The sequence below is a fragment of the Bos javanicus genome, chromosome 5 (assembly GCF_032452875.1).
Source record: "Bos javanicus breed banteng chromosome 5, ARS-OSU_banteng_1.0, whole genome shotgun sequence".
NCBI lineage: Eukaryota > Metazoa > Chordata > Mammalia > Artiodactyla > Bovidae > Bos > Bos javanicus.
Window position 1 is genome coordinate 33117029 of NC_083872.1, and position 72089 is coordinate 33189117.

A 72089-nucleotide genomic window follows, 5' to 3' on the forward strand; every position below is an offset into this window, starting at 1 on the left:
TCTTACACCAAGCAGAGTCCCCTTTTCCAGTTTCATAAAATCGGTAGGGTGTGTGGGAAGGTATCCTTCTTTCAATACTTTAGTGCATGGGACCCGTATCTAAAATAAATATCAGACTGGACTTTGAAGAGGAAGAGATGTCATGAAAACGCAGTCAGAAAGAAGTGTACAGAAATGTCTCTTTGCTTGGGACGGGGTTGGGGGTGGTGCATGTTCCTATGTGTGTTTATACTCACGTGTGATTGGTGGGAAATGGCTGTGTCTGTATGTGATACTCAAGTCTGCTTTAAGTCGCAGCATACAGGGATATGTTTCTCTTTTTTTTTTCCTGCCTCCCTGTTTCCATCACCAATAAATCCTTTTGGTATTTACAGAGTCCATTAAAGTAATAAGATGTAGTGATTTTGCTGTTTAGTCTCACTGGGATCCTTGAATATATATGTTCTGTAACATCAGAGCAAAAACTGTAATAATGATGAATTCAAGGCAGATCCTGAATTACAGTAAAGGAGTACATTTGCAGTGGCAAAAGGCCAAACTGAGACCACAAGTTGTCATCATTTTGTGGTCGTTGGTCTTATACCCCGAAGATTATATCATGTTTCATCTTTACTCTTTGAACTAAGCCTGTGAGTGCTAAACATCCTGGAATTCTTTGTGATTAGTTACTGCTTGTGGGGCCGGTGGTAGTTTATTAGGATGGCAGGAAAACCAAAGGAAAGTACTCAGATCCATTTATTAGCCAGCAATAAATAGAGACCACTGATGTGCCAATCTGTTTCTCCAGCTACTGGTCTGATTTTAGTGCCAGGAACCTACAATTCAAGACCAAACACTGTTATCTAGAGAGTCTGGCAGGAGTGGAAGCTCTGCTTGGTTATAAACTTGATCATGTCCTTGGCTCTGGCCCCTCTGTTGGTGACAGAGGGCCCCTTTCTGGTTACATCTACCCACTGGCTCCCTGTAATGCCTGGATAGTCTATTCTAGACCTCTTGGAGACAGTTTTACTTGGCCCAGGCATGATAATAATTTGAATTTGAGCTAATTGGTCCATTAGCAGGGATAATTTTATGTGATAAAACCCATGACATCCTCATGCCTTGGAGAAGAGGATTCTGAAAAAAATCCAAAGGCAGGCCTTGGGAGACCAAAGCCAATGTGGAGTTTAGTCATCTGGAAGTGAAAAAGGTGATCTAACTGGAGAAATGGAGGAGAAGAGGAAGGTAAGGAGCCTGCCACCTCCCACAGGCTCAGAGCTTTGTCTTAGTGGGGCCTGGAGAAGCTGAGGTCCCGGGATCACAACTTGACAAGAGTATCCATGGGTCTCCAGGGTGAGCAGTCTCCTGAGGTGGTTCAGTGCGAGGCACTCCTGACATAGCTCTGGTTATTGTTACCTCAGTAACAGCTAGGCTGAGGTTAGTGGAGAGTGAGGATGCTATAAGGTAGTATCTGCTTTTAGCCCTTTTGCAGATCAAACAGCAGGGCCATGTGAAGGCCCCCAAGATGCAGAATCCAGAGAGGGTACCACGCTCAAATTGACTTAGGTATTATCATCAGGGATCCAGCTCTAGGGGGTCATTCATGATACTGGAAGGCAGAGTTTAACGAAATGTTGCCACACTTGAGGATGCCATCAGGGCATTGGGACAGAAAAGGGAACAGGTATCCCTGCGTGTGAAGTCCACTGCTTCTTTGCACGGGGGCCCTTCTTCACTACCAGCTGCCTGAGTCAGGTGAAACAGATTTGTAAACCCCACAGTCTGTGAACAAACCTCATAGTCTCTGCAGAGGTTCACAGTTTTCTGTGAAGACGGGCTTCCCATTTAAAGGCTCAGCACCTCAGCTGGCAGCCTCTGCACTTGCACATGTATCATTCCTACTTTCTGGACTTCCCCAAAGGAGTGGGTAAGCATTTACATCTGCTTGGCCAAAACCCCAGTTGTGTTTCCCAGAAAAATGGGAGAATCTTGCCGAAGGGAAGAGAAAATCCAGGAAACACACAATGCAGGAAAGCTTGCGTGTCCCCAGATTTTGGCTTGCTTTTTACTTCGGTTTTGTCTGTTACACTGGGTACCTGGGATTGGACTTTGCGCTTTGACTCACCCTATCACTTTTCTCATCCAAGGAAGCCTGATTTGGGTAATCAGAGTCCGTCAGTCAAAATGTGGATGTATAGTGTCTGGAAAAAACTCCAGCCTATAGTCTGAAATGCTATAGTTAGGTTGCACTGCAAGTTTGCCATCTCATTTTTCATTACATTTAATCTGCCATTGCCTCTGACAGAGAAAAGAAGAACAAAATTTTCTCTTAACTGACCACATGACAACAGTGACCACTGAAGAATTTTGAATCGAGGACATTTTTGAAAAGAGAAAATCATAGAAGGGAATGAGGCTCCTTAGATGAATTTGGAAGGCAGTTTTAACAGGTCACCTTAACTAGCTGTAAACCACCTGAATTCACACTTAAGATTTTCATTATTATAGGGATCAATATTGATTTTAATTATCCTTAACATTTGTTACAAGGAAAGAAAAGAGTCTCATTTTCATGTATAGTTGCTTCCCATAGATCTGCTTTTTACTCCGAGCTGTATTCATTTTTTCAAGGGCTGCCTTATTAGCTTTGATCCAGGAGATGGCAGTGTGCTTTTCATTTTGGGACTTGGATGTGACCTCTTACACCTTCTCCTGTTAGTTGGTATGTGTGATAGGGTGGTGCATTGTGAAGTTCCTGATGTAATATGTTCATTGATCCACCATACTGAAACATTAATAAAAAATAAAATCTGAATTATGGAAACTGGGTTATATTATAAATTCATAAAACTTATTTTACTTATTTTTATTAATCAAATAGTGAACACTTAGTACTGTACTGGATGTTCTATGGGTAAATAGAAATGTTAAAAGCCATTATTGCTTTAAAAAGCTTAAAACCTAGATATGGACCCACAAAGCTAGTAAAGATGAAACTGAAGACAGTTATATGTTAAATTAATTAGGAGTTAAAATAGATTACTGTGGTCAGCGAGAGGACTTCTCAGAGGGAGGTGGTAATTAAAAGGATGAGTAGGAACTTTTGGATAAAGAGGATGGATTAAGTACCATAATTTTTCCCTCTCTCTTCAGATCCTACTAAAATGATAGTATAGGATTACAAATAGGTAAATCAGAACAGCAAAAAAAAAAAAAAAGGCAACATTAGGAAATAAGATATCAACACATTTTTTAAAGATGAAGATGGAGAGAATTATAAAAAGGATTTCCATGAAGGAGCATGGAATAAGGTCTTTATCAAGTTAAAGAAAGTACATTTTATTTCTATTTTTCTGTTTTTTTTTTTTTTTTTAATCAAGGATGGTTAAATTTTTTCAAGTACATTTTTTGGGGGCACTATTGATAAGATCATGTGATTTTTTTTTTCTATTAATCTTTTAATATGGTGGATCATATTGGTTGACTTTCAAATGCTAAACTAGCCTTCCATCCCTGGGATAAATCCCACTGGATCATAGTATAGAATTCTTTTTATATAATGCTGAATTCTATTCACTAATATTTTGTTAAGAATTTTTTTTACATCTATATTCATGAGGAATATTGACCTGTGGTTTCCTTTTCTCCCTCCCTCTCTCCTTTCTTTCCTTCCTTCCTTTTCTTTCTGTCGTTCTTTTTCATTCTCCATCTTTGGTTTTATACCAGGGTAATACTAACTTCAGAAAATGAATTGGAAAATGTTCTTTCTTCTTCTATTTTCTGGAAGAGATTGTGTACAAGTGGTACTAATTCTTCTTCAAATTTTGGATCAAATTCTCCAGTAAAACAGTCTAGGCCTGGAGATATATTTTTGGGGAGTTTAAATTTTGTTAGTATTATAGAGCTATTCAAGTGATCTATTTAATATTGAGTGATGTACTTAGTGATGATAATACTGAGTGATGATAATTAGTGTTTTTTTAGGTATTGATCAGTTTCTAAGTTGTCAAATTTGTGTGTATAGAGTTGTTTGTAGCATTCTTTTATTATCCTTATTATTTTAAATGTGTTGAGGCTTGTTTTATGACCCAGAAAATGGTAAGTGATTTGTGAGAACTTGAGAAAAAACTATGGATTCTGCTGTTGTTGGGTGGTGGTGGACTTTATAAATGTCAGTCTGTTGTTTGATGGCATTGAGTGTTTCTATGTCTTTGCTGCTTTTTTGCCTAGATGTTTTCTCAATTTTTGAGAGGGATGTTGAAGTCTCTAACTATAATTGTGGATGTGTGAATTTCTCATTTCAGTTATATCAGCTTTTGCTTCATATACTTTGTAGCTCTGCTGTTGGTATGTATACATTTAGGACTGGTATGTCTTCTTGGTGGATTGATCCCTTTGTCATTATGTAATGTCGCTTCTTGTTTCTAGTAATTTTCTTTGTGCTGAGATTTACTTTGCTTGATAATAATATAGCCACTCCTATATTTCTTTGATTCATGTTTGCATGATATGTATTTTTTCATCTTTTTACTTTCAACCTTCTTATATCATTATACTTGAAGTGAGTTTCTTGTAGACAGCATATAGCTAGGTCATGGTTTATAATCCAACCTGCTAACCTCTGTTATTAATGTGTATATGTAGGCCATTTATATTTAATGTAATTATCAATATATTAGGACGTAAATCTAGCATTTTATTTTATTTTGTTTGTTTTCTTTTTGTTCTATTGTTTTTCATTTCTTTTTTCCCCTCACCTTCCTGTGTGCTTCTGGAATATATTTTAAAATTCTATTTTATCTTTTAAAAATATATCTTTAAATATAGCTTTTTATTGGTTGCTCTAAGTATTATATTATATGTACACCTAACTTATTGCAGTCTACTGGTGGTGTCATTTTACCAGTTCAAGTGAAGTATAGAAAACTTAGTTCTCTTTTTGTCCCTATATCTTTCCCTATTCCTATTTCCTCTACATATAGTATTTCCTCTGTATACGTTGTCCTCAGACAATGTTATAAATTCTGCTTCAACCTTCAAACATTATTTAGAAAACTCAAGTGGAGGAAAGCTTGTTATATTTACTTCAGTTCAGTTCAGTCGGTCAGTCGTGTCCGACCCTTTGCAATCCAGCACGCCAGGCCTCCCTGTCCATCCCCAATTCCTGGAGTTCACTCAGACTCATGTCCATCGAGTCAGTGACACCATCCAGCCATCTCAGCCTCTGTCATCCCCTTCTCCTCCTGCCCCCAATCCCTCCCAGCATCAGAGTCTTTTCCAATGAGTCAACTCCCTAATATTCCAAGATTCTTCCTTGTATTGTTTTCTTTATGTTTAGAGAAAATTTCTTTAGCTATTCTTTTTGTGTAGGTTCCCTGGTGAGACTTTAGCTTTCCTTCATCTCAGAAACTTTAGATATCTATGTCATGGATGAAGAATGTTTTAACTGGATACTTGATTCTTGGTTGACAGTTCTTTTCTTTTGTCACTGAAAAACGTAATGCCACTTCCTCTAGCCTCCATAATTTATGATAAGAAATCTGCTGTCGTCATTGTTTTCCTATAGGTGAGATGTCATTTTTTCCTGGCTGTTTTTAAGAGTTTCTCTGGTTTTCAGTTTTCGGAAGTTTAATGATGATGTGTCTTGGTATGCATTTCTTCAGGTTTACACTGTTTGGACTTTATTCTTAAACCTGTAGGTCTTTTTCTCCTGGAAAGTTTAGGAAGTTTTTATCCATGATTTCTCTTGAGTACATTTTCAGCCCTGCCATTTTCCTACTTGCCTTGTGAGACTCAAAGTACATAAATGTTAGACATTAAAAAAAAATATCCTACAGAACTTTGATACTATTTTTTGTCTCTCTTTTCTGTTTTTCAAGTTGGGTAATTTCTAATGTTCTGTCTTTCATTTCACTCTTTTTGTCGTTAAGCACATCCACTGAGATTTTTATATCAGTTATTGTATTTTTCAGCTCCAAAATTTCCATTTGGTTTTTCTTTGTATCTTTTATTTCCTATTTTTATTTGTTTGAAGTATATTTGTAGCTGCTTTAAAATCTTTGTCAGGTCGTATTAATATCTCTGTCATTTGGGGTTTAACATCTATTTTTTTTTTTTTCATTCAATTTGAGTGCTTCCAATTTTTTTGTATAATGAATTATTTTATTGAAACCTGGATATTTTCATGTGAAGTATGAGATTCTAGACCTTATTTAATCCTTATTTTAAAAACGGATTTAATCTGACGCTTCTCTGGCAGTGGGAGTGGGTTGGGGTTGGGGTAGGGGAGTGGGGAGGGACATCACTACCCGGCTGCTGTCAGATGGAGGTAGAAATCTATGCTCTCCACTCAGTCTCCTAAGTGGTGGGGTGAGGGTGAGGGTTTCTCCTTACTGATGGGTGGAGATGACAATGTTGTTTCCCCTTATGGTCTCCACTGATGCTGTGGTAAGGGCAGAATTTTTATTGCTGAGTGTTGATGAAAGTTCTGATTTTCCATCAGGCCTCCTCTCCTCCTCTGACACCATCCTAGTGGGGAGGGGGATGGCTACTTCTTATCATTAGGTAAGTGTAGATTTCTGTTTGTTCCATGGGATCTCTATTAATACCATGAGGGTTGGGGTGTTTGTTACTGGCCAGTGGGGTTTTTTAAATTCCTGGCTTCTTCCTTGGACTTTTTTTATGCCAGCTCCTTGGGTATTGGAGCTAGCTCCTCATGAGAGCCTTAAGAGGGTGGGAGCCTAGACTTCCTACTTGGGTTTTGCTGGTGTGGACAAGAGTGGAGCCACAAATTTTTCTGCAGTGTTTGCCTGGAATAGAACAGTTATTATCTAAAAGTTTCTGTCTTGCTTGGCTGTTCCTTTCCTAGTCATTTGGTCAGAGAGAGCAGACTTTTGGGGGGATTTTTTTCAGTCTGTGACCCCTGTATTGCTATCTTCAAGGCCAGGGGTATTCACCACTGTGTTTCTTTGGGTCCTAAAGTCCCAAGTTGACTTGCCTTCTCTCTACTTTTTAGAGTCTTCTTATGTGTTTGGTTTATAAGTAATGCCCACAATTTTTAATTGTACTTCACAGGAGGACTAGGGGAAAGTACATTTATTGCTAATTGTTTTAAAACATTTTCTGCATTTTCAAACTTAACCTCAGAAGCAAGTCAAAATCTCCACATCAGACTTGGTTCCTTACCTTCCCTAATTTTCCTCAGTCATTCTCAGCTGTACCTCTGAAACAGATTCAAATCCTTTCCTCTCCATCTTCACTTCCATCAGCCAAGGTCAAGCCAGCATCTCTTTCCTAGACTACTACAGTCAGGAGCAAGCATTTGTTAGAGTGAACTTTTCAAAACATCAGTCACTGCACATCACTACTCTGATTAAAGAAATGATACAAATGACCTTACTTACAAAACAGAAAGAGATGCATAGACTTAGAAAAGAAGTTATGGTTGCCGGAGGGGGACGGGACAGTTAGGGAGTTTGGGATGGTCATATACACACTGCTATATTCAGAATGGATGACCAACAAGGACCTATTGTATAGCACGTGAAACTCTACTCAATGTTATGTGCCGGCCTGGATGGGAAGGGGGTTTGCGGGGAGAATGGACATGTGTGTATGTATGGCTGAGTCCTTTCACCTGAAATAACCACATCATTAATCATCTAAACCCCAACACAAAATAAAAAGTTTAAAATTTGAAAAAAAGAAACTCTAAAACGTTTTTCATTGCACTTTGGCTAAAATATGAATTCCTTTTCCTAGTCTGTTAAGTCCTCAAATAATCTACCCTGTACCTGTCTCTCCAGCCTCACTCCTCAACCTCATGCCTCTGCTCCTCTCGTAGGGGAAATTCTCTCATCATGCTCAGCTTGTTTTCCTCCTTCTGTACTTCTATCTCATATATGTTTCAGGGTATGAACTTGCCATTGGAGAGCCCAGAGTGCTCATATTCCAGTTTTTTTTTTTTTTTTTTTTTGTCATGTGGATTCCAGCTTAAACATCACCTCCTCTGAGAAGCCTTTTCCACCACCTCCCTTGTCCAAGTCACTTTCTGTATTAACACTCTGTTTAATTTTCTTCAAAGTGTTTTATCACTGGTATTTTCTAGTATATTTATTTTTGTACTGGTCATCAGCTGTCTTCTCCTTCGGAGATATAAACTCCATGAGATCAGGGTCATTGCTTCTTGTGTTTACTGAGATTCACTGGGGACACATTAAATAATTTTTATTGAATGGATGACTTTGGTCAACTCCTAGTGAGCTAATTATGTACAAGGGTCTGTGTTCAGTGTAAGAATATTTCACGTCAGACATATCACTGAATCTGAATACTGACATTTTGCTATAGACATCTTTGTCATCTCCTATAAAGGAGGAAATGGAACCTTGAGGAGATCCAGTCCTTCCCCAAAGTTAATCAATTTGATTCCACCAAAGTTTACTGAGGGCACATTTACATACCAGGCACAGTGCCTGATACCAGGAATACAAACATGAATAAGGCAGGGCTCTTGACATCTAATTGCTCACAGCCTGGTGTGGAGACAGAGCACAAACCACTAACTCTACTACAGCGTGATGTGCGAATAAACTGGGGCAAGCCTTATGCCAAAGGTAGGAACAAAACATTAGGAGATAAAGAATTGTGTGACTAATTTTGCTGGATGGTTGGATGAAGGTTTTTTTTTTTGAAAAGCTTTACAGAGTAGATGGCATTTGAGCAAGGCCTGCAAAGATGAATAGGCTTTTGCCAGGTGCAGAAAGAGTGATAAGAGCTTTCCAGAGAGAGAGAAGAGGAGATGTGAAGGGAGAGGGACTTGAAAGAGGGCACATCCTGGCTGGTTAGCTGTGTGAGAGCAGGCTAGACTTTCACAGCACTTACGAAAGTCGACTGACATGCACCCAGCCGCAGAAGTGCACGAACAGACTTTCATTTTTTTTCTCAGTTAATAAATTTTTGATCTGTCTCCAAGAGTCAGTAAAGTTTGCTTTGTCTAAAATTTGACTTCCAAAGATTTATGAGGTTTTCCTCCATCAGCCCCTTCTGTTTGATGAGCTATCGCAGCACCATGAAGAAGAGGGCATGGGGAGGGGGCATGGTAAACTCACAAACTACAGCTCTGGTTAGCTTGTCCTGCAGGCTTGGTATAGGGTGATGTGCTACAGTTAGGAGAAGGCTCTCTTACCTTCTGCAATATGATCACATAGCCTGAAAGCTCTGACCTAGAAATTCTTTGCTTTGGATTCAGATTTGCTGGCTGGAACACAGATATCCCTGGGAAAAGAAACACATAAGATTGTTATTGGGGACTTCCCCGGTGGTCCAGTGGCTAAGACTCTGCACTAGGGGGGCTAGGTTTGGTCCCTGGTCAGGGAACTGGATCCCACATGCCCCGAAACTAAAGATCAAAGGTCCTGAGTGCTGCAACCAAGACCCAGTGCAGCCAAACTAAATATTAAAAAAAGTTTAAAAAAATTTACTGGATATTAGCATCTTCATGAGAATGAACTTGTGAGCATCTTCCATCTGGGCTAGCCAGTGTCCTTAGGGAGCCAAGGGGATGGGTGTTTGGTTTTAGGGAAAGGTTTAGTACTGAATATGTGCCAGATACAGAGCTAGGGGTTCTGGGCCTTTTTGCATTTTAATTTTTTTCAACACTGTTCTCTTAATGTTAGACTGGCCCACTGGGGCACACAGAGGTTAGGTACTTGCCTGAGGTCTCTCTGTTAGTGATAGTAAGGCTGGAGTTCGAAACCAGTGCTGCTTCTACAGCTACACTGCCTTTCCACACAACATGACATCACAAAGGGGTGGGGTGGTGGTGAGAAAGGTAGGAAAAAATGACAAAGATGTAGAGTGTGGACGTCAAAGTTCACTTAGGTCACAGTCACACTTTGGGTTGACCCTGAGAAGAGTACTGCCTGTCTTGGTCAGGCTTTGACCGTATTTTGTGTGATCCATCCAAAGCACTTGGAAGACTAGAAGCATTGTCTGGATCGGCTGATAAAATTCTCAGCAAAGTAAGAATGTGCCAGATGACTGTTTCAAGTGGCTCGCATGCTTGCTTCCCACTGTGAATCTGTGCCTTGGAGATAATCAGAAAACCTTTTTCATCAGATGGCATATCACAGATGAGAAAAGCAGTGTGAAGGAAGCGAGTCAGGCAAACAGTCAGGTGTGGACTGGCTGAAGCCCACGGTCCCCATCATTGGGAAGGCTGATGCCACGCTTTGCCAACTTCCCTTCCTGCACATACTTGGGGATCCTGGAAGCAGCAAGCATGGCTCTGCAGAATCGGCCACCCAGAAATGAGACCTGCCCTCCACAGGCAAGTGGCATCTTCTCATATGTTCCATGCTTTTTATCCTCCGGAGGTCGAAGAGGATGGGGAATGTAGCCGACAAAGGAAGCTGTTGTGCTGGCTGTGGGTAGGGGCATCGCACACACACCCCAGCAATGACACACCCATCTCCTACTCCTTGTACTACAGGTGCACAACAAAATGCAAAAGGCCTTTGATTTGTGGTTCTCCCTTCTGCTGTGTTTCTGGGATTTCCAGCCATGGGCAGGCAGCAGGGGTGGGAGGAAGGACACTGCACTGCATCCTGGGTGGATACAGGATCCACCATCTTATATCTCCTTCCTCAGAGCCCAAGCGTGGGTATTATTTTCTCCTTCAGTGACTGTTACGTGTACCTTGAACACATCCCTAAGTGCTGTAGAACCAGTGGTAAAGGAGAAGTTGGCTCTTTATTACACTGGCAATAACACCTCACTTCCCACATCAGGTGTAATCTCCTTGTTCATATCACTTTAGCCACACAAGCCTCCTTTCTGTTGTTTGAACATACCTTAAGCCTTTGCCTCGTGCTGTCTTCACCCCTCATCTTGCAGGTCTCAGCCCAAATGTTAGCTCTTCAGAGAGGTCTTCCCCACTGAGACTGAAGTTACTTTCTCCTTCCTGGCCACACACCTGCTTTAGTCAATCTGTAGCCAGCATATAGGGCTTCCTCAGTGGCTTGAGGTAAATAATCTGCCTGTAATGCAGGAGATACAGGAGCCAGGGGTTCAATCTATGGGTTGGGAAGGTCCCCTGGAGGGGAAATGGCAACCCACTCTCGTATTCTTGCAGAGAAATCCATAGGGTCACAAAGAGTCAGACATGACTCAGCACAGCTAGCATATTCACTTTGTTTATTGCAATCTTAGCTTTTATCACTTTTCAGTTTATCTTTCCCATTTGTTAGTTATTTGTTTCTCGTCTATTTTCTAACCTCTTGAATGTTAGCTTCTTGCAAATGGGACTTCGCCAGTTTTACTCCCAGCACGTAGCTTAGAATACTCTGTGGTAGTTGTTCAATAAATATTTGTGAATGAATGAATGAATGAATGACGTGGTCGCCGCCTTCATGCTTACAATCTGGAGAGGTGAGATAGCATCAGAATTTAGGCTTAAGAGTCAAACAGGCAGGAGTTTGAATCCCAGCTCTGGCTTTAGGTTTTTCGACTTTAAAAGGGAGATAATGTTAGCCCTTACTTTGTGGAGTTGAAGTGAGGATTAAATGAGATAATTCCTCGAAAGTGCTTGGCATTGGGTTTGCAACAAAGTGATAATATTGTGTTCTCTTGTTGCTGTTGTTCAGTTGTTAAGTCGTGTCTGACTCTTTGTGACTCTGTGGACTGCAGCACAATAGGCTTCCCTGGCCTTCACCATCTTCTGGAATTCGCTCAAACTCATGTCCATTGATTTGGTGATGCTATCCAACCATCTCATTCTCTGTTGCCCTCTTCTCCTCCTGCCCTCAGTCTTTCTCAGTATCAGCATTTTTTCCAATGAGTTGGCTTTTCACCTCAGGTGGCCAATCAGGTTCTATTATTACAGGGAACAAATTACAGGGAATAAATGTAAAGAATGCAATACAATTAATAAGTGAGATGAAAGAGGAGGTAGAAGGCAGGCTGCCTCATGACATCTAAGGTGAGACCTGTTCAGACAGATATCATTGATGAGCCTCGTCCATCTAGTTATGCCCATGACTGAAATCAACAAACCACTCTGAGGGAGAGACCTCAGAGACAAGGGTCCTCGTTGGCATCACAGTACCAGACGGATCATACCCAAGCTCCCGTCCACTTAGCTACAGCCCAAGAGTCAGGCTCTTCATTACAGTGAGGCAGCAGCCCCAAAGCAGTGAGTGCACTTTGGCTAGGAATGTGCTGAGTGACTTTAATAATGTGATGTTGTTGGGATCACTTTCTCTCATTTGGAGTCTGGGTCACATACTGGAGGAAGCATACTAGCACTTTATCTGCTGTCAGTTCAGATTTCATGCTTCCTTCCGCACTCTATCTAAATTAAATCTCACTCTACTGGGGAGCCCTCTGGCTTTTTTGCTCCTATTTTTGGAACAGTAGTGGAGACTTGGATCTCCCGCCTCCAGCTCCTGCTGCGGCCTGGACTTCCCCAGGCTCTGCCTGCTCTGCGTGCTCAGCCAGACCACAGTGGCTCTGAGAGTTTGTTTTTCTTTTTCCGCCACCAAGAAATTGTTCAGTGAGTGCCACCAGCGGTGTCTCAAAGTTAAGCCTTCATCCACCAGCAGTTCTAGGACCTCCCCCCAGCCAGGCTATGAAGGCAGGGGTGCAAGGACAGCATTTGCCTTTCGTGCTTGTCTGGATCTTTTTTAGATGGGTAAATAGACTCCCACAAAGAATGACAAGAAATAGCAGGCTAGAGATCTGCAGGGGCAGTAATGGATATGGAAGTTTGGATTAATATGCTGGATTGAAAATACTGCCAAAGGTCAGCTATGGACAGTCCTGGACCCTGTTGCTATTTTCAGTAACACGTGGGTAGAGCTGGGGTGGAGATAGGGGTAACTGATGGTGCTTTATGACTGACTATTGTTGTTGTTGTTCAGTTGCTAAGTCATGTCCGACTCTTTGTGTCCCCATGGATTGTAGCACTCCAGTCTCCTCTGTCCTCCACTATTTCCTGGAGTTTTCTTAAATTCATGTCCACTGAGTCGGTGATGTCATCCAACCATCTCATCCTCTGTTGCCCCCTTCTCCTCCCACCTTCAATCTTTCCCAGCCTCAGGGTCTTTTCCAATGAGTCAGTTCTTCACATCAGGTGGCCAAGTATTGGAGCTTCAGCATCAGTCCTTCCAATGAATATTCAGGGTTGATTTCCTTTAGGATCAACTGGTTTGATCTCCTTACTGTCCAAGGGATTTTTAAGAGTCTTCTCCAACACCATAGTTCAAAAGCATCAATCCTTTGGCACTCGGCTTTCTTTATAGTCCAGCTCTCACATCCATACATGACTACTGGACCTTTGTTGGCAAAGTGAAAATTCTGCTGTGCTGTCTAGGTTTTTCATAGCTTTCCTTCCAAGGAGCAAGCATCTTTTAATTTCATGGCTGCAGTCACTGTCCACCGTGATTTTGCAGCCCAAGAAAAGAAAATCTGTCACAGCTTCCATGTTTTCTCCTTCTATTTGCCATGAAGTGATGCCACAGTCTTAGTTTTTTGAATGTTGAGTTTCAAGCCAGCTTTTGCAGTGTCCAACTTACACCCTCATCAAGAGGCTCTGACTATAGTTCCTAGCTACTGGAAACTGTCAGTGTGTTTTACAATTTCTAGGTTCATTGGGTTGCCAACATTGTACCTCTAGTTTGACTTTTCTTTTTGTAGTTGCCTACCATAGCATTTTCCACCCTAATCTAATTTATTCTAGTGTCCTTGGTGGCAGGAACAGGTTTTTTTTCCCCAATAGATCCTCACACCAAGAACAGTGCCTGGAGATTTTGGGTTTCCATAAATGTTTGCTGAATGAATGAATGAATGCTGCTGCTGCTGCTGCGTCGCTTTAGTCGTGTCCGACTCTGTGCGACTCCATAGACAGCAGCCCACCAGGCTTCCTCGTCCCTGGGATTCTCCAGGCAAGAACACTGGAGTGGGTTGCCATTTCCTTCTCCAATGCATGAAAGTGAAAAGTGAAAGTGAAGTCGCTCAGTCGTGTCTGACTCTGTGCGACCCCATAGACTGCAGCCCACCAGGCAAAAGTACTGGAGTGGGGTGCCATTGCCTTCTCCGGAATGAATGAATAGGCAAGCTATTAGTAGTTAACCCAGGACCTGATAAAGATCTGTTTTTCTCGTCTGGATCATTGTGGTAACCCACTTCCACAATGGCCCCCAGTTGAATTTTCTTTTTGCTGAAGAACATCCTCTAGTAGTTTATACAGAGACAGAGAGTGGGTGGTAAAAACAAAAAGCAAAAAATGATTAGTTTTTGTATATTTAAAATCTGTTTATTTTGCCCTTATCTTTAATGATCATTTAGCAGAGTTCAGTCGGTAGAGCATGGGACTCTTAATCCCAGGGTTGTGGGTTCGAGCCCCATGTTGGGTGGTTGCTCTACAGTGTTTACAGGCTTCCCTCGTAGCTCAGTCAGTAAAGATTCTGCCTGCAGTTCAGGAGACCTGGGTTTGATCCCTGGGTCGGGAAGATCCCTTGGAGAAGGAAATGGCAACCCACTCCAGTACACTTGCCTGGAAAATTCTAGGAAGAGAGGAGCCTGGTGGGCTGCAGTCCATGGGGTCACAAAGAGTTGGGTACGACTGAGTGACTAACACTTCACTTCACTTCATAGTTTTTATTACATTTTCTTTTAGTACTTTGGAGATACTACTCTATTGTCTTCTAGCCTCCATTGTTGCTGCTGAAAAGATTGAGCATGGATTATATTCTGGAGACAAAGGGGAGCCTTTAGAGGGATTTGAGTTCAGAAGTAATCTGATGAATCTGCCTTTAGGAAATTGGTCTGGCTGCAGTGTATAAGATGATTATATTAATTCTAGTTGCAGAGTTGTAGACTGCAGTGTATTGAATGAAAAATCATGTCATATAAACATTTTATTACAAAACCATAACTTTTACATTATGTTGTAATAGAAGAATATTTTAAGATAACAACAAAATGTTTCCCCCCCTGAATTTCCTTCTGTCTTTTCTTTTCATTTAAACAATTAGTTGGTCCTGTGCTTCTTGCACAAGGATGAGAATGCGATAGAGATATACAAGTGTGGAATCTTCTTGACTTGTGTTTTCTAAAGTCTAAACTCCAAGGAACAGGGAAGTGATTCTGAAGAACAGATGAAAGTTCCTGGTCAGACACTGAAGGGAGGTGTGATTTCTCAAAGATTAGAAAAAGTAAATTTCTGCCTTGTCCCCAGGGTGGGCAGAGAGGGTGAGAGGTGGTGAAAGCATAGAGAAGCTGCACCCTGCTTCCCAGTCAGAGCACACAGTCAGAGCCTGCAGAGGCACCAGGCTTCCAGGCTCAGCAGAAGGAGGATGTGGCCTCCGGCAGCTCCCCAGAGGCCTGGGACCTTGTGTCACTGCAGCACCAGCGCCTGGGACCTCAGCAACACCCAGTGAGAACAGATGACCGGCTCACCAGAGGGAGCTCTGCCCATGCAGCAACCTCATGCTGGGTCAGATTCTGGGAGGGGGCTGACTAGGGAGCTGACACTTGCCCTTGTGTCTACTCTCGCACTGTGACCTCCCTCACAAACTGCCGACACCAGAGGTGGGTGTGTTGTTCCCCACACCAAGCAATTTCCTGACACCAGCAGGGTGTCCTACAAGTTAACTGAATTCAGATCCTGCAGATTAAGGGTTTGGTCCCATGGACAGAGGAGCCTGGGGGGCTACAGTCCATGGAGTGGCAAAGTGTTAGACACGACTGAGCGACTAACACTTTTGCTTTTCCCATAAGATTGCCCTCCATCCACTTCAGATGCCAATCCAAGTGGGTGGTCCCCAGGTTACCCACAACTTCTGTCTGACTTGCTACAAATCAGGGGTTCCCATGACCTCTTCCTCCTTGGATATGGGTATTTGCTGGAGTGGCTCATAGAACTCAGGTAAACACATACTTACTTTGTTGTTGTTCAATTGATAAGTTGCATCCAACTCTTTGAGACCCCATGGACTGCAGCACACCAAGCCCCTCTGTCCTCCACTCTCTCCAGGAGTTTGCTCAAATTCATGTTCATTAAGTCAGTGGCGCTATCTCCTTCTCTGCTGCCTCCGTCTCCTTTTGCCTTCAGTCTTTTCCAGCATCAAAGTGTGAAAGTGTTAGTTGCTCAGTTGTGTCTGACTCTTTGTGAGTCTATGGACTACAGCCCGCCAGGCTTCTCAGTCCATGGAATTCTCCAGACAAGAATACTGGAGTGGGTTGCCATTTCCTTTTCCAGGGGATCTTCCCGACCCGGGGACTGAACTCGGGTCTCCTGCATTGCAGGCAAATTCTTTACCATCTAAGCCACCAGGGAAGCCCCTCCTGGTATCAAGGTCTTTCCCAGTGAGTTGACTCTTCCCATCAGGTGGCAAGAGTATTGGAGCTTCAGTTTCAGCAGCAGTCCTTCCCATGAATATTTAGTGCTGATTTCATTTACTTACTTGCTGGGCTTGCCTGGTGGCCCAGGCACCAGGAAAGAATCTGTCTGCAATACAGAAGGCAATGGCACCCCACTCCAGTACTCTTGCCTGGAAAATCCCATGGATGGAGGAGCCTGGTAGGCTGCAGTCCATGGAGTTGCTAAGAGTCAGACATGACTGAGCGACTTCACTTTCACTTTTGACTTTCATGCATTGGAGAAGGAAATGGCAGCCCACTCCAGTATTCTTGCCTGGAGAATCCCAGGGATGGGGGAGCCTGGTGGGCTGCCGTCTATGGGGTCACACAGAGTCGGACACGACTGAAGCGACTTAGCAGCAGTAGCAGCAGCAATACAAGAGGCCCAGGTTCAATCCCTGGGTTGGGAAGATCCACTGGAAAAGGGAATGGTTACCTATTCCAGTATTCTTGCCTGGAGAATTCCCATGAACAGAGTAGCCTGGCGGGCTACAGTCCATTGGGTCGCAAAGAGTTGGGCACAACTGAGCGACTAACACAACTGTCGCTCACTAACACTGAGCAATAAGATAAAGTGTATAGATGAACAGCCAGATGAAAGGATCTATAGAATGAAGTCTTGGGTGGTCCAAAGCACAGGATTTTCCTTCTCTGTGGAGTGAGGGGGTAATGTGAGACAGGAAGGGGACAGGGCACAAACTTTAAAAGAATGACATCCACTGAGGATATGAGATGAACTGGTAAGAACCAAGTAGGTCTAAGATGACGGACTGACCGACTTCTGCTAGACCTTGAGCCTTATTATAAGCTCATTGTGACACATCAGCAAGCTAAATGACACACCCACAGGCACCATGACAGGTGTGAGGCGGACCACAAGAGAACATAAGAGGCCCAGCTGGAAATCTCCACCCCTTCCCTGAGGGAATTATCCTCCCACACGTTAGCCTATTAAATTACCCAGCCCATAAAAGCTAAACACCCCATTTTTGGGGCCTCTCACCTTCTGAGATGGCCCACACTCTGTCTGTGGAGTGTGTATCTCCCTGAATAAACCTTCTTTCACTTTACTATGGCTTGCTCTTGAATTCTTTCCTGTGTGAAGCTAAGAACTCACACTTGGCGGCTGTCCCAGGGACTCGCCTGAGACCTGGGTGCAACCTTTCTTTCACGCCCCACTTTCTTTCCTACAACACTTCCAGTATGTGACGTGAGTGTGTTCACAGTCTGGAAGTGCTTCAAATTCCATGCTTTGGGAAACGGGCATGATCAATTCTTAACTCCATTTCCAGCCCCTCTCTCCTCTCTGGAGAATGAAGAGGTGGGACTGAAAATTCCAAGCTTCTAATAATGGCTTGGTCTTTCTACTGACCAGTCCCTTTCCAGGAGCCCACCCAGAGTTGCCTCATTAGAACAGAAGATACGACTATCACTTTGGAAGTTCCGAGGGTCGTGCATACGGGTGGGTCCAGGGCTCAGTGGCTTAGGTGGTTTACCCACCCCTTTGGTGGTGTTGAGTGCAGAAGGGCCTGTGCAGTCCTCTGCTTTTGCTCCCAGCACCCTGTTTTTTCCTCCCAATTCTTTAGAAGTTGCAGTTGAGTTTGTTTTGGTCTTTTTGTATCTTGGTGTCCATACTTGGCTCCAACTGTGCATGCAGGCTGTTATTTTTAGTCCCTTAGAGTTTCTCTGAATTTTGTTGCTCAAGGAGATGTTTGTCCAGCTTCAAGCATTGCAGCAAAGGGTCCCAGGGCCCAGTCTGTCTTAGGTTTGAAAACTGGAAAATACAGATCGGCAAGATAAAATTATATAAATTTATTTAATATAAATTTCTCCTGGCACAGGAGGCTTTACAAGGAAATGAAGAATGCTACATAACGAAACAGTTAGACTGAATATTTTAGTGCTGGGTTTGATGAAGAATGGATAACCATGGAGAAACAGGATAGGTTAAAGAGCATGAGGTGGGTATAGTAAACAGGGGAAACTTGGTAAGACCTACTTTTTAGGGTTCTTCCTAGGATTCCTTTGTCTTCAGAGATCAGGATGCTTCTTTCCTTTATATAAAGGGTCTTATGGCCTGTTTCAGGGGGAAAAGATGGGCAGAAGGCCAAAGTGGCCTTCTTGCTTCTTTGGTTTTTACATATTTCTCGAGCTTAAAACACTCAATATATAAAGGTGCCATTTTGGGGGTAGTGTGTCCTGAACCCTGTCATTACAAATGGTTGAGATGATTTAGAATCTGTAGACCTATGCACTGCTAAGTAGTTCTGTAATAGCTAAGTCTGTGTGGAGTAAGATGAACTGAAGTTTTAATTCTTCTACTTAATAAACATGTATTCTTAGATATCCATAAAATGGGATGTTTATGGTACCTATTGAAACTGTGTACATGCCCCTGTGTCCTTGTCTTTTGAAGTAAAGTGTTGACTCAAGAGTTAATGATTGGGAAATGTGCACAGAAATATTCCAAAGAATAGCTGTTGGACTAAGGAACTGGTAACAATTTAGACTATAATTCTGTCATATAACAGAATCACCAAACCCCCCAGTTCCCTGAAAGATATAAAGGCTCAACACACATTCCTAAATTTTTACAGAAAGCAGACCCCCCTCCAGATAGAGCATAGACTCTAGACTGGTTGAAACCAGAAGGTTGATGATGCTTGAAACTTCACCTTGATGCCAACCAATCCCAGAATTGTCCATGAGTTGTTCATGGACACTATAAAACTACTCACTACCCGCTCCTGGGTGGGTCGCATGGTCTTCAGGGCATTAGCCCACTGCAGCCCCCTTAACCTGGCAAAGCAATAAAAGCTACTCTTTTCTACTTCAGCCCAAACTCTGTCTCTGTGTTTCTATTTGGCACCAGTGAAGACGAGCTGAGTTTTGGCAACATTACCTCATAGTGTACTTACAAGGCTTCATCGAGCTAATGGATGGAAGGTGCTTAGCTCTGAGCCTGCTACATGATAAGTGCACAGTAATGATACTTAGTCCCCACTGCAGTTGTGCAAATATGATGTAAGATCATCAAAGGGAATCAAGGTGACTTGGAAGTGGGTCATGGAACCAAGGATGACTTAGTGCTTTCTCTGCTCTCAGGGCTGAGGGGCAGTTTCTTTGCTTGCTGTCAGTTATTGGAAGGGGGACATAAATTGTCAAGTTTAGAAGGAGAAGAAATTTACAAAACTTTCTGAGTGTGTTAAGAGACAGAGATAATACCTCTGTGATCATTTTTGACGAGTAAAAAATTTTCCTGAATCTCAGTCCATTTTATTAGCTCAGAAGAAATCAACAGCTGATGCCTACATTTTACCCCAGGTAAAAACATCCCCCCGACACAAACTGTGGATTCACTCTAGCCTTAGATGTATCGCTAGCCGGAGGTTAAAACTCGTCCTGCTTGAAAGAAACAGACCCAATTTGGGTCACAGCATCAGTGAACGGTGAGCTGGCCCTGCCCGATTTCTTCAGATTCCTGAGCACAGAGGGAGAAAAAAAAGAATTAATCAAACAGAACTTGTCAGGGGAGTTTCAGGAGGGGCTCTGGTCCCTTTTAATATAGGCAAACATTAAGATGTAACCACACAGAAAGGTAGAAATAAAAGCTAGATATTAATGACAGCAGCATCCATTTTAAATAATTTTTTGAACTTGTTTAAGAAATAATGAATATTTGTTTCACTGCCTCTCTTGTACTATCTGTGTTGACTTTTCAGGGACCTCAGAGATTTAATGGAAGTCAACTGATAAGCACGTGATTAAACCATCAGACCCTGTAGCCATCAGATAAATGGAAAACCCAGCTTTTCCCTCAGCCAGTTCTCTATGGCCCCCACGCCCACCTTGACTTGAGGTGCGGGTCTCTTTATGATGTTCTTTGTCTCTTTTCCTCTTTCAGTCTTTCTCTCTGGTGTTTTCTTTACCAGGTTTTTCTGTCCTAAAGCTTTCAAAACCCAATGTCTGTGTTGCTCCCTTGTAAAGTCATTTTCAGTATTTGGTAGGCTTAATTGCTAAAATAATTATGTTATTCCCTGAACTGATGTGCTGCGGTGTGGAGTGGAATGAAGAAGTGAAAATCTGTCTATGACACTTGAAGGGTGATAAACAGATTTACATCAATCAAGCTGCATAGTCTGAACGGACACATAAGATGCCCCTGGGGAGTGACTGATTTTTTACTTTTTTTTTTTTCACTTGAAGTACTTGTCATTTCTTTTCATTTCATATTTCTTCAGAGGCAATCAAGGCATGTTAGTGAATATAAAATGCAAAAGTCAAACATGTCTTTAAAAAGCAACTGTTTTGACATAATATAGCCTGTAGAAGTGAGATGCATTTTTCTTACCCTATGAGAAACATTTGCTAATGTAGTAGCCTTATTATGTAAGCCCATCTGCATATGCAGTGGTAAACAGTTCCTTAATACCATCAGTCTGCTTATGAAATAGAATTACAGGTTGAAAAAGAAATTATGCATTCTGTTAAAAATACATAATTTTCTCCTTTCTTGCTGATGGTTCCTGTAGTTCAAACTCCAGGGTTGTCTGCGAAGTCTCCTGCATACGTTCGTTTGATTTCTCCTGTGACACTCTGTAGGTTAACTTGTTCTCATGCCTCTTCCAGTTTGTTCTTATCTCATTTTCTCTTTCTTCTCCCGGAAAAATCATTTAGAAAATTTATCATTCATCAACATGTGTTGACTTCTTTCCATTATAGGCTCTTTGTGGTTTGGGAATTGGAGAGATGTGAGTTAAGCAGTGGGAGAGGCAGCCTGTGGAATGAACCAGGCTGACCTGGTCTAGCAGGCTGATGTAACCACATCAATCACCTTTATCGCCCTCTCTCTCTGCTTCCTCTCTCTGTCCCCACACCTCCTCCCACTACTCCCAGTACTTTAAACCAAGGCAGTAGAGCGAGCATGAACCCTGGCATCAGGTACTCCAGTCCTGTCTTTGATTTCTGCTGCTGCTTAAGCTGTGTGGCTGGTCAGGCACTTGGTTCTGTCGGTCAGGGTTTTGTTAGCTGGGACATGACCATCTGCCCCACCTTGCCTGGCCAATTTTGGTTTATGCTTTGTGTCTCATCATCCTTATTAATAATATCTCCTTTCACTGTCTCAAGTGCCCTGAGAGATTATATGGTGACCCTAAAAATGAGGATAACTGTTATCTCCCATTGTTGTATCAAGAATGACATTTCAAGTGTCTACTGTGGTGTCTGGCACATAGGTCCTTGAGATGGTACTTTTCATTGTTAGTAGTAATTGTTTGAAAGTGTGCTCCACCCGACCTCAGTGCTTTACTTGGTGTGGTGAGTCTGGACAGGAGCTTAGAACTGAAAAGTTCATTTCCATTTTATATTCTTGAATCTTTAGGTTTTATGTTTTATTTTAGAAATGGAATTAACTCCCATCTAGGGTTTTTAGGCTCTCAGTTAAAGGTAGGGCTCACCAAATAAATTTACCAGTGTCAGAAGCAGTAATGATGAGCTGGAAAAGTTGAAAAAGAGGAGAAATGAGGCACAATATATACAGAAAAAAGTGCTGTTTAAAACAAACAAAACAAAAAAAACCAAAGCATTTCGGGGAAGGGTGGAATTAATCATAGGCATAGATTGATTTTTCAAAAGTAATGAGCTCTATGGGTAGAGGCTGAAGGATGAACAGCCTCTGGTAACAAAATTCAGAGGCCAGAGGTCCTTGGAAAGATGGGTGGGGGTCTTAGTAGGGAGAGGGTGTCCCAGAGATACCCAAGGTAAAACAGGGTTTGAGAAGTTTTCTACAGTGAAAATGACAGGGGAATTTATGGAAAAATTTGCTAGGGAGAGAACCAAGGGTTGGCCCTATCTGTGTCTTTCCTAGAGTCACGAACCAGCTGTCAAGCATGTTAACTACACACCATTAAGTGCAGACCCTGGATGAGGCCCCAGTAAGGTGGGGCTGTGACTCCTGACCCCTGCCTCAAGGAGCACAGACCATGGAGGAGAGATACACGAACAATGGCAGCCCTCCGTCCTGTGGTGCGGGTGTGCTGGGTGGGCAGGATGGATGCCCTGCTGCAGCAAACAGCCTGAGACCCTCCAGTAGCTCACCACATACACACGTTTCCTTCTTCTTTTAGAGTAGTGAGGTGTTGGGAAAGCAGTCCTCATGGCTCCAGTGATCTCCATGACCTTCAAGTTCTCTTCTGGATCCTCTGTCTGCCTTCATCAGATGGAAGAAAGAGGACACTGAAATGTTGTGCAGGAAGGTTTTCTGAGCCAAGTTTGGAAGTGGTGCCCACAAGCTGTTTGTCATAGCTTAGTCACACTGGCTCATGTAATGCTGTGGCCAGGCAGCCACTTTCTGGCGATAATTCTACACTATGGAAGAGGAACATTAGCCTTTGGTCAACAGCCAAGTGTTTCTGGGACTTATACAGTGAGGAGGAGTGTAGTGGGAGCTTAGAAGCAAGAGAAATGCAAGTGTGTGTGCGGTGAGGGGTGGGAGGAGGGAAGGGAAATGATAGTAAAAGCCTCTCAGAGGATTAATATTTAAACCAAGTTTTGGAAGATCATTAGAATCTATATCATAAAGAATAGTGGGGAAGGACAGTTTAAGTAGAAGAAACAGCATGTACAAAATCACTGTGGCATTCATTTATCCATCTATGCAACAAATCTCTGTGACATTGCCTTAAGGTGCCAAGAATCATTCCAAATGCTGGAAATGGCACTATACAAAAGACAGACAAGTTTCCACTCTCATGACCCTATATTTTAATGAAGAGCAACAAACCATAAATAAATAAGCCAGTAAGTACACAACTCAAATCATGACGTGTCATGTCGGGGAGCCTCAGCTATTTAAGTAGGGTTGGGGCAAAGGGTGGAGGGTGAAGGTGGGTTGAGGCTATCATTGTAGAAGACCCTGCTTCACAAAGGTAGGATGTTGGAAAGGGAAGCAGGCTTTTCAGTGCTTTTGTGGCAATCTCAGGGTATTCCATTTTGACTTGAATCCAGAACATTTGGAGGTTTGCTACCGCTAAGTCACTTCAGTTGTGTCCAACTCTGTGTGACCCCATAGACGGAAGCCCACCAGGCTCCCCTGTCCCTGGGATTCTCCAGGCAAGAACACTGGAGTGGGTTGCCATTTCCTTCTCCAATGCGTGAAAGTGAAAAGTGAAAGGGAAGTCGCTCAGTCGTGTCCGACTCTTAGCGACCCCATGGACTGCAGCCTACCAGGCTCCCCCATCCATGGGATTGTCTCAAACATACTTTTAATGCCATTGTCATTTTCTATCTCAAGCAGTTGATCCTCTTCTAGTATGGACAAAGTCGATTTGCCTGGCTTATTCACAAATGGGTTGTGGATCCATTCCTTCCAAGTTCGGGGGTCTTCTGTGGTTGGGAAGTAATGCTTAAACTCTGAAAGCTAAAATAGGTGATCATGTGCCAGTTGCGAGAAAGCAAGCCCTGGCTCAGTCTCTTTCAAAATCTCTGCTAATATTTGAAACATGTCAAAATCCCAGTGTTCATGCATCACCTCTATAATTCCAGTTTGGCTTTGAATGCAGCCACTTAATCTGCCAGTTTGAACATAGTTGTCCTTCTCCCCTAAAGTGACAGCTTGAATTCACTGAGTAGGTTGCATATGTCACACAAGTAGGCAAGTTTTGTGACCCATTCTGTGTCACTGAAATGTGCTGCCAAAGGTGACTGTTTTTCTATTTTCTAAAAGAAATCTCTAGAGCAGCTCTCTTAACTCAAAAACCCTGGCCAGTGATCTGCCTTCAGAAATCATCTCACTTCTGTGTATAAGAGAAGATGTGTGTGCTCTGCGTCCATCTCCTCACAGAGCTGCAGGAATAGATTGAGTTAAGGGTATGCACTTCAGTGTAGTTGGTAATTTTAATTACATCTTGCAAATTGTTGTTAAGTTCAGGGGACATTTTTCGGCCAGCCAGCATGTCTCAATGGATGACACAGTGCATAGACTCACATTCAAAAGCAATGTCTTTGACCTGAGTAGTGAAACCAGAAATCTGTCCAGTCATGGCAGACACTTGGTCTGCTCTGACACAAAACAACCAATTCAGTTTTCCTGATAGGTAAGGTTTGTATAGTTAAAGCTATGGTTTTTCCAGTAGTCATGTACAGATGTGAGAGTTGGACCATAAAGAAGGCAGAGTGCTGAAGAATTGATACTTTCAAACTGTGGTGCCAGAGAAGACTCTTGAGAGTCCTTTGGACTGCGAAGAGATCAAACCAGTCAATCCTAAAGGAAATAAACCCTGAATATTTGTTGGAAGGACAGATGCTGAAGCTGAAGCTCCAAACTTCAGCTCTAAGCTCCGAAGCTGAAGCTGAAGTTTTGGCCACTTGATTTAAAGAGTCGACTCACTGGAAAAGAGCCTGATGCTGGGAGAGATTGAAGGTAGGAGGTGAAGAGGGCAACAGAGGATAAAATGGTTGGATGGCATCACAGACTCAATGGACATGAGTTTGAGCAAACTTTGGGAGATGGTGAAGGACAGGAGAGCCTGACCTGTTGCAGTCCATGGGGTCACAGAGAGTCGGACATGACTGACTGTTGGAACAGCAACAACAGTCATTCAGAGACGAGTAGTTCTGCAGCCGTGGTGTTGGGTGACATCAAAAGTTCACATAACATATACTCGTGCACATTCTCCTGAAAAATATATTGCATAAAAACAAGTATTATTGCCTTGTTGTCAACATTGGTAGACTTGTCAACCTGGGTTGCATACCATGATGACTCGTTAATCCTCTCTAACAATTGTGCCTCAGTAGCTTCTGCTAGCCCATCAATTCACCTAATTATGATGCCAGCCAAAAGAGGAGCACAGGCCTCCTTTTGAACTGCACCCTTTCCTAAAAGTCCACAACCAACGTTCTTAGCAGCAGGCAGGATCAACTCTTCACCAATAGTAAAGGACGTCTTTATTTTGGCACTGTGGTCAGCCACTAAGAATGATGCTCTCAGCACAGACACGTTTGATGAAGTAGTGGCCGTCAATAATTGCTTCTTTTCTTCATGTTGTTTTCTTTCAAAAAACTCTAAAGCCTTATTTTTTAATGCAGGGTGCTTGGTCTCCTTGTGGCAAAGTAGTTTTGAAGGTTTCATTGGATAGCCAGCCGCCACATATTATACAACGCATACTTGGAGAATGTGAATCACCTGTTGCAATGAATCTGTAATTTAAGTAGAACTCTGTTAGCAGTCTTAGAGTCTTCTGCTATCTATCTCCTCATTGGGTCATCCCCCTTTTCAAAGAAGCTCTCCAGTGACGTTTGTTTTTTATCATTTTGGCTAGGGTTAGCATGTGGGCTTACCCAAACTGTGACAGAGACAAGTGTGCACAGTAGGAGAGAGACATGGATGGAAGCGGTAGATAAAATAATGGGCGGGCCACTCACAGGGTAGAATAATTGTCAGAATCTGACTTAAAGCCTGCCACCAGATGCCTAAAGCCTGCCAGCAGATGCAGCTTAATTGTCACTTGCCACTCACTGATAGGGTTTTGATATGAGTCTGCAAGTAATTGATTTATTATGGTCTCTGTGCAGTCAAACCTCTCTGCTAATGATAATTTGTATTTGCAGCTGCGCCCCAGCGCTAGCGTTACCACCTCAGCTCCACCTCATATCATCAGACATTAGCTTCTCATAAGGAGTGCACTCAGTTGGTAAAGAATCTGCCTGTGATGCAGGAGACCCCAGTTCGATTCCTGCGTCAGGAAGATCCACTGGAGAAGGGAAAAGCTACCCACTCCAGTATTTTGGCCTTGAGAATTCCACGGACTAAATCCATGGGGTCACAAAGAGTCGGACACGACTAAGCGACTTTCTCTTTCACTTTCAAGGAGTCTGCAGCCTAGATCCCTCGAGTGTGCAGTTCACAGTTGGGTTTCTGCTCCTATGAGAATTTAATGCTACCACTGATCTGACAGGAGTCAGAGCTCAGGCAGTAATGTGAGTGATGGGGAGTGGCTATCAATTCAGATGAAGCTCCACTCACCCACTGCTCACCTCCTGCTGTGTGGCCGGGTTCCTAACAGGTCATGGACTGGTGCCGGTCTGTGGCCCAGGAGTTGGGGACCCCTGCAGTAGATCACAGAATTTTGTAGTCACATATTGTATTTGTGGGCTCTCAGAGGTTGGTAGAGGTCAGTGGTGCACCATGCAGGCTGGTCCATAGTGATACAGAGAGAGAAGAGAAATCACCGAGAAAAGGCTGGCTTGTATGAGCTCTTTATAATTGAAACCTCCCACTTCTTACAGCCTGACAGATACTTACTACACTCTAATATGTCACAGTGTTGGGTGACTGGAAAGGCAGTAGATTAAGGTTCAGTGGAGCAAAGTTTGAAATCAGACTTGGGTTTCAGCTTGGAAAGGCTCCCCAGAACTAACAGTTAAATACTCATGAATTTTGCAAGGTGCATGTTAAACCACTGCTAGCTTGAAATCAGCCTCAGTGTGGGAGTATTTACACTTTGGAACTCGACAAGTATTACAAATCAGGCTTCTATTTATTTGTTCATTTGTTTATTAAATTAAATATATTTTTTATTGTGGTTAAAGCCACATAACATTAAACATAGTATTTTAACCATATACAACTGTACAGTTCAGTGGCACTAAACGCATTCATATTGTTGCACAACTCTCACCATCATCCATTTCCTGAATTTCTTACCCTTCCAAATTGAGATTTTGTCCCCATTAAACACCAGCTGCCCATTCCCCCTTCCTACCTTCCTACTCCCCAGCCCCTAGCATCCACCAGTGTGCTTTTTGACTATGAACTTGACTGTTTATTTTTGCCCAGTGAGCTGGTTTCCCAGCATGCCCCTGGAAGTCAGCTGCTACTTACTAAGCTGCATGACTTTGGGGGAAAAAATGTAACATTTCCCAGCTTCATTTTCTCAGCTGTAAAATGGTGATTCAGTTCAATGCTAATTACCTGTAGCATATCTAGACTGCTAAATGAAATGATGGGTGGAAAGCACTTTGTATAATGTCGATTCCATATTAAGAGCTCAAACCATGGTTACTCTTATGGTTGTTGTTACATGCTGTTAGATAACAGTACCCACATATTCTGAGCACATAGACTGATTTGCTTGCACAGTAGATGTTATTATCTCTGAATTAAGGTGGCAAAACTGAGGTCAAAGAGATCAAGTTACTTGCCTGAGACTGTAAACCTAGAAACTGATGGAACTAAAAGCTGCCAGATAGCAGAGTGCATGCCCTTTGCGGAAAGTGCAGCTTGCCATCCTGCATCTGTGCTGGTTGCTAGTGGCTCTTAAAGTTGCCTGACCAGGATACTGGCCCAGGACAGCACAGGGAAATGCCTGACAGCCTTCTGTGGGCTCACCTGTCTGAGCCAGACTGGAGCCAGAACCATACCACCCACCTCTTTCTTTCCAGGTCACCACATTTCATTTTCTTTCATCTCTCAAGATGACAAAACATTCAAGTTGTTGTTGTTCAGTCCCTAAGTCATGTCCAACTCTTTGCCACCCCATGGACTGCATGCAGCATGCCAGGCTCCTCTGTCCTCTACTATCTCTCAGAGTTTGTTCAGATACATGTACGTTGAGTCAGTGATGCTATCTAACATCTCATCCTCTGCCATCCCTTCTCCTTTTGCCTTCAATATTTCTCAGCATCAGAATCTTTTCCAATGAGTCTGCCCTTGGCATCAGATGGCCAAAGTATTGGAGCTTCAGTTTCAGCATCAGTCTTTCCAATGGATATTCAGGGTTGATTTCCTTTGGGATTGACTGGTTTGATCTCTTTTCTGTACAAGGGACTCTCAAGAATCACCAGTTTGAAAATATCACTTAGAATTCTAGCTAGCATCTTTGATTTGGAACTAAACTAAAAAAAAAATAACAATGGATAGTTTAGAACTGATTCACTATTCCATTAGAAGTAAATAAATATATTGGGGGGAATAGGAAAGAAAAGAATATTGAGGTGACATATGAAATTATTACACAGAACAGCTTTCCTGAAGACCAGAGCTGCAATCTTCAAATGTTTTTAAGTTAACTTGCAAAGGATGTGAACAAACATATCTGCTTTGTGGCTGTGGCTCCTGGTGTTTTTAGCATACAATTTTATAGCAACTCTTTGCAGTAGAAACATGGCTGTCTTCTAAGACTTAAAATATTTCTCAGAATAAATATGATCATCAAGAGGGAAGGAGATGGTTAAAAGGAGAGTTTAGTTTCCTAAGGCGTATCATTAGTGGCAACTGTTTAATGCGTAGGAACTCCCTTAGGGAGAAAAATGGAATGACAGTAGTCAAGGCAGAACATCATGCTTATCACCTTCTGGATTCAAGTGATTGGGCTCTAACCTGAATGTAATAAAAATTTCAAAGAAGAAGTGAGTTGCCAGAAGTGCATCTCCTTAGATGTGGAAGGAGGAAGGAGGGGCATCAGAGAGAATCCATGACCACTCTACTCACTCCGGATATCCTGGAAATGAGACAGATGTGCTGCTGAGACAGGGGTGCAGAGGGTGGGGTCCACTCCCTGAGCAGCCCCACATGTTTCTGTGGAAGGAGCTGAGCTCCTACCCTAGCCCTGGGGAAGCGAAATGATCAGGTACTCTGGAGACTTACTTGTTTACTTAATGAAGCTGAGCAAAAGGAGGCAGAGATCAGAAGCCAGAAATAAACATTCCTTTAAAGTTCAAAGTATCCAAGAAAGAAAGATCTTTTCCATTTATGCTGTGTGTGTTTATACAGAAGTGGCATGGTAGATATGAGTGTGAATTTAATGCATGTTATTAATCAATTGCTTGTCTTTTTTTATTTTTGTTTTTGTTTATTTATTTTTGTTTTATTCTTTTTTCCAGTTTCATTGAGGTAACTGACATACATGTGTGGGTTTGTGCTCCATTGCTTCAGTCGTGTCTGACTGTTTGTGACCCCAGGGACTGTAGCCCGCCAGGTTCCTCTGTCCACAGTGTCATGGACAGTGGGTTGCTATGCTCTTCTTCAGGGGATCTTCTCTACCCAGGTATTGAACCCATGTCTCCTGCATTGCAAGTAGATTCTTTACCACCGAGCCACCAGGGAAACCCATAATTGACACACAACATTGTGTAAATTTAAGGTATACAGTGTAATGGCTTGACTTACATTCATCTTGTAGTTATTACCACAATAACTTTAGTGAACATCCATCATTAAGCAAAATAAAAGGAAAAAAGGGTTTTTCCTTGCAATGAGAACTCTTAATAACTTTCATATGAAACATACAGCAGTGTTGATTATATTAATCATGTTGTACATTACACCCCTAGTGTTTATTTATCGTCTTCATTTTGTGTATTTATTTATTCACACTCATATTTCTTGAGTATCTATCCCTGTGCCATCAACTAGGCTTAATTCTAAGGATCTGAAGATGAATAAGGCATAAGGTTTTATCTTCCAAACTCAAAAGCCCAGTGGGAACAGTCATTTAAACAGATAAATTTTAATCCAGTAAGATAAGTGCTAATAGATGTATTAATATGTACAAAACGCCGGAAGGAACTGTGCTAAGACCAGCTCAGTGAAGTTGGGCAAGCGATGCTTCATAGCAGAGATGATAATTGAATAAACTGATCTTCCCTTGTGTGTCTAAACTCCAATGAAAACCAATAAACATAAACAATATTTACCAGTTCAGTGCTTCTTATTAACTACACAGACCACAGAGGACAATGGGGCCGTTTCCAAACCTGGCACTCGTCAGATTTGCTTGTGGGGCTTAACAGGATTTCTGTGACCTTGACATATGAAAAGACTCTCACACACTCACATCCACAAAAAAATGAGAATTACTTGTCACACTGATGAAAATCCAAGACCCATTCTATTTGTGAGGCTGTCAGAGAAACAGGTCCTTTTGTATACTGGTGGTGGGAATGCATTGACACTATGCAGGGGAATGTAGCAATACATTATGGGATAATAAATTAAAGAAGCACTTCTTCTTTGACTCAGCAATTCTACTCCTAGAAATGTATTTTATGCATTGACATGCATAAGTGCAGAGTGACATGCACAGTTCTTTTTGATTTTCTTTTCTTTCTCTTTTCCTCCATCCCTTCTTTTGCAATTTTTGAGTATCTGTGGGAAGGGACTTTGAAATTATGTGAATATTCTGTTTCTCAATAAACTTTTGATTAAGTAATTAATATCAAATTCTCTATTTTATTCATGGATTATACTTTTCCTATCATTACTTACTTGGAGGCCCAAATTGTCCCAGATTGGACTAGTAGGAGACTCTTTCTTTATAACAATAAATTATGCTTTATTTTAATTATGGTTCCTTTCTCTATTCATATAAAACTTGTAGTTGACCAATTAATTTTATCATTTAGTTCTACCCTTATGTAAAGCTTTTATCCTTATTGAGCCTGTCTCTTCCACAAGATGGTCTTCAAAGGCAATGAACATATTGCAAAATAATATTGACTTTTATTTACTGCTTACTAATGCTAGGTACTACTATATAGTATCTAACATATTCCTAGATGCTTACTATTTATCACATATTAGGGAAAGATTATATATTAAATAGCATAGTATCTATGAAAATTTAGGAAGGAAATGTAATGGTTTAGGTGCGGGCTTCAGAGTCAGTAGGGTCCTCTTTAAGCTGGCTTCTTTGTCCTTTTGAGATGGTGTCATTGCTTTCTGGCACAAGATATTCTAATGTTGGACTTGCCCTGCCCCAGGCCTGGGACTGATCACTTCTCCAAGGATCTCTGGTTCCTTTTTGTGGTGAATGGTGTTTAGAAACCAAGATTTATGTGCTAGTTGTGCCCATTCCTGCTGCGGTGGCACTGCTCTCAGGCTCTCTCGGTGAAAGGATGGATATATATGTGTGTGTTTGTGTTTATACATTTACATTTGTATTTATTTCTATGTCTATGTCTAAATTTCAAAACTAAGTTCACCTTGATATCTCCAATTTGTGTCTAATATCCCAGGATTCATTCTAGTTTTCTATTTTTTATTCTAGTTTAATTATTTATAACTCCCTTCTCTGACACTGAGAAACTTAACTCTCATTTTCCTTAATACAGTCATGTATTTGATCATTCCACCTGGTGTAACCCATCTCTGCCCCCTTCTCTGTGAAGATGTTCCTCTCACTCCGCCTGTGCTCTGATACTTGTATCAGTTGGAACCACTGCGCAGAAGCCCTCACCTTGCTGGGGTTCCGGCACCCTGAACCAAGTAGCCCTCCAGGTGAACTCCTGCCTTGCCTGCTCAGGCTCTGATGACCCGTGCCCAGGTCCTGCCATTCGCAGATGCCCTTCTTACCCCACCTGAGCTGTGGGCCCCTGTTATGGGCCATCACAGCTATGCCTACCTTCCTCCATAGCCATCTGCTTTACTCTGCTTAAGAGTTTTAGGACTGAATAGTTCAGAAAGGCAAGGTCGGGAGGAAGAAGTAGAGGAAGAAAGAAGAGCAAGAATGTAAACAATTTTCTTTAAAAAATTACAAGAAGGAAGAGACAGAGATGGAATTGTCTCATGTACATTTTGATTTAATTCTGGTGTTTTGATCAAGTACATCTTTTAATATACAAAAAGAATTCTTAAAATAGAAAATAAATATAATTGTATATCAAATAGGTAACATACCAAGAAAATAAAATTATTTTAAATGCTTTAGAAGATAATATTTTAAAATTTAGTTTATTGAAGCATAGTTGATTTACAATGTTGTGTTAATCTCTACTACACAGCAAAATGATTCAGTTATGCATATGTATGTATTCTTTTTCATGCCCTCTTCCATTATGGAAAAGTATTGAATATAGTTTCGTGTGCTATACATTAAAACATTGTTTATTCATTCTGTATGTATTAGTTAGCATCTGCTAATCCCAAACTCCCAATACATCCCTCTCCCATCTCCACTCCCCCTTGGCAACCATAAATCTGTTCTCTATGTCTGTGAGTCTGCTTCTGTTTCGTAGATAAGCTCATTTGTGCCATATTTTAGATTCCACATGTAAGTGATATCATATGGTATTTGTCTTTCTCTTTCGGACCTGCTTCACTTTGTATAATAATCTCAAGGACCATCTATGTTGCTACAAATGACATTATTTCATTCTTTTCTATAACTGAGCAGTATTCCTTTGTATATATGTACCACATCTTCTTTACCCATTCATCTGTTGGTGAATGTAAATCAACATTTAGAACAACCTGAATGTTGTTCGATGTCTTGGCTATTGTAAATAGTGCTGCAGTGAATATTGGGGTGCATATATCTTTAAGAATTATAGTTTTCTCCAGATATATACCCAGGACTGCAACTGTAGGATCATATGGCAACTCTACTTTTAATTTTTTGAGGAACCTCCACACTAGTTTTCATAGTGGCTGTACCAACTTACATTCCTACCAACAGTGTAGGAGGATTCCCTTTCTCCATGCCCTCTCCAGCATTTGTTGTTGCAGACATTTTAGTCATGGCCATTCTGATTGGTGTGAGGTGGCACCTCCCTGTAGTTTTGATTTGCATTTCTTTAATAATTAATAATGTTGAACATCTTACTTGTGTCTGTTGGTCATTTGTCAGTCTTCTTTGAAGAAATGTCTATTTATGTCTGGAAGACAATATTTTAACATGTTTAGTAGAATATACTCTCAGAACAAAAAAATCTCAAATTTAATTCAGGATTTTAAAACAAATTATAATACTGCTATTTTAATTTTGAAACTAATTTATATTGTAAGATAAAGCAAAAAAGTGATATGTTAATGTTGTTAGCAACTAAATTTTTACTGTAAGAGAAAAGCAACGTTGAATATAAAAATAAAAAAGTTAAAGACTTTTGTTTTGTTAAGTGTGAATTGGAAATTTCAGTATGAACATGCGATTAAAAAATACATATGCATGTATATTTCGCCCCCCCTCTATCCACTGGAAGGACCTAGAAGCAGCTCAGTAGCAGTATGTATCCCTAACCCCCAGATTTTGAACTCTAACCATTATTCCCACTGAAAGAAATCAGAGCTCTTTCAAGAAATGGCTGATTTGGGGTCAGAGTACAAGGTGAGCCTGAGATACATTGCTGTGTCAATTAGGGGCTCTCACTGACCAGAGATGGGACAATTTGAGCTTCAAAAAGAAAGACTGCAGTGAAATAAAATACTGAATAGATACAAATCTGCAAGTCCATAAAATGATACTCAGAAAAAAAGAAAACTAAAGACAAAACAAAACACCATTTGTCACCTACCCCTTACTCTGAAAACTGATAATTTAAATAAATGATTATTTACCTTGCCCTTCCAAAAGGAACAGGTGATGGGATAAATCTCCCTTTCTCTCTCTCTTTCTTTCTTTCTCCTATTGTCAGGTGATAAATGTAGAATGAATGATAGAAAACTCATCATATTGCAGCCTATAATGAAGTAACTGATTGAGGCAAGAATGATCAGTGAATGATAAAGCCGTTATATATACACTAATGGAGAACTGGATGCTCCAGTGCTGCTGAAATATTACTCCCCAGATTATTCAATGATTTAAAAAGAAAAATGGAACTTTATGATGGAGGCTTGAAGCTGTCTCTGGCTTACTGATAATGAGTCAATTAGATATGATGCATTTTGCAATGTGTTGCAATATTATACAGCATCAATAATGATATCTTGCCTAAAATGTTTAACCTGAATGTAATCTGGCCTCTAGCTCCAAACTGTAGTTTGCACAAAATGTGTGGGTAACTGGAATCAATTAAATGACACTGCAAATTTAAAACCTGGACAAATTTAGAGAGTAGACCATTCTGAGGAACAACTGGCCTGGCCAAAGAAATGGAAGAGGGGCATTGTTCTGGGTTACAAGCGACTTATGAGATATAACAACCAAATATCAGTATAATGTGGACTGGATCTTGGTAGGACTAAAGTGAGAGTAACATATATTTTTGGAGCATTTGACAAAATTTGAATATGGATCAGGCATTAGAGGATGACAAAGAATTTTAATTAATTTTGTTAGCTACATAATGATACTGACTTTAAGAAGAAAGATGTTCTTATTTTCATGGTGTCAGTATAACTTATCTAGAATACTTTGACAAAAAGATTGATGAGGCAAACATGGTAAAAATGTTAACAACTATTAGTCTAGGAAATGGGTATATAGATGGTATGTATACCATTCTCTTTTTTTCTTTATGCTTGAAAATATTTATAACAAAATAGCTAAAAACAATATTGATTCCTAGGTCACAAACCAGCCCTCAGTTCAGTTTAGTTCAGTCACTCAGTCATGTCCAACTCTTTGCGACCCCATGAATCACAGCACGCCAGGCCTCCCTGTCCATCACCAACTCCCGGAGTTCACCCAAACTCATGTCCATCGAGTTGGTGATGCCATCTAGCCATCTCATCCTCTGTCGTCCCCTTCTCCTCCTGCCCCCAATCCCTCCCAGCATCAGAGTCTTTTCCAATGAGTCAACTCTTCGCATGAGGTGGCCAAAGTACTGGAGTTTCAGCTTCAGCATCAGTCCTTCCAATGAACACCCAGGACTAATCTCCTTTAGAATGGACTGGTTGGATCTCCTTGCAGTCCAAGGGACTCTCAAGTCTTCCCCAACACCACAGTTCAAAAGTATCAATTCTTTGGCGCTCAGCCTTCTTCACAGTCCAACTCTCACATCCATACATGACTACAGGAAAAACCATAGCCTTGACTAGACAGACCTTTGTTGGCAAAGTAATGTCTCTGCTTTTGAATATGCTTTTATATATATATAAAACATCCTCTTTACCTGTTCGTGCCCATACATGGACATTTAGGTTGTTTCCACATTTTGACAATTGCAAACGGTGCCTCTATGAACATAAGGGTACATATATATATTTTTTTTTTAATTTAAATTTATTTATTTTAATTGGAGGCTAATTACTTTACAATATTGTCTTGGTTTTGCCATACATCAACATGAATCCGCCACGGGTGCTCCGCATCCTGAACCCCCCTCCCAACTCCCTCCCCGTACCATCCCTCTGGGTCATCCCAGTGCACTGTAGCTTTGCCTGAGTATGTGCCCAGGAGTGGGATTGTTGGATCATATGGTAGTTCTATTTTTAGTTTTCTGAGGAACCTCCATAGTGCTCTCTGTAGTGACTTCACCAATTTACATTCCCACCAACAGTGTAGGAGGGTTCCCTTTTCTCCATACCCTCTCCAACATTTGTTGGAGAGGGTAAAATAAATTGTTTGTTTATTTGACTGCTCTGGGTCTCAATTGTGGCATGTGGGATCTACTTCCCTGATCAGGGATCGAACCCTGGCCCCTTGCATTGGGAGCCGAGAGTCCCAGCCACTGGACCAAGCAGAGAAATTTCTTATTTGTAGACTTTTTCAGTGATGGCCGTTCTGACCGAGTGTGAGTGGTACCTCATTTGGGTTTTGATTTGTATTTTTCTAATAATTAGTGATGTTGAACATCTTTTCATGTGCAGAATAGGTCTCTTTAAAACAAACAAGCAAGCTTTTAAAAAATCATTAGTTAGTCACTCAGTCGTGTCCGACTCTTTTGTGACCATGTGAACTGTGGACCACCAGGCTCCTCTGTCTATGGGATTTCCCAGGCAAGAATGGAATGGGTTGCCATTTTCTTCTCTAGGGGATCTTCCCCAACCAGGGATTCAACCAGAGTCTCCTGGTTGAATCATTAACTATAGCATAAATGTGAAAAGCCGCATAAAACAGGTGCACAGTTTAAAGAATTGTTAGACAGCATGCCCCACCCCCACAGGAGTCAGGAGTCTTCTATTCCCCTGGCCCCCACCGCCCCATCACAAAGCGGCTCTCTGTATCCGCCCCCAGTATATTTAGGATGCTATTAAGGATCAAAGACAAAGTTCACAACCCTGCCCTTGATATTCTTCTATTACTCAATCCCGCCTGCTCCCCTCTGCCCCCCAGCCCCGGCAAAGTGAGATTTTACATTTTTCCTTTGGTTCTAAAGGTTTTTTGTCTCAAAGTTTTACAGAAGAGTACTCAGTTATGCATTATTAGATACGTGATTTTCACTTTATAATATCAAGGAAATAGAGCTGCTCTGGGGCAGACTCATTCCTTATTCACAGCTAATTCTGAGAACATAATGTCATAAAGGATCTTCAGATGCAAACACATAATTCTATCATGGTGGGATGAAGAAATGAAAACATTATTTAAAATAACCTCAGAGTCAACTTTGAATGAGTAAAGTTAAGGTCTCCAGGGACTGTCTGCAGAGTCATTATGTTGTAGTGATGTTAAAAGGTGGCCAGAGGCATTGCTTGTTACCTGGGATGGTTGAATCAAAATGAGAAATAAGTTTTCACCTTTTTTTTTTCCCCTTAACACTCAGAGAACTTTAATCTTCTCTTTATGTGATTTCTTTTCTCTTTTAATTTAGGTTTTCCAGACCCAGAGCTGAAATGGATGATGTGTTCCTTGCTTGTTCTCAGAAGGCTCCAATCTTGGTAACAATGCAGGGGTTGAAAAGTAAAGATACATGTGTCTCATTTGGAAGTCTCAAAGCTCTAATGCTAGGTGGTTTTTAATGCACGGTAATGTATCACCTTTACCAGGACATTATGTGCATTAAATAACATAATAAGCATGCACAGCAGCTTGGGGCACACCCCAGGAGTGCAGGAAGGGTTAGGGAGGAGCTGAGTTGGGTGGGAAGGATTCCAGACTGGGTGGAAATTGAGCTCTTCTTCCTGCAGCTCTGTTTCTTATCTGGATGGCCTTGGGCCTCTCACCGTGTGGTGAAGCCTTAGTGTCTTCATGGGTAAATGGGGGGAGATACCGCTTTCTTCCAGGGATGCTGGGAGGATTAATGGTGTGCTTACCATTGGCCTAGTGCTCACTGTGGACCGCTGTGTCCTGACATCTGCTATCTCATGTGTTCCTCTCAACATACTGCCCTCCTCAAGTTACTCATGAGCAACTAGAAAACGTAGGAGACGTAATTTTTTTTTTTTTAACTGGGGGCGCTTTGCCATTTCCACACCAGCTCCATCCCACCACCCCCCAAGGGAGGCACTCCTCCTTTGATAGTTTGAAACCTCTTTCGAGTTACTTGATCTCTCTACATCTTAATTTTCTCACATATGAACTGGGGATTAAAATAGTACCTTTCTAGTGGGTTGTAGTGAGGATTAAATGAGATGATGCATTTTAGTTTTTATTAGTGGTGACAAGTCTGTTGTGGGAGGTCTTGTCTGAGGCCCAGCTGCCTGTGGGGAGGCCACTGCGGTACCTGGTGTCTCCCCACCACAGCCCTCCTGGTGTGAGCAAAGGGAAGACGTTTTCTCAGTTTTCTCTTGAGGGGACCAGCTGGGGCTAGAGGAAGACAGATGTGGCCTTTGGCCTGTGACGGTGTCAGCTACAAATTGGCACTTGCTGAGAGTGTTTGCCAGTGATTGAACAGCAGCAACATGGGCATTTGCCATCTGCCTGCCCTGCTGCAGCTGCTGACCTCCCGCACTCCTGGAAGGGAGCTCAGGGTGGAGAGTGAGGCACCTGTGCCCCAGCGAAACTGGTGGAACAGGTCTTGAGATAGTTAGATATTTTTAGGAGCTGATTTCATGATCCCAACTCCTGCATCTCCTCATATCTACAAGAGCACTAACTCCCTTCATGGTGACATCAACTCCTTGTGACTAGCAGAAAGCCTTTTGGGAAAAGGCTTGTTTGCCCTGAACTCCTCCTTCACCAAAATCTTATCTTTGACCGCCCCCCACTGCTTCTTTGGAGCAGTCTCTCAGAGCTACCAGACCCCAGTCCTCATTGTGCCCCAAATAAAACTTAACTCACAGCTCTCACATTGTGCATTGTTTTAGTCCACAATGGAAACTTCTGAGACAGCCCAGGTGCCCCTCAGCCTGAAAAATAGGAAAATAGCAGAGAGATGAGGAAAGCACAATCTGTATGATTTTTCTATCTATCACCTCCTTTCTCTAGTCCGTAAATGTCTCCCACCTATGGCCTCTCAGCAGCTTCCTCAGGGTTTAAAGCTTGACACTTCAACTTTTAATGAGAAATAATAGCCACATTTAGCTTTATTTCTTTTTCTTGTGTCAAACCTTATATTTGTTTGCTCTCTGGAAGAGAAATAAAAGTGTATTATCTTGTCCATTTTGGGCTGGACATTAAATAAAAACGGTCAAATTGAAAGTGAATGTCAGCAAAAGGGTTTTGCTTTGGCTGTGGGGTTTCAGATGTGATCTTCCTAGTCCCTGAGGATCTGGGAAGTGCAACTCCTCACAGCAGGGGCATAGGCTGTTTCTTTATGGAAGTCTCCTCAAGGGCCTTGATAAAAGAAATGTTCACATACTGAGGTATGGGGAAGTCATTCCCGCTTATATGTGAGTTCAGTTGAATTTGATGCTAACTAGACCAGCCTGTTTGTGATATTGTACATCTGCTTTAATTATTAATGAAAAGGGCACATTGACCAGAAGTAAAGAATGTCCATGTTGAAAATAAAGACATCCATTTGAGCAACATGGATGGATCTAGAGATTATCATGCTAAATGAAACAAGCCAGAGAGAGAAGGACGGCTCTATTGGAAAGTGAAAGTGTTAGTTGCTTAGTCGTGTCCGACTCTTTGCAACTCCATGAACATTATAGCCTGCCAGGTACAAAGGTACCTGGAATTCTCCAGGCAAGAATACTGAAGTGGATTGCCATTCCCTTCTGCAAGGGATCTTCCCAACTCAGGGATCAAACCTGGGACTGCTGCATTGCAGGTAGATTCTTTACCTTCTGAGCTACCAGGGAAGCCCCCAAGGCAAATGTATGATATCACCTGTATGTGGAATATAAAAAGAAAGAATGATATAAATGAACTTAGGCGCAGGAGGGCCTAGAGGAGCTATCCCACGTTGAAGGTCAGGAAGGGCAGCAGTGAGGAGATACCCCTCGTCCAAGGTAAGAGAAACCCAAGTAAGATGGTAGGTGTTGCAAGAGGGCATCAGAGGGCAAACACACTGAAACCATACTTACAGAAAACTAGTCAATCTAATCACACTAGGACCACAGCCTTGTCTAACTCAGTGAAACTAAGCCATGCCCGTGGGGCAACCCAAGACGGGCGGGTCATGGTGGAGAGATCTGACAGAATGTGGTCCACTAGAGAATGCAATGGCAAACCACTTCAGTATTCTTGCCTTGAGAACCCCATGAACAGTATGAAAAGGCAAAATGATAGGATACTGAAAGAGAAACTCCCCAGGTCGGTAGGTGCCCAATATGCTACTGGAGATCAGTGGAGAAATAACTCCAGAAAGAATGAAGGGATGGAGCCAAAGCAAAAAGAATACCCAGCTGTGGATGTGACTGGTGATAGAAGCAAGGTCTGATGCTGTGAAGAGCAATATTGCATAGGAACCTGGAATGTCAGGTCCATGAATCAAGGCAAATTGGAAGTGGTCAAACAAGAGATGGCAAGAGTGAGTGTCAACATTCTAGGAATCAGCGAACTGAAATGGACTGGAATGGGTGAATTTAACTCAGATGACCATTATATCTACTACTGTGGGCAGGAATCCCTCAGAAGAAATGGAGTAGCCATCATGGTCAACAAAAGAGTCTGAAATGCAGTACTTGGATGCAATCTCAAAAATGACAGGATGATCTCTGTTCGTTTCCAAGGCAAACCATTCAATATCACAGTAATCCAAGTCTATGCCCCAACCAGTAATGCTGAAGAAGCTGAAGTTGAATGGTTCTATGAAGACCTACAAGACCTTTTAGAACTAACACCCAAAAAAGATGTCCTTTTCATTATAGGGGACTGGAATGCAAAAGCAGGAAGTCAAGAAACACCTGGAGTAATAGGCAAATTTGGCCTTGAAATACGGAATGAAGCAGGGCAAAGACTAATAGAGTTTTGCCAAGAAAATGCACTGGTCATAGCAAACACCCTCTTCCAACAACACAAGAGAAGACTCTATACATGGACATCACCAGATGGTCAACACCGAAATCAGACTGGTTATATTCTTTGCAGCCAAACATGGAGAAGCTCTATACAGTCAGCAAAAACAAGACCAGGAGTTGACTGCAGCTCAGACCATGAACTCCTTATTGTCAAATTCAGACTGAAATTGAAGAAAGTAGGGAAAACCACTAGACCATTCAGGTATGACCTAAATCAAATGCCTTATGATTATACAGTGGAAGTGAGAAATAGATTTAAGGAACTAGATCTGATAGATAGAGTGCCTGATGAACTACGGAATGAGGTTCGTGACATTGTACATGAGACAGGGATCAAGACCATTCCCATGGAAAAGAAATGCAAAAAAGCAAAATGGCTGTCTGAGGAGGCCTTACAAATAGCTGTGAAAAGAAGAGAAGCGAAAAGCAAAGGAGAAAAGGAAAGATATAAACATCTGAATGCAGAGTTCCAAAGAATAGCAAGAAGAGATAAGAAAGTCTTCTTCAGCAATCAATGCAAAGAAACAGAGGAAAACAACAGAATGGGAAAGACTAGGGATCTCTTCAAGAAAATCAGAGATACCAAAGGAACATTTCATGCAAAGATGAGCTCGATAAAGGACAGAAATGGTATGGACCTAACAGAAACAGAAGATATTAAGAAGAGATGGCAAGAATACCCAAAAGAACTGTACAAAAAAGATCTTCACAACCCAGATAATCATAATGGTGTGATCACTGACCTAGAGCCAGACATCCTGGAATGTGAAGTCAAGTGGGCCTTAGAAAGCATCACTACGAACAAAGCTAGTGGAGGTGATGGAATTCCAGTTGAGCTATTTCAAATCCTGAAAGATGATGCTGTGAAAGTGCTACACTCAATATGCCAGCAAATTTGGAAAACTCAGCAGTGGCCACAGGACTGGAAAAGGTCAGTTTTAATTCCAATCCCAAAGAAAGGCAATGCCAAAGAATGCTCACACTACTGCACAATTGCACTCATCTCACACACTAGTAAAGTAATGCTCAAAATTCTCCAAGCCAGGCTTCAGCAATATGTGAACCGTGAACTTCCAGATGTTCAAGCTGGTTTTAGAAAAGGCAGAGGAACCAGAGATCAAATTGCCAACATCCGCTGGATCATGGAAAAAGCAAGAGAGTTCCAGAAAAACATCTATTTCTGCTTTATTGACTATGCCAAAGCCTTTGACTGTGTGGATCACAAGAAACTGTGGAAAATTCTGAAAGAGATGGGAGTACCAGACCACCTAATCTGCCTCTTGAGAAATTTGGGTATGCAGGTCAGGAAGCAACAGTTAGAACTGGACATGGAACAACAGACTGGTTCCAAATAGGAAAAGGAGTTCATCAAGGCTGTATATTGTCACCCTGTTTATTTAACTTATATGCAGAGCACATCATGAGAAATGCTGGACTGGAAGAAACACAAGCTGGAATCAAGATTGCCGGGAGAAATATCAATAACCTCAGATATGCAGATGACACCACCCTTATGGCAGAAAGTGAAGAGGATCTAAAAGCCTCTTGATGCAAGTGAAAGTGGAGAGTGAAAAAGTTGGCTTAAAGCTCAACATTCAGAAAACGAAGATCATGGCATCCGGTCCCATCACTTCATGGGAAATAGAAGATGGGGAAACAGTGGAAACAGTGTCAGACTTTATTTTTATGGGCTCCAAAATCACTGCAGATGGTGACTGCAGCCATGAAATTACAAGACGCTTACTCCTTGGAAGGAAAGTTATGTCCAACCTAGATAGCATATTCAAAAGCAGAGACATTACTTTGCCAACAAAGGTCCGTCTAGTCAAGGCTATGGGTTTTCCTGTGGGCATGTATGGATGTGAGAGTTGGACTGTATAGAAGGCTGAGTGCCAAAGAATTGGTGCTTTTGAACTGTGGTGTTGGAGAAGACTCTTGAGAGTCCCTTGGACTGCAAGGAGATCCAACCAGTCCATTCTGAAGGAGATCAGCCCTGGGATTTCTTTGGAAGGAATGATGCTAAAGCTGAAACTCCAGTACTTTGGCCACCTCATGCAAAGAGTTGACTCATTGGAAAAGACTCTGGTGCTGGGAGGGATTGGGGGCAGGAGGAGAAGGGGATGACAGAGGATGAGATGGCTGGATGGCATCACTGACTTGATGGACGTGAGTCTGAGTGAACTCCGGGAGTTGGTGATGGACAGGGAGGCCTGGAGTGCTGCGATTCAGGGGGTCGCAAAGAGTGGGACACGACTGAGCGACTGATCTGATCTGATTTGATAAAACGGAAATAGACCCATAGACATAGACAACATGCACATAGAAAAGAAACTTGTGGTTATCAAGAGAAAAGTGGGGGTAAGGATAAATTAGGACATTGGGGTTAATATACACACACTACTCTGTATACAATAGATAACCAGCAAGGACCTACTGTACAGCATAGGGAACTGTACTCAATGTTTTGTAATAACCTAGCAGGGAAAAGACTCTGAAAAAGAGTGTGTATGTATACGTAAAACTGAATCACTTTTCTGTACACCTGAAACTAATACAACATTGTAAATCAACTAGATTTCAATTAAAAAAAGAAAAAATAAAAATAAAGACTAAGTGCCCGTCTTCCAGGGATGCAATCTGGTCTTCCTTTGATGAAAGGACTCCTTCCCAGGTGCCATGGCCACATTGATCCACTGTTTATGTGCTGGTCTGATTTTTTGAAACCTTGAAGTAAAGTATCCCTGATTTGTTCGATATTCTTTGTTCTGACAAGGTATGAAACTATGCTGATAACTGTGCTTTTCTGGAGCAATTCCTCAGCGTTATCTGAGAGGCTGCCTTCCAGGCTGTAGTCCTCAGTTTGACCCAGATAAAACCCTTTTCTATTTCTACTATAGACTGTTTATTGATTATTTTCACCGACAGCCTGTTGTATAAAAAAGGCTATTTGGCTCTGTCCTCAAGTTGAATGCTGCCTTCATTAATTTCCTTCTAGGCCCTCATTTGAATGCAGGATGTGTGCCCAAAGACTAGAGGGGGCTCAGGCTGCTCTGAGGATGCTCCTCTAGCCCACATGTCTTCTTTGTCCACTGACTTAAAGTTCTGTCACCAGCCATGATCCCCAGAAGGGCACTGGTGTAATATTACATGGGTGGTATTGTGTTCTAGGGACTTAGTCCCTTCCTTGGAGAGAGTGGCCCTGGCTGCAGGCTCCTCAGACTCCTCCCTACCAGGCTCCCAGGCTCCGCCCCTGTGGCCTTAGGGCTCTCCTTTGACCAAATATTGTTATTTCTCCTCCCTCCCCCTCACTCCCTGCTCAGGTATATTTTCTCCACAGATCTTTTACTGTTGAGTCTGCTGACCTTATAGTTCTCTGAGAAAAATACTTATGTTTTTCTGTTTGTAAAATACATTTTATAGATTAATTTCTTCCTCTTGCCTTGTAAAATACCGTGGCACATGAAATTTGTGGAAAAGTACAAGATTTTTGATCTCCTTCTGTCCCAGGGAATTAAGGTTCCACAAGATTGCAGGCTTCTTTCCCAAGCTGTCTTTGCTTTGGCAAAAACACGCGAGCAAACAAAACATAAAAAGAACTCTTCTCAACTACTTGTGTGATATATTAGCAATTCTCCCTGAACATTAGACACAAAAATTTCTTCCCCTTTCTTGCAAATATGATAAGGTCCCTTTGAAACTATTGTTCTCTTCTCTTTCTTCAGGTAAAATTAGAATAAGTGTCTTAAAATATATTTGTACTTTTCCGATTATTGATATCTAAGGAGTTTATGTATATACCCATAAGACCCAATATGTGTATATCTAATACATTTAATTTGTCCCTTTGTCCTTTCCCTGGGGATTCCTGTTATTCATTCATCCACTCAATCATTCTCTCATTCATTCATTCAATAAACATTTTGAATGCCTCCTTTATATTAGACATATGCAAAGCCTACTATGGGGATGGTATAGAATACACATGGCCATGGGCTAAAATACTACATTTTTTAGCCATCTGAGTAGCTGAGTATTACAGGCTGAGTTGTCTAGAAGTAGACTCTGTAGTTTGGTGTATATAGAGGTTTTAAGGTACAGATTCCCCTTCCTGGCTGAGGTCCAGGGTTTCCTGAACTTTTCTGAGCTTCAGGAGACTGAATTCTAATATTAGCTCTGCCCCTAACAAGCTGTGTGATCTTGAATAGGTTGCTTCACCTCTCTGGATTTAATTTTCTAATAGCAAAACCTAAGAGAGAGGTTATATGTTCTATAAGCTTCTTTCTCATCTTACAGTTTTAAGTGTGTGTGTGTGCTAAGTCGCTTCAGTCATGTCCAACTCTTTGGGATCCTATGGACTGGAGCCCTCCAGGCTCCTCTGTCTATGGGATTCTCCAGGCGAAAATACTGGAGTAGCTTGCCATGCCCTCCTCAGAGTTTTAAGTAGTACCTGCCATTTCACTGGAGGGTATAGTAATAATGATGTTACTATTCACACTTGTATGAATACTTCATTACTTGCAGAAATAGAAAAATCTGTCTTCATGACATCCTTATGCAGTAGGTTGGCAAGGAGATGTTATTCCAGTTTTAAAAATAATAAAATAGATTTAGAGAGCATCTTAAGAAACTCACAAAGATGGTCGATTTTGCCTCAGTAAAATCAGCAGACCAGGAATGTCAAATAGCTCCTGAGTTCATGCTGATATCCAGTGGTTTTAGAGATATAATTTTTACTTGGAAGGAAGGAGATAAATATTTATTGAGTGTTTTCTCTGAGCATCAGTGGTAGGTTGCTTTACCTGTATTCTTTCATTGTGTGTGACTATGTTTCTGTGTTGTTATGTATTATCCCACTTTACAGATAAGAGAATTGAGGTTTACTTATGTGGCTTGCCCTAGTAAGAAATGGAGATCGATTTAATCTTTGTCTTCTCTTACTCCAAAGCATAGAATTGCCAGAGAGCATGGAGTACAACCCTCAACTAGACTTTTCCAGTGGGGCCAACAAAACGGCTTCCCTGAAGCAAGGGTAGTCTTGACTGGAGTGGTTGTGCTGTCCCAGCCTGATTGTCCCAGTATCCAGCAACCTTCCTTCACGGACTGTCTTTATGCAGATTCAAGGAGACTCTGTGCTAATGTTACTGTTGAAGATTTAACATCTCTTCTCCAAGCTATATTTCTTAAAGTGGTAGTCAAGTCATTTAATTAAAGGTGTTTAAGGGGGTTTGTTTATTATTTATGCTCCATCTGACTGATAAACACAACCTGTTAGGCTGGCTTGATCTAAAATGTATTTATTACAGAAATAGTACTGAAATTTAACTAATTTTCTGGTTTCTTGGGTTTACATGAAGTCTCATGGTGTTGATGTATTATCCACTTAAATATTTAAATGTTTGCTGCTGCTGCTAAGTCACTTCAGTCGTGTCCAACTCTGTTCGACCCCATAGACGGCAGCCCACCAGGCTCCCCCATCCCTGGGATTCTCCAGGCAAGAACACTGGAGTGGGTTGCCATTTCCTTCTCCAATGCATGAAAGTGAAAAGTGAAAGTGAAGTTGCTCAGTCGTGTCCAACCCTCAGGGACCCCATGGACTGCAGCCTTCCAGGCTCCTCTGTCTATGGGATTTTCCAGGCAAGAGTACTGGAGTGGTTTGCCATTGCCTTCTCTGATTTAAATGTTTAATTAGGTTCAAAATAAATCATTTTGTTCCCCTTCCTAACTCTTACTTTGTCATTAAGTTTGTTTGGCTTACTGGCTGCTTAGGTTTCTCCAACAGCGAATCCTTTTGTAACTCCATGCTTTTCCCCAAAGTTATAGTTATGCACGGACCAGGAGGCTGTGGGGAAAAGCAATTTACAGTTCTTTGTAACTTTGGGCAAACCACAAACAGCATCAGAGAACTGAGAAAAGTGCAATCTCATGGGCAATAAGCATAGTTGTTTATTGAAAAATCAACATTGAATGTAACAGTCTAATAGATTTTTTTTCTTCAATACTCACTGAATTCTTTTTCTTCAAAATTTTGAAGAAAATATCACCAAAGAAATATCATATTTGGGAAGTTGCAGCTGAATCAGGTTTTCAAATGAACACTTAGAAGGACTCTATTTCCTCTTTAGAAATGTTGAGCTTAGGAAGAAGTTGCGAGGAAATTTGATTCCATCCTCTTGGTCCAAAAGATGAAGTAACTTGCCTGAGGGAACACAGGTGGCTGGGGCACAGGAGGAATAAGACGGGGGGTCTTGACTTTCTGACAGGGCTGTTCTTGCTCCAAATGCTGCAAGCTCCCCTGTGTGAGAAACAGGATATTCACATGTTGGTTAACAGAAAGTTATCGTGCACTGGTGGTAGCCTACACATGGGTAACCAGTTATTTTTATAGTGCCCCATGCTTATAAAAAATTCAAACCCCAATATGAAGTGTATAAAAGGACAGAAAAGTGAAAGCCTACTTCCGGGCCTCCTTCAACATTCCCCAGAGCTTACCACAAATGGCTTGGTCTATAGCCATCTGGATTTTTCTAGGCATATTTAAAGCTCCTCTCTCCCCACAAACACACACAATTTACCTTAAAAAAAAAAAGAAAAAAAATATAATTCTGTAATTTGCTTTTAGAGCAAAAAATAGGTCATGGGCTTCTTTCCATGTCAGTGTATATAAGGGTACCTCCTCCCTTGTGTGGTGCTCCAATGGGTAGAACAGAATACCTTTAACCAGTTTCCTACTGATATAAAACTTGGCCAGTTTTTAAGAACTACAAATCATGACCATGGACTATTACATTAGTGGGTCACAGCACCATCCAGTCTGCCCCTCTCCTCCCCTAGCAGTTGTAGGAGTCCCTTCTACCTATGTCTGATCGTCTTTCAATCTTTGATCCAATAGTTCCAGGGGATATCATAGTCAGTACCAGCGTATGCCAGGGACAATGCAGTGGGCAGCTCTAAAATCCCACTGAACATAATTTATGCTTCTGTAGTGATTCAGAACTTTGCAGAGCTGCAGGCTCATTGTTAAATGACCATTATTTTGTAGAAATCAGGTAGTGCTAGTTATTAGAAGTATGGACTGAGAGCACATCAAAATCAATCATCGGCATCAGGAAGCCTGAAAAACACTGCTGCTGTTTCACTCTTCCTTCCTTCCTTCCTTTCTTTCTCTTTTTCTCTCTTTCCCTCCCATTCTTTCCTTTATTTGTTCTTTCTTTTTTAAATTAGGGTAAAGGAACTTGGTATCAGAGATGAATAAACTTTAAAAAATCCTGCATATTATCCCTTGTGTCATTCATAACTCAACAGCCATTTCTTGGGTGCCTGCTTCACACGGGCTTCTGATCGGACCCCAGGCTTCCATGCACATCATAACTGGCTTCTACCCTAGGTGCCTACAGCGTGGCACAGACACCAACACTTGAAGACAGTGTGTTCTTTGGTAAGTATTGAATGCTTTGCTAACATTGGAAAAAGGAAGGGAAAAACAAAGATGGATTTGGAGAAAGAGGAGGAGAAGTGAAAGGAGGAGAAAGAAGAGGAAGAGGAGGGGGAGGAGGAGAGCTCCCTTCCGCACCTGTATTAAAAAGGACTCAAGAAGAAAATGTAGATGCAACAAGCTTTATTTAAAAGGCTTTATGCAGCTGGTGGTCTCTATTCCCAAGGGTCTAGAGAACTAGTAAATGGGGTGGAAGTCAGGAAACTTTTATAGGATAAAGAATAAGGAAGAGAAAAAGAGAAAATGAGTAAGAAACAAGGAAATAATATAGAGTCCAGAGCTGGCTTGTTGTGTGGGGACTGGCTGACTAGACAGCCAGCGCTTCTGGCCAAGTGGAGCCTTTACAAGGACATGCCAGCTGAGTTCTGGTTTGCTGACATGGCACCGGGGCAGGAACTGTTCCATCCCGTATACCCAGAGCAGTGGTTTCAGGCTGTAATGGCTATCAGAAAGGCGGGGGTCCTTATACGCAAGCTTCAGTACCTCTTGCCTGATATATTAGGAAGGAAGAAAGGAAGCAAGGAAGAAAATGTCTCGAACAATCAGTCATAGCAATCTCCTTCTGTCCCCTGTTCCCCACCCCTAGCCCCCTTGCCCTGTCACTCCCCATGTCTCTCAAGGGCTCCACAGCTGGGTCTGGAACACCCCCTTCCCCCTGCCCCAGTGACTCTCCAGTGAGGGGCCACATCTGCAGAAATGTAGTCTCCCTTCTTCTTCTAGTCCGTTTATGGACTTCACATGTAACATTTCATTTTATCAGGAGTCCCACTGCCCAAGAGCAGAGCAACGCAGACGGCGTCTGACAGTCACTGGCCTGGAAGCTGGAGTCGGGCCCCTAGCCTGGCTTCTGTGATGGGGGCCCTCTGTTATCAAACCCCCTGCCCCCATCCTGCTTTTTCTGTGATGAGTGCGTCTGGTCCCTGAGCCCTCCACTCAAGTCCTCACCCGCAGTCCACTTCCACCCACGGTGGGAGGCCTGAGGAGGGCAGTGTTGGAGCCTGCCTTCTGAGGATGCGGTGGGTCCCTCCTGGGGGCATCGAAACAAAAACAAAACCAGGCCGTGTGGCCTGAGGACCAGGGGCCTGGACTCTGAATTCAAAGCACCTGGGCCCACCTCGTGGTTTGTGACCTTGAGTAAAGTCAGGGGCTTTGTGAGCCTGTGTTTCCTCACCTGTAATTATCCCCATTTCAGAGGGTTACTGTGAGGATTAAATGGGACAGTGTTTGCCGAGGGTTTAGAACCGCGCTTCGTGCATTATAAGCAGTCACTGAATGTCAGTTGGCATGATGATTTTCATTATAAAGTTCTTAGGATACCGTCTCCTCTCGTGTCTTTAAGGACGTCATTCTAGCAGTTCTACCCCCACAACCTTCCTCATCAATCTGACCCTGTATGATCTATATGGTCACTTCCTCTTGTAAACACGTGTTGCTACTCCCTTCTTAAAATACAAATCAAATAAATTAAAAGGTGCCACCTCCTTCTCCCATTCGCAGCAGTGCTCCTCAAGGTGTTCTCTGTACTTCCTGTTCAATTCTCCTCCTTTACTTCTTTCCTGAACTCGCTTGGATCTGGCTTTTGCTCTCCCTGCTTCACTGAACCTGCTTTTGCTGCCAAGACCACCATGTCCTCTGCACTGTCAATGCGGTAGCCACTGAGAAGTGTCGCCTGGCTGAGGCACACACAGCTCTCCCCTCCTCTGTGAACCACTTTCTAGCTTGGATTCTGGGCGCCGCACTCTCCCGATTTTGCTCTTTCCTCATTTCGGTCTCCTTTGCCGGCTTCTCTGGCCCCCAGGCAGTGGGATGACCTGAGACTCAGCCTTGGCCCTTCAGTTGCTGTTTCGATCTTCACTGACTTGTGATCTTATTTGTCTTGTGGCTTTGAGATCACTGACCTGCCAACACTCCTAAATTTACATCTACAGCCCACAGATTCATATATTATCTGCCCACCTGGCACCTCCCCTTGGATTCCTGTCCAGAACTGAACTCCTGATCCTGCCCCAGCTCCCAGCCTGCTCTCCCCAACATCTTCCCCATTTGGTAAGGACAACTCCATCCTTCCAGGTCAGGCTAAAAACTTTGGGGTCATGCTTGACTGCTCTTTCATCACGAACCTGATTATTTGTTCCTTAAAAAAAAAAAAAAAACAAACCACGCAGAATCTGACCACATCTCACCTCTACCACTGATCTCATTCTGGTCCAAGTCACCATCATCTTTCCTACAGGAACCAGATTAGCCTTTTCCTAACAGGTGCTGAAGCTCAAGCACCAATAGTTTGACCACTTGATGCAAAGAGCTGACTCACTGGAAAAGACTCTGAGGCTGGGAAAGATTGAAGGCAAAAGGAGAAGGGGGTGGAAGAGGATGACAATGGTTAGAAAGCATCACTGACTCAATGGATATGAATTTGAGCAAACTCCGAAGGATAGTGAAGGACAGAGGAGCCTGGTATGATGCAGTCTATGGGGTCACAAACAGTCGGACATGACTGACTGAACAACAAATGGGGGCCATGGCTCTGGATCCTCCAAGTGCATGTGTGTGTGCTAAGTCACTTGAGTTGTGTCCGACTCTGGGATCACAGCAACTATAGCTCGCCAGTCTTCTCTCTCCATTGGATTCTCCAGGCAAGAATACTGCCGTGGGTTGCCATGCCCTCCTCTACAGGATCTTCCAGGCCCAGGGATCAAGCCAGTATCTCTTATGTCTCCTGCATTAGCAGGCAGGTTCTTTACCACTAGTGCCACCTGGGAAGCCCGGATGCTCCACAGTTCAGTTCAGTTCAGTCGCTCAGTTGTGTTGGACTCTATGCGACCCAATGAATCGCAGCACGTCAGGCCTCTCAGTCCATCACAACTCCCGGAGTTTACCCAAACTCATGTCCATCGAGTTGGTGATGCCATCCAGCCATCTCATCCTCTGTCGTCCCCTTCTCCTCCTGCCCCAAATCCCTCCCAGCATCAGGGTCTTTCCCAATGAGTCAACTCTTTGCATGAGGTAGCCAAAGCATTGCAGTTTCAGCCTCAGCATCAGTCCTTCCAATGAACACCCAGGACTGATCTCCTTTAGAATGGACTAGTTGGATCTCCTTGCAGTCCAAGGACTCTCAAGAGTCTTCTCCAACACCACAGTTCAAAAGCATCAATTCTTCAGCGATCAGCTTTCTTCACAGTCCAACGCTCACATCCATACATGACTACTGGAAAAACCGTAGCCTTGACTAGACAGACCTTTGTTGGCAAAGTAATGTCTCTGCTTTTTAATTTGCTATCTAGGTTGGTCATAACTTTCCTTCCAAGGAGTAAGCATCTTTTAATTTCATGGCTGCAATTGCCATTTGCGGTGATTTTGGAGCCCCCAAAAATAAAGTCTGACACTGTTTCCACTGTTTCCCCATCTATTTCCCATGAAGTGATGGGACCAGATGCCATGATCTTCGTTTTCTGAATGTTGAGCTTTAAGCCAACTTTTTCACTCTCCACTTTCACTTGCATCAAGAGGCTTTTGAGTTCGACTTCACTTTCTGCCATAAGGGTGGTGTCATCTGCATATCTGAGGTTATTGATATTTCTCCTGACAATCTTGATTCCAGCTTGTGCTTCTTCCAGCCCAGCATTTCTCATGATGTGCTCTGCATATAAGTTAAATAAGCAGGGTGACAATATACAGCCTTGACAAACTCCTTTTCCTATTTGGAACCAGTCTGTTGTTCCATGTCCAGTTCTAACTGTTGCTTCCTGACCTGCTTATAGGTTTCTCAAGAGGCAGATCAGGTGGTCTGGTATTCCCATCTCTTGAAGAATTTTCCACGGTTTATTGTGATCCATACAATCAAAGGCTTTGGCATGGTCAATAAAGCAGAAATAGATGTTTTTCTGGAACTCTCTTGCTTTTTCCATGATGCATCGGATGTTGGCAATTTGATCTCTGGTTCCTCTGCCTTTTCTAAAACAAGCTTGAACATCTGGAAGTTCACGGTTCACGTATTGCTGAAGCCTGGCTTGGAGAATTTTGAGCATTACTTTACTAGCGTGTGAGATGAGTGCAATTGTGCGGTAGTTTGAGCATTCTTTGGCATTGCCTTTCTTTGGGATTGGAATGAAAACTGACCTTTTCTAGTTCTGTGGCCATGTTGAGTTTTCCAAATTTGCTGGCATATTGAGGGCAACACTTTCACAGCATCATCTTTCAGGATTTGAAATAGCTCAACTGGAATTCCATCACCTCCACTAGCTTTGTTCATAGTGTTGCTTCCTAAGGCCCACTTGACTTCACATTCCAGGATGTCTGGCTCTAGGTGAGTGACCACACTATAGTGATTATCTGGGTCGTGAAGATCTTTTTTGTACAGTTCTGTGTATTCTTGCCATTTCTTCTTAATATCTTCTGTTTCTGTTAGGTCCATACCATTTCTGTCCTTTATTGAGCCCAGCTTTGCATGAAATGTTCCCTTGGTATCTCTAATTTTCTTGAAAAGATCCCTAGTCTTTCCCATTCTGTTGTTTTCCTCTATTTCTTTGCATTGATTGTTGAGGAAGGCTTTCTTATCTCTCCTTGCTATTCTTTGGAACTCTGCTTTCAGATGCTTATATCTTTCCTTTTCTCCTTTGCTTTTCACCTCTCTTCTTTTCACAGCTATTTGTAAGGCCTCCTCAGACAGCCATTTTGCTTTTTTGCATTTCTTTTCCATGGGAATGGTGTTGATCCCTGTCTCCTGTACAATGTCACGAACCTCCATCCATAGTTCATCAGGCACTCTGTCTATCAGATCTAGTTCCTTAAATCTATTTCTCACTTCCACTGTATAATCATAAGGGATTTGATTTAGGTCATACTTGAATGGCCCAGTGGTTTTCCCAACTTTCTTCAATTTCAGTCTGAATTTGGCAATAAGGAGTTCATGATCTGAGCCCACAGTCAGCTCCCAGTCTTGTTTCTGCTGACTGTATAGAGCTTCTCCATGTTTGGCTGCAAAGAATATAATCAATCTGATTTCGGTGTTGACCATCTGGTGATGTCCATGTGTAGTGTCTTCTCTTGTGTTGTTGGAAGAGGGTGTTTGCTATGACCAGTGTGTTTTCTTGCCAAAACTCTATTAGCCTTTGCCCTGCTTCATTCCGTATTCCAAGGCCAAATTTGCCTGTTACTCCAGGTGTTTCTTGACTTCCTACTTTTGCATTCCAGTCCCCTATAATGAAAAGGACATCTTTTTTGAGTGTTAGTTCTAAAAGGTCTTGTAGGTCTTCATAGAACCGTTCAACTTCAGCTTCTTCAGCATTACTGGTTCGAGCACAGGCTTGGATTACCATGATATTGAATGGTTTGCCTTGGAAACAAACAGAGATCATTCTGTTGCTTTTGAGATTGCATCCAAGTACTGCATTTTGGACTCTTTTGTTGACCATGATGGCTACTCCATTTCTTCTAAGGACTTCCTGCCCACAGCAGTAGTGATAATGGTCATCTGAGTTAAATTCACCCATTCCAGTCCATTTTAGTTCGCTAATTCCTAGAATGTTGACATTCACTCTTGCCATCTCCTGTTTGACCATTTCCAATTTGCCTTGATTCATGGACCTAACATTCCAGGTTCCTATGCAATATTGCTCTTCATAGCATCAGACCTTGCTTCTATCACCAGTCACATCCACAGCTGGGTATTCTTTTTGCTTTGGCTCCATCCCTTCATTCTTTCTGGAATTATTTCTCCACTGTTTTCCAGTAGCATATTGGGCACCTACCGACCTAGTGAGTTCCTCTTTCAGTATCCTATCATTTTGCCATTTCATACTGTTCATGGGGTTCTCAAGGCAAGAATACTGAAGTGGTTTGCCATTCCCTTCTCCAGTGGACCACGTTCTGTCAGACCTCTCCACCATGACCTGTCCGTTTTGGGTGCCCCATGTGGGGCCGTGTCTGACTCTGTGCGACTCCGTAGACGGCAGCCCACCAGGCTTCCCATCCCTGGGATTCTCCAGGCAAGAACACTGGAGTGGGTTGCCATTTCCTTCTCCAATGCATGAAAGTGAAAAGTGAAAAGTGAAAATGAAGTCGCTCAGTTGTGTCTGACTCTTAGCGACCCCATGGACTGCAGCCTACCAGGCTCCTCCGTCCATGGGATTTTCTAGGCAAAAGTACTGGAGTGGGTGCCATTGCCTTAGCACTTCCTTAATCATGTCACGTATGCTCCCACTTCAGGGCTTTACGCTGGCCATGCCCTTCCCCTGGAATTCTCTCTGCTCGAATATCACCTTGCTCTTTCCCACCTTCTTCAAGAATTTGCTCACATGTGTGATCCTCAGTGAGGCCTTCCTTAGCCACTTTATGCAAAATGCTGCCCCTCCCCCAACTGACGCTCTCTTTCCCTGCTGTACATTCCCCTCCTCCATCGCGCTTACAGTACATATCACCTTCTAACTCTGTATCTACCTATTGTAGTTTTTGTCAGTGTCTGAATTTTCATTGCTTTTGTTCTCTCTGGCGCCTAGAACACTGCCTGGCACACAGTGGCACTCAGTAGAATGACAAGTGAATGAACGAACAAGAGAGGAAATGGGGAAAGTGGGTAGATTATTTTGAGGGATGTGATCTTTTAATGATTTGAGCCTCAGTTTGCTGGTGAAGAAGCTTTGTACACAAGGAGAAAGATCAGATTTGGAGGAACTGAGCCACAAGAACTAAACTAACAGGTAGCGAGTCTGTCCTAGTCATTTGTTTACAATGAGCCATATCTACCTGGGATCCAGCTTCAGTCTGTGGAGGAAGGAGCCCCCTTACTGCCACTTACATCTGTTCAGGAGCCCAAAGACTCCTCAGGATACTTCTGAATGTATGAAGAACTAGAGCAAAGAGAGCTGGTTATTCTCAAAAGATACTTCTCACTGGTGATCCTCTGTACTTATGGTTGTTGCTGTTCAGTCGCTCAGTCATGTCCAACTCTTTGTGACCCCTTGGACTGCAGCATGCCAGTCTTCCCTGTCCTTCATCATCTCCTGGAGCTTGCTCAAACTCATGTCCATTGAGGCAGTGATGCCATCCAACCGTTTCATCCTCCATTGTCCCCCTCTCCTCCTACCTTCAATCTTTCCCAGCATCAGGTTCTTCTCTAATGAGTCGGCTCTCCTCATCAGGTGGCCAGAGTATTGGAGATCCAGTTTCAGCATCATTTAGACCAAAGTACTTATGGGTACTTTGGTCTGAAGAATAAGAAAATATAAGAAACCCTTTTCTTTGGGTGATTCTGAAAAACTACCACAATCTCTTACTTTCTGACTCTGTACGTTTTGTGTTTGTGGGGGATGGGGAGTGGTGGGCATCGCCTCTGCTTGCATTTGCTGTGAGAGCTCCCTTCCTTTCAAGTTACATGCCTTAAAGGTTACAGACTACCTTTCACTGGTTCTATTTCAGTTGGTCTTCCCTAAGAGACTTATCTCTCAAAGTCCTGGGGAAAGTGTTTCAAATGTAATAGATAGTCAGGAATTTTCAGCTGAGATCTGGTAACATCACTCTTGTTCAAATTCAATAAATGGCAGATGAATACCTTTTGCCTTTGGAAACAGTCTCAGATTTTTCATACTGGTAAGCACTAATCCTTATCTACCTGAAAGCTTTAATGGCTAGATGTCGTACTCCTTTCAGGCTGCTATGACAAAATCCCATAGACTATGTGGCTTATACACATGTATTTTTTACAGATATGGAGGCTGGGAAGTCCAAGAACAAGGTGCTTGCATGGCTGTGCTCTGGGGAGGACCCTCTTCCTGCTTCATAACCAGCTCTTTCTCCCTGTATCCTCATGTGATGGAATGAGTGAGGGATCTCCATAGAACCTCTCATGTAAAGGCACTAATCACCTCCCAACATCCCCACCTCCTGTACCATCACATTTGGGGGTGAGAATTCAACATATGAATTTTGGGAATGCACAAAAACTCAGACCATAGCAATAGATATCATCCCATCTGGATAGACCCAGAGAACATTTTAAAAAATGACAATTTCATGGACCACAGGCCTTTCACCTCAGTGTTACAGCTCTCTTCTCTCTATCCTGCAGTTCTGTGTTTCCAGGCCCAACATTTTATACGAGGAGCCAGTGAGCTTCATCTTGGCCTGTTCATTCATGGCCACTGTGCACTCTCCAATTTGCTTGAGATTTTACTTACCTTTCCTCAAAATGTGGCACTATAACAGAGGCCAGCTTTGGGTCAGGCTGAATGAGTTCTGTATGGATTCACAGTTTTTGATATCCATGATTGTTATTTTAGCGAGCTAGCACCTCTATGGACTTCTCTGGTGGCTCAGACGGTAAAGAGTCTGCCTACGATGCAGGACACCTGGGTTTAATGCCTGGGTCAGGAAGATCTCTTGGAGAAGGAAATGGCAACCCACTCCAGTATTCTTGTCTGTCAAATCCCACGGATGGAGGAGCCTGGTAGGCTACAGTCCATGGGGTCGCAAAGAGTCGGACCTTTGTGACCTCTATCAGGGGCTTCCCTCGTGGCTCAGATGGTAAAGAACCTGCCTGCAATGTAAGAGACCTGGGTTTTATCCCTGGGTCTGGAAGATGCCCTGGAGAAGGGAATGGCTGCCCACTCCAGTATTCTTGCCTGGAGAATTCCATGAACAGAAGAGCCTGGTGGGCTATCACATACTTATCATTGTTTTTTTTTTTTTGTGGTGGGAATAATTAAGATCTAGTCTCTTAGCAAGTTTGCTGCTTTTATGTCAGCGTTTTTGTCTATACTCACTACACTGTGCACTAGATCTCTGGGACCTATTCATTCACTAGCTGCACATTTGCACTATTAAACACCTTTTCTCCTATTCCCCTATCTCCCAATCCCTGATAACCACCATGCTACTCTCTGTTTATGTGAGTTCTAATTTTTTAAAGATTCTGCATATAAGTGACATTGTGTGGTATTTGTCTTTCTCTGTCTGACTTATCTTACTTAGCATAATGCCTTTAAGCTCTATCCATGTTGTCACAAATGGCAGGATTTCCTTCTTTCTCATGGCTAAATATTATTATATGTATTATATAACGTTTTCTTTACCATTCATCTATTGATGGATGCTTAGGTTGTTTCTGGCTTAAGTTTTGATGATTCAACTAACAATGTCCAATGGTATAAAGTAGGATTGTGTTCCGCAACTCTCTTTTGTATGAGTTAAATAAAAATGACTTGAAGCCGACTTCGGTTAATTTAGATGCCTGTCCGTTGACCATAGAAAATAGCTGAAGGAGCTTCTCCCTCTGTACTGACATCAGTGTCACAGCCTGGAAGGGGCCTCTGGGTGACACGTCTTGCGATCAGACCACTAACAGAAAGACTGGTCTTCCACCAACCATTTTACAATTAAAATAATTATTACATGGATGTTCTCCAAATGCAGTGATTCTAAGTTTAATAATTCCATTCAGCTAATTTTTTAAAGCTATTTTAAGTAGTGTTTAATTACCTCATTAGTGAAAATATGTATCAGCATGCTCTCCCAATGTGTATGATTTATTTATAAGTTCCATACACATGCTATTATATTACTATGTTATCTGTGTTATAAAGCATACAGAAAGCAACAATTTAAAAGGATGGGATGAAGATGAAATGTGACTTTTTAAATTTTATTTACTAACAGAACAATATCTCTCAATTATAATGATGAATGTTCTGGCTTCCTTTCAAAGATGTCTTGCTAATCCTGATGGTTTCATATTTCCATTAGATAATATCAAAGGCACAATAAAAACTCAGGGCAAGATGCCTCATTAACAAGAGTGCAGGTAAACCTGTACTTTAAGTGGTCTTTTTATTAATTTTAAATTTGGAGATTGACTTTTTGTCAGATGTGATCAGATCCTTATTTTGACCCATAGGCAGCTCATAAAAAGCTTGTCTATTCTAAGAATCAGAGAATTGCAGGCTCTGCCATTTCATTTTTATTGCTATGTTTATTACTGACATTTCTTTAATCCTCTCCATTTTATGAAAGATAGTTTAGTTGAAACTAGATGCTACATTCCATACAGCTGCTAATTAGTCACGTCTGAACTCCATCCAACATGTGGCCATTTGGTGACACTGAACAAAAATGTGTCAACTCTCTACCTAGGGAACTTTCTTTATCCCAAAGACACCCTGAGAACCACAGGGGGCAACCGAGCAGGTGGCATCTAGCAAGCTGACCAAGCAGGTGACATGCTTGTCTCAGTTGGAATCTTTAAGTGCTATTAAAGCTTGATTCCTTTCATATTATTATATCTAAATACATTTCTAATATTTTCTTTGGAGAAGACAATGGCACCCCACTCCAGTACTCTTGCCTGGAAAATCCCATGGACAGAGGAGCCTGGTAGGCTGCAGTCCATGGGGTCGCTAGGAGTCGGACATGACTGAGCAACTTCACTTTCACTTTTCACTTTCAGGCATTGGAGAAGGAAATGGCAACCCACTCCAGTGTTCTTGCCTGGAGAATCCCAGGGACAGGGGAGCCTGGTGGGCTGCCATCTATGGGGTCTCACAGAGTTGGACATGACTCTTCCTGCATGCCAATCTTACACAGCCCCTACAGTGTGCAGACTCTTCCAAGAGATATTTGCTACTAATCCATCCTGGGAACTTCACTGGGAACCAGTATGTTAGTCACTCAGTTATGTCCACCTCTTTGTGACACCATGGACTGTAGCTTGGCCAGGCTTCTCTGTCCATGAAATTCTCCAGGCAAGAATACTGGAGTGAATTGCCGTTACCTTCTTCAGAGGAACTTCCCAACCCAGGGATCGAACCATGGTCTCCTGCCTCACAGGCAGATCCTTTACCATTTGAGCTACAGGGAAGTCTGACAGGGAATCAGGGCTGCTCATAAATGGATTTTTGAGAGCTGCTTCCCAAACACCAGCTGGTGATCACATCAGACCCTCACCAGTTTGCCTGACCTCTACAGCATCTGTATTGTTAGTTAGTTAACACTGATGCCTCTGTTAACTTACTTTTCTTTTTTAACTATTTATTTTTTAAATTGAAGTATAGTTACTTTACAATGTTGTGTTAGTTTCTGCTGTACAACAGCATGAATCAGCTATATGTATACAAATGTGCTCTCACTCTCGAGCCTCCTTCCCACCCTAGCTCCTATCCTACCCTTCCAGATTATCACCGAGTGCCAAGCTGAGCTCCCTATGCTATATACAGCCGCTTTCTGCTAGCTATCTGTTTCACACACGATAGTGTGTATATCTCAATCCTACTCTCCCAATGTGTCTCACCCTCCCCTTCCCCCAACCCCATGTCCACATGTCCATTTTCTATGTCTGCGACTCTATTCCTGCCCTGCCAACAGGCTCATCTATACCATCTTTCTAGATTCCATTCATATACCTTCATACTTATTAACTTACATTTAAACTTGTTTATTTAAAAGGAAATATGTCAGTGGCGTGAATGGAAGAATCCCTATCATTAGTCCTTCATCCTATCTCACAAACCCCGGTTCTTCTCACCATGGCCTGACATAGCCCCTGCTGCTGCCTTTGGTGAGCTTCCCATGTCCCACAGCTAAAAGCCCAGAGGGTTCTTTGCTCCCCTCCCTACAATACTGAGCAATCAATGGGGTGAGGGGAGACCTGGACAGGAAGTGCTTTGCATTGCCACCCATTGAAAGACTCCTCAGCAACTGGTCCACAGAGGGTGGGGAGGGTGGGTAAGGCTGCAGGCCAGCAATTTTGATCAGCAACTGCAGATCAACTTGGGTACTATACTTGGGGGAAGGGCTTCTCTGATGGCTCAGATGGTAAAAAAAATCTGCCTGGAATGCAGGAGACCTGGGTTTGATCCCTGGATCAGGAAGACCCCTGGGAGAAGGGAATGGCTACCCATTCCAGTATTCTTGCCTGGAAAATACTATGGTCAGAGGAGCCTGGAGGGCTACAGTCCATGGGGTCACAAAGAGTCAGACCTGACTGAGCACACACACACACACTTATACTTGGGGAAACACATCTCTTTCTGCTTTACTTCCAGGAACTACAGAACCAAACATAACTGATATATAGTCATGGCATTGTCCTTAGGCTTGCATATTTGGGATGGTGTATCTTACCACTTCTAACTCTGGGTTTCTCGACTTTCTACTATCAATTATATTTTTCCTAGTCATGATTCAGTTCAGTTCAGTTGCTCAGTCGTGTTCGACTCTTTGCGACTCCATGGACTGCAGCAGGCCAGGCCTCCCTGTCCATCACCAATTCCCAGAGTTTACTCAAACTCATGTCCATTGAGTCGATGATGCCATCCAACCATCTCATTCTCTGTTGTCCCCTTCTCCTCTCGCCTTCAATCTTTCCCAGCATCAGGGTCTTTTCAAATGAGTCCGTTCTTCACGGACTCATGGTGGCCAAAGTATTGGAGTTTCAGCTTCACATTCAGTCTTTCCAATGAATATTCAGGACTGATTTCCTTTAGGATGGACTGGTTGGATCTCCTTGCAGTCCAAGGGACTCACAAGAATCTTCTCCAACACCACAGTTCAAAAGTATCAATTGTTTGGCACTCAGCTTTCTTCATAGTCCAACTCTCATGTCCATACATGACTACTGGAAAAACCATAGCTTTGACTAGATGGACCTTTGTTGGCAAAGTAATGTCTCTGCTTTTCAATATGCTGTCTAGGTTGGTCATAACTTTTCTTCCAAGGAGCAAGCGTCTTTTAATTTCATGGCTACAGTCACCATCTGCAGTGATTTTGGAGCACAAAAAAATAAAGTCTGCTACTGTTTCCACTGTTTCACCATCTATTTGCCATGAAGTGATGGGACTGGATGCCATGATCTTCGTTTTCTGAATGTTGAGCTTTAAGCCAACTTTTTCACTCTCCACTTTCACTTTCATCAAGAGGCTATTCAGTTCTTCTTTGCTTTCTGCCATAAGGGTGGTGTCGTCTGCGTATCTGAGATTATTGATATTTCTTCTGGCAATCTTGATTCCAGCTTGTGCTTCATCCAACCCAACATCTCTCATGATGTACTCTGCATATAAGTTAAATAAGCAGGGTGACAATATACAGCCTTGACGTACTCTGTTCCCAATATGGAACCTGTCTGTTATTCCATGTCCAGTTCTAACCATTGCTTCCTGACCTGCATACAGATTTCTCAAGAGACAGGACAGGTGGTCTGGTATTTCCATCTCTTTCAGAATTTTCCACAGTTTGCTTGACCCATACAGCCAAAGGCCTTGGCAAAATCAATAAAGCAGAAATAGATGTTTCTCTGGAACTCTCTTGCTTTTTCCATGATCCAGTTGATGTTGGCAATTTGATCTCTGGTTCCTCTGCCTTTTCTAAATCCAGCTTGAACATCTGGAAGTTCATGGTTCACGTATTGCTGAAGCCTGACTTGGAGAATTTTGAGCATTACTTTACTAGTGCGTGAGATGTGTGCAACTGTGCGGTAGTTTGAGCATTCTTTGGGATTACCTTTCTTTGGGATTGATATGAAAACTGACCTTTTTCCATTCCTGTGGTCCCTTTTGAGTTTTCCAAATTTGCTGGCATATTGAGGGCAACACTTTCACAGCATCATCTTTAGAATTTGAAACAGCTCAACTGGAATTCCATCATGTCCAGTAGCTTTGTTGGTAGTGATGCTTCCTAAGGCCCACTTGACTTCACATTCCAGGATGTCTGGCTCTAGGTGAATGATCACACCATCATGATTATCTGGGTCATGAAGATCTTCTTTGTACAGTTCTTCTGTGTATTCTTGCCACTTCTTAACATCTTCTGCTTCTGTGAGGTCCATACCATTTCTGTCCCTTATTGTGCCCATCTTTGCATGAAATATTCCCTTGGTATCTTAATTTTCTTGAAGAGATCTCTAGTCTTTCCCATTCTATTGTTTTCCTCTATTTCTTGGCATTGATCTCTGAGGAAGGCTTTCTTATCTCTCCTTGTTATTCTTTGGACTTCTACATTCAAATGGGTATATCTTTCCTTTTCTCCTTTGCTTTTCACTTAGCTTCTTTTCTTAGCTATTTGTAAGGCCTCCTCAGACAGCCATTTTGCTTTTTTGCATTTCTTTTTTTGGGGACAGTCTTGATCACTGTCTCCTGTACAATATCATGAACCTCTGTCCATAGTTCTTCAGGCACTCTGTCTGTCAGATCTAATCCCTTGAATCTCTTTGTCACTTCCACTGTATAATTGTAAGGAATTTGATTTAGGTCATACCTGAATAGTCTAGTGGTTTTCTTTCCTCAAATTAAATCTGAATTTGGCAATAAGGAGTTCATGATCAGAGCCACAGTCAGCTCCTGGTCTTGTTTTTGCTGACTGTATAGAGCTTCTCCATCTTTGGCTGCAAAGAATATAATCACTATGATTTCGGTGTTGACCATCTGGTGATGTCCATGTGTAGAGTCTTCTCTTGTGTTGTTGGAAGAGGGTGTTTGCTATGACCAGTGCATTCTCTTGGCAGAACTCTATGAGCCTTTGCCCTGCTTCATTCTGTACTCCAAGGCCAAATTTGCCTCTTACCCAGGTGTTTCTTGACTTCCTACTTTTGCATTCCAGTCCCCTATAATGAAGGTCTTGTAGGTCTTCATAGAACGGTTCAACTTCAGCTTCTTCAGCATTACTGGTCGGGGCATAGACTTGGATTACCATGATATTGAATAGTTTGTCTTGGAGATGAACGGAGATCTTTCTGTCGTTTTTGAGACTGTATCCAAGTACTGCAATTCGGACTCTTTTGTTGACTATGATGGCTACTCCATTTCTTCTAAGCGATTCTTGCCCACAGTAGTATATATAATGGTCATCTGAGTTAAATTCACCCATTCCAGTCCTTTTAAGTTCACTGATTTCTAAAATGTCAGTGTTCACTCTTGCTATCTCTTGTTTTACCACTTCCAATTTGCGCTGATTCATGAACCAAACATTCCAGGTTCCTATGCAATATTGCTCTTTACAGCATCAGACTTTGCTTCCATGACCAGTCACATCCACAACTGGGTATTGTTTTTGCTTTGGCTCTGTCTCTTCATTCTTTCTGGAGTTATTTCTCCACTGATCTCCAGCAGCATATTGGGCATCTACCAACCTGGGGAGTTCATCTTTCAGTGTCCTATCTTTTTGCCATTTCATACTGTTCATGGGGTTCTCAAGGCAAGAATACTGAAGTGTTTTGCCATTCCATTCTCCAGTGGACCACATTTTGTCAGAACTCTCCACCATGACCTGTCTGTCTTGGGTGGCCCTATATAGCATGGCTCATAGTTTTATTGAGTTAGACAAGGCTCTGGTCCATGTGATTGGATTGGTTAATTTCCTGTGATTGTGGTTTTCAGTCTGTTTGCCCTGTGATGTAGAAGGATTAGAGGCTTATGGAAGCTCCCTGATGGGAGAGACTGGCTGAGGGGAAACTGGGTCTTGTTCTGATGGGTGAGGCCCTGCTCAGTAAATCTTTAATCCAGTTTTCTGTTGATGGGTGGAGCTGTGTTCCCTCCCTGTTATTTATCTGGGACCAAACTATGGTGGAGGTAATGAGATAATGGTGACCTCCTTCAAAAGGTCCCGTGCATGTACTGCTACACTCAGTGCCCCTAACCCTGCAACAGGCCACCACCGACCCACCCTTCCACTGGAGACTCCTGGACACTCCTGTGTTGGGAGCCGTGTTAGGCATTACTGACAAAATGGAGGCACGACCCCAACCCCCTTCCTCATCCTGTAGGCACGTTGAAGGCATTAGATTTTGTGATTCTGACTTGTTCTTTCCTTTCTTAGGTTGAGTTGGCTGGAAAGAATGTTAAGGTGCTTATTGTTCTTGAGAAAAGCATGAGAAAGCACAAAGCCTTCTGCAGTTGTGCCCAGAAAATAATCTATAAAGTAACCATTGACATTTGTTCAAAGATGTTTACAAAGAATGTTCCAGGATGAGCATGTAGGCCGCAGCTTGAGGCCATGAGAAGGATTGTTATCTGAGACCTGTTTGTGAGCGGGAATGTTTATGGCAAAAGAAGTTTGCTGAGCTTAGGGTTTAAGAATAATTAAGAATAGCTAGAAGCCTTTTTAGGAAATAGTGATCTTAAGATGCTAGGAGCTAACAAGATTTAGAAAGATAAGAAATAAACTGAGGAATGTAGCTTGAGTTAAGTATAGGACACATAAGAGGAAGTAGATAATAGATAGTAAAGCCGATTCTGAGAGAATCGCTGAAGCAGGAACTCTGTTTGTAGGGCAACAATGATTTCTGGAAACAATAAATCTGGGTGAGGGGGAACTGAAAATGTCAAACCTCTGACCTAATGCTTTTGTCAAAGTATAAAAGAAGACCTGATGCTTGAAATAAACATGTAGTCCTGCACCTTGAGTCAGAGGCTACATCATTCTTCTCCGACACTGCTCATCCCTTCAGGCTGATTTCCTGGCTGCTGGAGCTGGACTCCGGCACTCCTGGGCAAGTCTGGGTCAGTCTCTTGTGGGGTCGGTCACTGCTCCTTTCCCCTGGGTCCTTGTGTGCACAAGCTTCTACAAACAGAAACAGAACAGTCTTTATTCTTTGTTCTTATTTATGGTATGCTGGTATTTTTGCATATGCATTTCTGTAGCAATCTACCTCAAAGCTTGTGGAACTAGGACATAAATACATAATATATCTCACATGACATTCCCTGCCCCCAGTATCATCTCTGGCTTTATCTCTAATTAGGGTATAAGTTTGTGTATCTTATGAAGGACAACACTCAGACAGGATGTGTCAGTGATGTCTTATTACATTACATCTGCTTTACGACACTTGATGACTTATAAAGTCCACACAAGATCATCTCATTTAGTTCTCAAGACAAGTGTGGAAAGGGCAGACCAAGAGAATGTGAGAGATGAACCAGAGGGCCAGTTCCAACCCTGGATCTCAAGACTCAAGATGCCATGTTCTTTCTTTCTCTCTCCCTGCCCCAGCCCTTCCCTTCCTCACTCTTTCTCTTACTTCTGCTCATCCCGCCTCCCTGCTCCTCCCCTCCTCTCTTCCTCTATTTCTCCCCTGCCCACCCCCGACTCCCCCTATCATAACAATCCTGAGCTAACCTGCTGAAGGGCCAGATAGACTACATGACACTGAACCAATCTGTCACAGCAGATGCCATCCTGGAACCAGAAGTCCCCAGGAGATCCACCAGTTGACCCCAGAGAGAGGAGCACAGCCCACCTGAGCTCAGTGGAGCCTGTCCAAGATCAGCATTGATTTGAAAGAAATCGGAAGTGGCTTTTTCCTTAGCTGCTAAGTTTTGAGGTGTGGTTTGTTGCCACGTGGCAATTAGCTAACTGAGATAGAGATATATAGATTCAGGTTATATGACAGAGGCTATTGGTACCAGGCAGACCTAGGAGTGGAATCAAGTTGCTTCTTATTCCCAGTCTAGGAATTTTCTACCATACAGGACTACTGAATCCATCTACCCACCCCCCGACTTGATGAGGTGATCCTCTGTCCTCTGAGAAGTAACCTCTGGTGCAGTCTACGCCTTCAGGGAGTCAACAGTGGTCACAAGGATACATGGATAATGTTCTGCAAAGGAGATCAATTTAGACTTTGTAAAATGAGCCTCTGTTTTCGAAGACATACTAAATAAGCTTTGGTTGTTGTGTAACTATCCAGCATCTCCATATGCCTGCTTTTTTATCTAAAATTTTCATAAACCAAATCAAATTAGTTCTATTTGATTTTCCATCTTAATATGTGGCAGTAAAATGAAACACTATGCACTGTTATCTAGAGGTCATGAGACACATCAGAGTGATTTCCTGACATTGTTTTGACTCTGGGAATCCTCCAGGGAATATTTTGAGAAGGAGCTTCTCTCCTCACCCCCCGACTCCTTGACTTGATGCTTCACTTCTGACTGTTGTACAAAATGTCAACTTGCAGCTTATACTAGGCTTGATTTCTAAGACTGTTCTTGTTCACGAGCTTTGTAAAATCTCATAACAATATAGTAAGGAAGGTCACTTAACAATGAGACAATTACAATGTTCCTCCCCATGAATGAAGTTTGGTGTAAAAAGAAGCAAAAATAGTGCCAGAAATAAATTACCCCTTATAAACATGTTTATTAAATGCATCATACTTGGAGCACCAGATGTGAGAAAGACAAAGGCTAAATGCCACCAGCATGGTTGCTAAGTAAATTATTTGGCTTGTTGTTGGTAATGAGAGGCTGCGCTTGGTGGGAGTTGCCATGAAATTGCATGTTTCTGCTCTTTTGTTCCTCAATGAACCGTGATCAACTCTAGGAATTGTTTGGATAAATTTTCCCCTTGGTGCTGATAGAAAAGATAATTCTCTGTAAAAGAAAACCTTTAGAAGCCCCAATATTTTTGTGAATTCACAATTCTTATGTCTTCATTTTTGATTATTACATAGTAACAAATAAATGAAATTGATTTAATAAATGTACAAAATAGAATTTATGTTTACTTCTAAGTCTCCCCTTTCCTCATAATTTGCAAAAAAATACCGTTGATCTGAGTTATGCTCAAGGCTTAGACTGAGAATAAAGAAGAACCTAGAAAGACTATTCTGTTTTGTTAGTATTTCCAAATCATTTCTACTGCAGAAATGGGCAAATCTTACAACAAAGCTGCTGATTTGATTAGGAAGACTACTAATTACATACTGTAGCAACACCCTCATGCACAATCTTCTCTTCATAGATCTGGCATTCTTCCCATTTCTTGTTTATAAAAATATTTTCTGGCTTAGTTGAGGAGAATAAGTCATCAGAACTCCAGTAAACAACTCTGTGTGGGGTGTCCATTTGAGCAAGCAGCTGTCCTTTGAAAATTGCCTTTATTGTTTGAGGCCCCCAATTTCGCAGTCAGGAGGTTGTATAAAATCAATTAAGTAAGAGGATCGCTAGGTAATCAACTCTGAAAACTGTTGCCCCAGCTGCGGTTATTTGCCGACTGTGGCAGCTTACTCCTTTATTCCTGTGTCACTTGCGCCCACGCGTTAGCCTTCACCTCCTGGCAGCAGTATGGTCCTGCCCGCCCCTCTCAGCTTCTTTTCTTCAAGCTAGTTCAGCCCAGGCTGCCATCTCCCTGAGTCCTATGCTGGCTCCCACTCTCAAGAGATGCCAGGAGAATGTCCTGCTGGGATAAGAGGTTGTAGCTTTCAGGTCCTCCTCACAGGCAGGTAGGACGCTGGAAGGAACTACCACAAATTGCTGCTGTTGCTATGGCAACCAGTGCTGCTCCTCAGAAAAGCTGTTAAAGACAAAAGGCTCCTCTGGTCTTTTGATCTATCTTTCTGTATCTTTCCCTTCCTTCGCCCCTTACTAGGCACCCCATGCAATCATCTCTCCTAACATCCCTATATACCTCCCCCTAAGGATATCATTTTCACTGAGGCTTAAGCGACCAAAGGGCTTTAATCCTCTAGTAAGGCACAAGTTCTTAAGCCAAAAGCTCATATTATAATACCTGGTATTACAATTTTATGCATCATTTGGCTGGGTAGGGAAAGTATCTTAAAGTGTAGGGTAGAGAATTCATTCATTCATTCACTGATCAAGAACTTAGTAAGTACTCACCAATAAGTACTGAAAAATGCTAAATACCAGAGACTCAGAGATGAATAAGATACAGCTTCTACCTCGCAATCTGGTGGAGAAGCAGATATGAAAATAAATACTCATAATAAAGTATAGTTGTTTGAGTAAAACCTCTCTGGGGCATAAGAGACGGACAAGTTGTTCTACTGGGAAGGAATGTAAGGGATTAGGAGACACTCATAAAGGAGGTGAGCTATGAGAGAGAGAGACAGCTGTGCGATGAGCAAATATATTACTTTGGAGGCCTTTTATATGCTCACCTGAGCTCGTTGTCTTGGCTTGATTTATTGGCTGGTGGGTTGAGAAGCCCAGGGAGCCTTTGTGAAATTTAGCATAAATATAATTCAAAGAAATCCAGGGGTGTCTCCCTTGTGAGTGCTTGGAAGGAAGGTGGAGGTGGTAGTGATGGAAGCAGGGGTGGTGAAGGTTGGGAATGGAGGGGAGGAACCACTTAGGGACCCCCTGGAAGATGGGAAAAGATCCCTATGGCTATAATTTTTAATTTTATTTATTTTAATTGAAGTATAATTGCTTTACAGAATTTTGTTATTTTCTGCCAAATTCCTATGGTTGTTATTAAAAACAGCAGTGTAGTATCACGGTTAAGAGCTGGGCTTTCGACTTCAACAGATCTGGGTTTGTTTTGGCTCTGCTGCTACTACCTGGAGATTTGAACAAGTAGCAGTCGTTCTGGGCCTATTTCGTTAGCTGTAAAATGGGGAATATAAACCTGTTATCATGGGGTCACAAAGAGTTGGACACGACTGAGCAACTGAACTGAACTGAACCCTGTTATTGGTTGATTTGTATCTTCCTCCAAAATCTATCTGTTGAATCCTAACCCCTAATACTGAATTTGGAAATAGGGTCTCCAGAATGTGGTCATATTTAGAGACAGGGTCTTTAAAGAGATGATTAAGTTAAAATAAGACTATTAGGATGGGCCCTAGTGCAATGTGACTGGTGCCTTTAGAAGAGAAGGAAATTTGGACGCAGACACATAGAAGATGACATGAAGATACAGGGAGAAGGTGGCCGTCTACAAGCCAAGAGGCCTGGGACAGCTCCTTCCTTCACAGTCCTCAGAAGAGAGCAACCCTGCAGACACTTGATCTCGGAATTCTAGACTCCAGAACTGTAAGAAAATAGATCTCTGTTGTTTAAGCCAGCGGTCCCCCACCACTGGGCCAAAGACTGCTACTGGTCCCTGGCCTGTTGGAACCAGTCTACACAGCAGGAGATGAATGGCAGGCAGGTGAGTGAAGCTTCGTCTGTATTTACAGCTGCTCCCCATTCCTCGCATCACCTCCTGAGCTCTGCTTCCTTCAGATCAGCGTTGGGGCGGCCTAGTAAATGTAGTGTGCTTGAATCATCTGGAAACCATCCCCACACCCCACAGTCTGTGGAAAAATTGTTTTCCATGAAACTGGTCCCTTGTGCGAAAACTGTTGGGGATCACTGGTTTAAGCCACTCAAAATGTGGTATTTTGTTAAGGCAGCCCAAGGAGACTAATCCATAGAGTTATTGTGAGAATTAAATAATTTACTTAATACACTAAAGCCTGTGATAATATTTGATATATCATAGTTATTATTATTAATAAAAACAAAATTAACTCTAAATAAAAACAGATGCCAGCTCACTGGCATTATTGGATTGTTCAGGCTATCAATCGATTTCTCTGGTTAATTGAGTGCCAAAGGACACTTTGTTTCCATTCTGATGCTGAAACCTTTTAAATATGCCTCATCTGTCCTTGTGTTGATTAAATTTGAACCTTTTTTATTTTTTGATTTACAGGCCTGAGTGCGTCTCTCTAATTGCAAGAGATTAAAATTGAATGTGTACTGCTTCTAGAACAAAGTTTTGTTCGCTTCAGTGAATCAGTTGTTAATGTTTCCTAATGATTTACTTCTTTTTTTTCCACACTGAAGTGCCAAAAACTCCAGTCAACTTTAATGTTTTAGTGAAAAAAGAAAGTGAAAATATTGGTTGCTTAGTCGTGTCCGACTCTTTGTGACCCCAGGGACTGCTACTGCCAGACTCCTCTGTCATGGGATTTTCCAGGCAAGAATACCAGAGTGGGTTGCCATTCCCTTCTCCAGGGAATTTTCCCAACTCGGGTAGGCAATTGGATAAACCCAGTGTGTTCACATTCTTTACTTTCCATGAGCATGTTCTGCAAAACATGATCTTGCATAACTCTTCTACATTGTAAAGGTTCAAACTTGTTTCTGGAACTTTAATTATAATTTTTAAAAAACCATATGCAAATTACTATCATTGTCTGCATTTATTTTGGACCAGCTGCTTCTAAACAATTAACAAATAGATCATGTAAATGCAATTAGTTAGGAGAAATACCAGACTTCAAACAAAAAACAAAAGAAACTGAATTCTATTTACAATCTTTGCAATTGTGTTTATGAGAGCTGATACCAAACAATAAGTTGTACTTTATCATTGCTCCGATCTGACATTTCTACTTATCTTCTGAGAGTAAAATTTATTTAGTTTCTTTCTTTTCTTGGGTAGAAGTTTATAAATCCAGAACAGATGATCTTGATAGATTCTTATCTTCCCAAGAAAATGCAGTGCCTGAAGTTTCAAGTAAAGAAGAGTGAGGAAGGAAGCCTATGTGAAGATGTCAGATTCTCAGGAGGAGGGAATAAAGGAACTTTAGTGAGTGTGATGGATTAAAATGTCACTCCTTCCATCAGAAGGTTGAACCTAGCTAAACTTGTATTCCTTCAGAGAGAAGGACACGGGCTGCTGATTCCAGGCAGCATCTAGCAGAGAAGGCAAGACGGAGAGGGATATGAAATTCAGAGGGCTGAGTTTCTGCAGTTACCTTCTGTAACAGTCATTGTAAGACAGTCCCAGAACTCCAAGAGGGAATGCCTCAGTGAATGGTTAGGCAATAGGTTCGATGAGGCCTATAGAGTCCTTTTGTTCATGATTGGCCAGGAAGAAGCAGAAGGATGCTCTAAAGCCGGGTGCAGAAGTTTCAGGAGGTCAGCTAGGCCTAGAAGGACTGTGAAAGCATGAATGACAGCAGTGACCCATGAGGACAGTTGACATTGAGGACATCAGCCCTCCCTCCCCATACATGACTGTAACTCCCCTTTACAATCTCTCTGAAATTTCAACCTTGAGGAATGGGTCAGAGAGTTCTGACTTAACAAAGATCAAACTTTCATCTTTTAAGAATAAAGCTCAGAATAGGACTTGTTACAGGAAAATGAGGAAGGGTTATGTTTCTCTGACCCCTGTACTGATGGAGTGATTTTCAAATGCAATGGTAGGCAGATGCCCCTGAAGATTACTGTCTCCTGATACTCGTGCCCTTGTAGAATCTCTTCCTCTTGCATGTGAGCTGGACCTAGGGACTTGCTTTTAATGCATATGGCAACAGTAATGGGATGCCACTTGTGAGACTGTCATTCAAGACTGTGACTTCTGTTTGGCTAGCATTCTCATATTGATAAAGCCAACTGCCATGTTGTGAGCTGCCCTATGAAGAGACCTACATGACAAAGAATTGATGAGCAGCTCCAACCAGCAGCAAGCAGCAAGGAAGCAGTTTTCAGTTCAACAACTGATAAAGAACTAAATCCTGCCAACAGCCACATGAGTGAGTTGGGAACCATATCCTTTCCCAGTCAAACCTTGAGATGACTGTAGCCTAGGCTGATCTTAATTGCAGGCACATAGGAGATATTGAAGCAAAGGGCCTAGCTAATCTTTTCTTAGACTCCTGACTCATAGACACTGTGGGATAATAAACATGGCTGTTTTGAGTCACTACATTTTAGAGTGACTTATCATGATTGAATAATTAACTAATAGAGATACACTCCACATATAAAAAGTCATTTTTTTGAAGAGACAATACCGTTTCTCTACAGAGAATATGGCAGAGAAACTATAGAAATCCCCATCCATGGAAGTCAAGATCTTTCTTTCCATGACCCTGGGAAAATTAAAGGCCAATATCACTTATAAAAATAGATGTAAAAATCCTCAACAAAATATTAGTAAATGGGATTCAATCATGCATTCTAGTCAAGAAGCACACATCATGATTAAGTGAACTTTATCCCAGGGATACAAAGATGTTTGATTTCCACAAATTAATCAATGTGATAAATTGCCTTGACAAACTGAAGAATAAAAACCATATGATCATCTCAACTAATGCAGGCAAAGTTTTGACAAAATTCAACATCCATTTATAATTAAAAAATTTTCAACAAAGTGGGTATATAAGGAACATATCTCAGCCTAATAAAGGTCATCTAGCACAAGTTCATAGCGAACATCATACTCAATGATGAAAAACTAAAAAATTTCCTCCAAGATCAGGAACAAGACAAGGATGTCCATTCTTGACACTGTTTTCAGCATAGTTGTGGAAGTCCTAGCCACTGCAATCAAACAAGAAAAAGAAAAGAAACCAAGTTGGAAAGGAAGAAGTGACAAGGTCATTATTTGCAGATGACATGATATCATACATAAAAAATCCTAAAGATGCTATCAGAAAACTTTTGTTGTTATTATTTA

General features: G+C 42.2%; 2 long non-coding RNA genes across 3 annotated transcripts; one reads left to right on the forward strand and one right to left on the reverse strand.

The window, feature by feature from the left end:
- Positions 1-407: 407 nt before the first annotated feature.
- On the reverse strand, positions 408-9252 carry LOC133247480 (uncharacterized). 2 transcript variants are annotated; one of them, XR_009736394.1, is made up of 3 exons: positions 9167-9252; positions 7165-7280; positions 408-815 (listed from the first exon to the last, which is right to left on the reverse strand). It is a non-coding gene; the product is annotated as an uncharacterized LOC133247480 (long non-coding RNA). The 2 variants fall into 2 exon arrangements; XR_009736395.1 differs by lacking the exon at positions 408-815 and adding an exon at positions 1889-2764.
- Positions 9253-9444: 192 nt separating this feature from the next.
- On the forward strand, positions 9445-36982 carry LOC133247481 (uncharacterized). Its single transcript, XR_009736396.1, has 2 exons — positions 9445-10471; positions 36874-36982. It is a non-coding gene; the product is annotated as an uncharacterized LOC133247481 (long non-coding RNA).
- Positions 36983-72089: the final 35107 nt, after the last annotated feature.